Genomic DNA, 72,089 nt, shown 5'->3' on the forward strand with positions numbered 1-72,089 from the left:
GGCACCGATGGTACCGACACCCGCTGATGCGCCCGAATGACCTGCCAAGCAGGAGGCGCCGAGGCAGGTGGAGACCCACTCGATGCATAACTGTACCCAGCGTGCATCGGTCTCTGTCGGACTCAAAAATTGATCTCCTTTGGGCATCCCTGGCAAGTAGCATACGTCTCGTCTTTGAGACACTACTTGCACCTCTCAGGGAGATGATCCGGCCCAAGACACATCCGCCGATGCGCCCGAATGACCTGCAGAGCAGGAGGCGTCGAGGCAGGTGGAGACTCACTTCCAAGGTTACACCACTGATTTTGTGTCACCAGGTTGCCCATTCAGTGGCTGACCAGGGTTGCACCTGCTTAGGTTCCTGCTTTTCTCCTGTGACATACACCTTCACCACTTGTGAGGCTTAAAGACAGTGGTGTGCTGGAGCAGGTTCTCACAGCTCTCGAGAGCCATTTGTTAAGTTTTAAAGAATTTTGTGACTTTAACAAATGGATCCTAAAAATGTGGGCTTGTTTTACTTTGCTGGCGAGAGAGAGCCCACAGATAACAATTTACCAGCACACTTTTAATAAGAAAAAAGAAAAAGAGAAGCTTATATGTTTTGATTCTCATTTCAGGCACAGCCCCTTGTGACTCTGGCAATTACTTAACTTTTCTTTGCCCCAGGTACAAAAAGTACCTGTATATATAAGCCACAATGAGCCTGCCATGAAAAAGTACAAATGAAAAAAATAAAGAACACCCAAAAGGGTAAAATAAAAAAAGAGATTTTACTCCGAGGACCTGAAGAAAACACGAAGCAGGCCAGAATAAATGATCTACAGGACCAGTTCTGGCCTGCAGGCTGTAATTTGCCTACCCCTGATCTATTGTGATGCAATAGATAGGAACAATGGGTAGATTGGGTGGGTCAAGAGACTCTCTTCTGACAATTGTTAATATTTATATCTTGAAAGCTATATGACTGAGCAGCATTCCTATTCACATCTAGCAGGGGGAGAGCCAATTGAAGTGCAGACCTCTGTGACACAGACTGGAGGAACCCAGATCAAAACTATATTTCAAAGTGACATTTATGCGATGTACACAAGCAGATGGAAGTTTAACTTTTATCTAGTGTACCATCAATATCTTTAGAGCTATTAACATGTTCATTTAGCTACAATACATAAAACTATGCTATAATACTTTACAGAACTACATAGAAACCAGTACAAATGGAGGAACTTGAAAAAATTTTTTTTTTCAGATACCATGTGACCAGCAACTAATTACAATATTGTTCCTGTTTACTGAAAGAGGTCTCATTCAACTCTGCACCGTGAAGCGTTTCAGGAAATGTGATCATGTTTTACCTTATTTTGTTAACTCTCTTTGCTTTTCTGTATACCAAAGCCTCGGAGAAACATATGCTGTGTGACTCTTCAAGAACAAAAGTTTGGTATTCAATTTGTGGTAAGTAAAAATAGTTTTTAAAAGCCCTTAAAGACTGAAACATGTTTGAGAAGGTTTCCCATATGCTCATCGCACTGTTCTAGTGTTAGCATATTTCCTTCCCTGGAGTCTGATGTCTTGTGGAAAGGAGACAAAAAAGGTGAAACTTTTCTGCATAACCTATGAACTACTGAAGAATCTTGCCCATAAGCTTACTATAAGGACAATTGTGGTGATTCTGTATTTAAAAAAAGAATAAAAGCAGATGTGAAACTTAAAAGGACATGGAAGCTTTTTGCTATTTAAAGTGCTGAGATTTTACACCACAAAGGGCATTATTTCATACAGATCAATAGAAAATAACCATTTTAATAGAGAAGATCAGGGAGGTAAAGATAAGAGTAATACATCTAATATATTGCCTTTCTGTGGTACAGTCAAAGTGGTTTACTTATTATCCAAAAAAATGTATTCCAAAACTACTTTTCTGATTCTTTATTGATGTTTAAAGCCTGAATATGTGCAATAGTTTAAAACTCATATTTTAAACTTTGACTGTTAAGTAAATTGAAGACCTTTTTTCATTGGATAACTTTAGGACAGTTGTACAGATTATGGTATTGACTAGGCTAGATTACTGTATTATTATATATTTGGGCCTGTCTGAGACTTGTATTCATTCATTACAGATTGTCCTGAACTCGGTGGCCCATCTCTTCTCGGTTTGAACATATAACGCGTCATCTTCTAAAGTTGCATTTGCTTCCGGTTGCTTTCACAGTTAAATATAAATTGTTAGTTCATCAAGCACCGTATCAGTCTTCTTTACATTATTTGAAATCACAGGTACAGATGTATAATCCATCACATTCTTTGCAATCGGAGCATGTTGACCATCTAGGGAATTCGATATATGGTGCCTAGCATAATGCTCTATTTCCGTGACAACGTTTTAGCACGGAAAAGTGTTATAACAGAAGCAAAGCACTGAAACGGCCCAAAAATGGCAGATTGGCACGGAACTACACTTGGATTGGATTTGGATTGGATTTATTATTTTTAATCTGCCTTTCTCCAAGGCAGCTTACAAAAATACATAAACGCATGTAAACACATACATAAAATCTGGTAAATACACAATGACATGATACACAATTATACCAAACAATAACATCCAGGCCATTTAGGTGATCCCAGAGAAGTAATATCAGCAAATGCATAATAATCCAGGCTGACCATCCTGGCCCTTTAAGTAATCAAAAAGGAAGCATCATCAGATGTATAATATGCTAGGCATAACAAATGTCTGTTCAGCTGGCGTTTAAAAGTCAGTGCATGTTGTTTATTTTTGAGATATCTTGGCAATTCATTCCATGTTGTTGGTCCGGCTAAAGAGAAAGTTCCTCTTCTCGTTATGTCCAAGTGCACACGATTCAAAGCAGGCAATACAAAATCACAAGACATCAGTGATCACAATCGGTGTGTTGGAACGTACTTTTGCACTCCATGTGTCAGAGGATTTCCAATGCAAAACATTATGCAGCATCAAAAGTAGCTTTGATTTTTTTGGATATAAGTATTTATTTTGTGACAGGACACAGCGCAAGGCTGTAGTACAAAAGCAATACAATGAATGGCTGAACTTCTGGCCTCTAATAAGTTTCAAATGGCCATATTGAGACTGTTCACACAGTTGTACAATACCTGTGCTTATAGAGGAAGGTCACTAAGGAACAGAAAAGAAGAGAGGTGCACAGGCTTCCTTTTATTAAGAGGGGCTCAATTTCTATCCCTCACATGCACAGTAAGCCTCTGTCTCCGGCACTACAATCTCTAACTTGTCCTGTCATGTTGAACAGTTGTACAGTAGTACAGTGTTTTATGATAACTCCTGTTGAATCAGATGAATAAATTTTAGCAAGAACATATTGAGATAATTATTCCAATACAAAAAGAAACCTTTTACAAAAATCATTTGTGCACTAGATACATTATATTACAAAGAATGAGTTCACCTGACTATTGCTTTATCCTTGCTATGGCTGGTTGTGGGAAGGGTCTACTTCTAAAGGTGTTAATTTTCTCCTATGGGTCTCACAAATGACCCTGCATTCAGAAAATTGCTTCCATAGACCCTTAAAAAAATTCATATGATTTGAGACCTTTGCTTTAATTCTCATCACTGTTCAGAGCTTCTGAAGAAACACATAAGTGATACTGTTTGGAAATCTGAAAGATCACTTATTAATAGAGGTTAAAAAAGAAAGGGCAAGTGAGCTCCAATTCTGCTGTTCTAAAATGTATCTGCAGGACACTTTCACTACCTCACAATCTTGAATGGGGGAAAAGAGTTACGACCTGTCCAGAAATCCTACTGAAGTAGCTCCCTGGCAGCAGCATGACCCATCTATAAAACTGGTAATTGAATTGTTTTACAACAACCCTATACCACAGTGGACAAGAGCTGTACCAAGTACAACTCAGGCATCACTCCTCCATGGGAAGAAAACAAGTTGGTCTGCTGGAGGTTTCAGGACAACTATCTGGGAGGGTTGCTAATACCATTCTAATTTTGAGGTGTAGTTAGTTGATTTGGTTTTCGTTCCTCACCATGTCTCCACTGTGCACATCCTCCAGAAATCTCCCCGATTTCCGCTACACTCCCTCTCCCATAACCAACCCACTATCAGCACAGCTTTCCTACCTCAATGTCAGAAGTCACAAGAAAGCACTGTCCCTCAGGCGTGTAAGTGACAAGCATCCCTACCCGACATGTAAGAGAAAAAGTGTTAAGTATTACTATAGATTGAAATTTAAATTAGAAGCATTTTATTTATTCAATTCACTTCCATTTTCCTTCATAATTGAATTATAAATCTCACTTGTACTAACAGTTTGCACTGTATCAAAAACAGTTAAAGACATCCCACAACCCTTCTAAACCAGAACAAGCTTTCACCCACCTTAATAAGTAGCAGAAATGTCCCCAGTAGCTTTGATTTTATACGATAAGCAACTGGCAACTACTTCAAGCTTTTTAAGTATACAGCGATATGATCAAACTAAACAGCAAAGCACTGCTGAATTTTGAACCATTTGCAATGATTTAATATTGGTGGCAGGTAAGCCCAAATAAGCTTATTTGCCCTATTATAGAGCAGCACCTAAGTGTTTCCATGCAGATCTGAAAAGGGAGCATAACAATGGGAGGGACATGGGAGGGTCAGGGCGTTCCCTTAAAGTGCACACAGTGTTATAGAATTTAGGGGATCTGCACCCAGCTTGCACGCTGGGAATTGCATCTGGTTTCAGTTGGTGTACATCCTCGTACCCAAAGTTGGGCATAGGTTCTGGTACTACACGCTATTCTATAAAGGGCACCTATCCTGGAGCACCCTTTATGGAATACCATTCAGTGCCGATTTATTTTCGGTGTTGATTTTTCAGCAACATATCTGAAGCCAGCCTCATAAGGTCACTGTGATATTTAAGAAAGCTTTAAAATGCTATTTGTTAAAGGCAGCATATGAGAGTACTACCAACTAACTTGAAAACAATTAATGAAATAACTAACTTTCGCAAATCTCTGAAAACCTACCTCTTCAATAAGGCTTACCACGAGAATCCATAGCCTAACTATAACACCTCACCGATCCACCCCTAGTCAGAAAATTATCTCTACTACTGTCTGCTTAGATCTTGATCTCTTTGTAACACCAATTGTATCTGCTACCCCGGAATGGCTATGCCATAACTGGTCTTTGTAAGCCACATTGAGCCTGCAAATAGGTGGGAAAATGTGGGATACAAGTGCAATAAATAAATAAATACTTGTTTAGGACTTAATTTTGGGTTATTTTTGCACTAATTGGATCGTTTCCTTTTTGTGTACCTGTATTTAGTTAGTGTATCGTTTTCTGTATTTTAATTATGGGTGTTTTATGGTACCCAGCCTTGAGTAAAGATGGGCTATAAGTAATAAACCTATAAACATAACTGATGAGCAGCTATCCTCTAGGAAATATAGAAATATAGAAAAACGTAGGCAGATAAGGACCATATGATCTATTCACTGTGCCCATCCATGTCATCTACTCTCCCTATCTCTCCCTTAGAGATCCTATACACTTGTTCCAAACTCTCTTGAATTCAGATACAGTTTTTGTCTCCACCACTTTCACTCGGAGACCATTCCATGAATCCACCACCCTTTCTGTGAAGAAGTATTTCCTCAAGTAACTTCTGAAGAAATACTTCATGGAAAGGGTGGTGAACAACTGTTGATCTGCTAGCAAAGTGCAAAATAGAGAAGGTATGTAAAATGGTATTTAGCCAGAATGCCTAGAGGTCATTTACTAACAGCTATCAAGTATTATTTACTGTTAGTGTCATTTTATGCAATGGCCCTGTGCTAAATAACGTGTTAAGAACATAAGAGTAGCCATACTGGGTCAGACCAATGGTCCATCTAGCTCATTATCCTGTTTCCAACAGTGGCCAAGCCAGGTCACAAGTACCTGGCAGAAACCCAAAACGTGGCAACATTCCATGCTACAAATTCCAGGGCAAGCAGTTGCTTCCCCATGTCTGTCTCTCAATAGCAGACTATGGACGTTTCCTCCAGCAACTTGTCCAAACCTTTTTAAAACCCAGATATGCTAACTGCCATTACCATATCCTCTGGCAAAGAGTTCCAGAGCTTAACTATTCGTTGAGTGAAAAAATATTTCCTCTTATTTGGTTTAGAAGTATTTCCATGTAACTTCCTTGAGTGTTTCCTAGTCTTTGTACTTTTGGAACAAGTAAAGAATCGATTAACTTCTACTCGTTCTACACCACTCAGGATTTTGTACACCTCAGTCATATCTCCCCTCATACATCTCTTTTCCAAGCTGAAGAGTCCTAACCTTTTTAGCCTTTCCTCATATGAGAGGAGTTCCATCCCCTTCATCACCTCACTTGTTCTGATTTCCACATCATTTATAAATATGTTAAATAGCACCGGTCCCAGTACTGAGCCCTGCGGCACTCCACTGTTCACCCTCCTCCACAGAGAGAAATGACCATTTACTACTACTACTACTACTTAACATTTCTAGAGCGCTACTAGGGTTACGCAGCGCTGTACAATTTAACAAAGAGAGACAGTCCCTGCTCAAAGAGCTTACAATCTAATTTAACCCTACCCTCAGTTTTCTGTCCAATAACCAATTCCTAATCCACACCAGATCCTTGCCTCCTATCCCATGACTCTTTAATTTTCTCAGGAGTCTCTCATGAGGAACTTTATCAAAAGCTTTCTGAAAATCTAGATACAGTACGTGAATTGGCTTTTGTGCATTAACAGTAAATGACTCCCATTAGATTAATACCTTCTACCTATATTTTTGATATTTTAGTTATTAAAAATTTTCTATCCTATTTTCCAGATTCAAAGAAATGTTCAAAGAGGTTCATAAATGAAATCCCATCAAAATAATTAAAACACTTTAAAATAAATAAAAGTACAGGCTCCATCCCTCATTCTTCCCATATTCTCTCCAAGACAGTTCCCTAAACGTTTTCTATCATACACATCACCTTATTATTTTGGGAAGATCCAAACATTAATTCTTCAGGCAATCAGTTCCATAAAAAATCCTGGCTATTAAGATGTACAGCAGCCCTTAACATCCTCATATCTGTGATGGTTGGCACCACCAGGTGCACTGCTTGACTGGATATTAAAACTGTCCCTGGAGCATACTCTTCCAACTTACTAGGCAAATATCCTGAGCCATTTGCTCTTAATACCCTAAAAGCTAGTGATATCAGACTTAATTCTATTGCTATTAATGATAAGGCTTACAGCGGGTTCGACATTCCCTTCACCTCTTACACTGACTTGTGGCGCTCTCCAAGGCTCCATTCTGGCCTCTACTCTATTTAGTATCTTCTTATTCCCTCTTCTCACCCTGCTATAGTCATTTGATCTATGCTGTCGATATTCAGATATTAGCTAACCTTCAAAGTATCAATATTCAAGAGATTCAAGCCTTAAACGAAAAACTAAATAAGATAGCACAATGGCTTCCAACTCCACAAACTTAAACTTAAACCCCCCCCCCCCTCCAGATCCAATTAGGGAAAGGGAATGGGACTTGATACACTGCCTTTCTGTGGTTACAACTACATTAAAAGCGGTTTACATATATACAGGTACTTATTTTGTACCAGGGGCAATGGAGGGTTATGTGACTTGCCCAGAGCCACAAGGAGCTGCAGTGGGAATCAAATCCAATTCCTCAGGATCAAAGTCCTCTGCATTAACGACTAGGCTACTCCTGCACTTCATGGCACACTCTCTGATCTTATTTGTAGACTCTTTAAAGGTTTTGGGACTCATCCTAGACAACATAACATAACGTAAATCTAGTAGATTTGATTATGGAAAGCTATGTATGTTATGTATGTAAGCACGCTTTGCAAAAGGACTGACTGTGGTGCCTGGTGAGTTCGGGATTGCAAGACCTGCTCCTGGTTGCAGAACCAACATGCCAAATGGAAGAATGTGTTTTGTGCCCCAGGCACACTGTTGGCCACCCCAGACCTGCCACCACCCTCGCTGACTGCAACAGCAGATGCGGCGGCCAGGGCGAAAGTCGCACTCCCTCCACGCCATGACGTGCTGGGCCGTGCTAGGCACGCAGCAGCCAGCGGGCTCCAATGGGGCCAGGCTGCAACTTCAACTCCACCAGTCAGCTCTCCATGGCACGGCACCTCCTGCAACATGACGAACCCCCCACAGCTCCCCGAAGAGCAGCGCGCAGCGGGACAGCAGCATAGAACCACTCCGTCACAAGGCCCTCGAGCACACAGTGCCCAGAACGAGCCGGTGAGCAAACCCCCTGACCAGCAGGTGTCCAACGTTGCAATCACCGAAGACTGTAAGGAAACCAAGACGGCAATCAACAAGCCTGCAAGAAAATAGGACTGCAGGCACCCGAAAGTTTCTGCGAAGTACAGCAGACCACAAAAGGGGGAAAATGTTGAACACTGAGAAGTGACCCCCACAGCAAAACCCTCAACAAATCTGTACACATTCACAACATCAAAGACCACCCGCTCAAACAATCTGCTGCTCACCGCTGAAGAGGCACCCCTGTCGCCTCAGCGGCCCTTTATCTTGATTTGCACCAATGGCTGTAAGCCCATCCCCTTCCAGCCTCCCAGCCAATCCCCGCTGGAGTTTCCAGTGACGTCACTTCTACCCAGACGGGGAACCCGGAAGGGGATGGCAGCGCGGGCCGGGGAGCTACCGCATGGCAGCCGCCATGTTATGCATGGCTGCTTGCTATGTAGCTCGCTAGCCTTCTTTAGTGCACATTCAGGGCTGGCCCAAGGCAAGATGCCACCTGAAGCGGAACTAACATTTAACCCCCCGGCCCGAGATGCCGCCTCCTGGGCGGCATTTATCTTGTCATGTTCCAAACCTGACAGTGGCAGCGGTTCCCAAACGCTGCCCTGCTGCTGGCACCCACCTCTTCCCTTTACTGTGGCTGCCTGAGCCTCTGACAAAACAGGAAGATACATCAGAGAGGCAGCCGCAGTAAAGGGAAGAGGCAGGTGCCGATGGCAGGGCAGCGTATGGGAATCGCTGCCACTGCCGGGCTTGGAATGTGATGAGGTAAAACGCCGTGAAAGGGGAGAAGCCGCTCCTTGAGATGCCAGTCCTGAATGCCACCTGAGGCTCCCGCCTCAGGTGGCCTAATAGTCGGGCTGCCCCTGCGCACACTAATTCCATTAGCGCATGCTAATCTTTAGTAAAAGGGCCCCTTAAATTAATTTCATTCCATTTTTTTTATTTTGTTTTGAAATGAAGTGAAACAAAATGAAATAAGCCTGTTGCATAGTGCTCTTTTCGGTTCAATATGAATTTAATTGAAAGATGTAGATTCTGCCTTTTTCAGTCTGCAGATTACACAAGGTGGATTGCAATCGATAGTCATAACCACATGAATCAGTTACATAAAAAGCAAACAACTATGGAGTAAAGAAAATAAAAATAATTTAAAACAAACAAAGAGGACCTTTTACTAAGCTGTGGTAGAAAGGGGCCTTAGCATAACCTTACGTGGGGTTTTCCCACGTGTTAAAAGCCATTTTTACTGCAGCAGTAAAATGACCGATTTTCCATTTTTCCCTTTAATAGCCACTTGATAATGTGGCCATTAGCGCATGGCTATTTAAAAAGATTACCACAATAGCAATTATTGCAGTGGCGTAGGAAGGGGGGGCGGTCCGCCCCGGGTGCACGCCACTGGGGGGTGTCAGCTCTGCTGGTTCCCCGCTCCCTCTGCCCCAGAATAGGTTACTTCCTGTTCCAGGCCAGAGAGAGTGGGGAACCAGCGGAGCCAACGCAGCTCCCAGCGATGTACACTCGGGGTGGACCGATCCTCCTGCCCGTTCCCTTTCCTACGCGCGTGACTGGTAAGAATGCACTCCGGGGGGGGGGGGGGGGGGGGGGGGGATGCATGCTGAGGTGGGCGGGGGTGTGCAGCGGCGAACCGCCCCGGGTGGCAGCCACCCTCGCTACGGCACTGAATTATTGACACCTATTTTGTAGTCAGTAAGGGCTCCATTGCTAATCCTGTGCTAATCAGTTAGCAAGCAGTAATGTGGATGTGCTAACTGATTAGCGCAGAAATACCCACTCTTTGCCTCCCAGACACCCCCCCTCTGCGAAAGAATTAAAAAACATTTTTAGCACATGGGTACCATGTGCCAATTGGGAACTTACCACAGGATGCCTGAGCACATCCCACGGTAAGCCCTTTTAATCTGTGGTAAACACATGCTAGTGCTTAGCGCAGCTTACTAAAAGGACCTCAACATTTTCATCATGACGAATTTACTGACATGGAATTATTTTTACCGATGTCATAGTTTTTGTTTGTATTTTCTGCACTGACACTTGGCAGCTCTGATGATATATGTATGATCTTGTATAAGAACTGCACTCTCCAGTCCCTAACACTTTCCTTGTGATGTAAAGAAAAGAGCTGCCAGAAGAAAAAAAAATGGCTAAACTCTCTTTCATTTGATTAATGCTAAACCATCTGTTTTTCACTTAGATAACATCAATAAACATTCTGTATCAGCAAGTATAGATCCTTGTACCTTCAGTCAGGGATTCAAGTTTAATTTTTCTTTCTCATGGATTCCAAGTAAGTAATTATTCTTCTAGTTAAGGGGTTAATCAAAACAGATGAGTTCATTTTATGTAATAAAAATGTATCTATTATGTGGATTGCAGAGGTGGGCAACCACCAAGTTGGGTTTCAAGATTTCCACACATCCTTGCAATATATCCAGCTGCAAACTATGCCAAAACATCTCACTGGACCCCACAGTCATTCACAAAGGAAAAACATTCAACATAAAGGAATCCTTCACATGCTCATCTTCCAATGTGGTATATATCATCCAGTGTAAAAAATGTGACCAAGGATGCTATATTGGAGAAACAAGCCAGATGCTAAAAACAAGATTTAACTTACATAGACATCACATGAAAAATGCCATTGCCAGCCAGGATGCCACGCCTGTGGGGCAACACTTTACAAAAACAGAACACTGTACTAGTGATTTCACAGTAAGAATCCTGAAAGGTAACTTTAAAACAAATCAGGAACGTAAGACCTTTGAACTCAGAATGATTAAATATTTTGACACCCACCAGACAGGACTTAACAGAGATCTGGGCTTTCTAGCCCATTATAAGCCATAAAATTGTAAATTGTACTGCTTTGTTTGTCACTCTCCTGTCTTCATAAATATCCCCCTGTCTCACCCATCCACCTCCACCCCCCCCCCTGTTAGATTGTCACTGAAATGCTTTGATGTCTCACTTATATATACTGTCATCTACCAAGATTTGCTTATTTCCGATCTGACAAAGAAGGGCAATCTTCGAAAGCTAATCAAGAAATGTACTAAGTTATGTCCAATAAAAAAGGTATCATCTTATTTTCTTTTTCATGTTTTATTTTGTTTTATTTCTACTGATTACCTTTAAAAGTGGACTAACACGGCTACCACACCTCTCTACTCAAGATTGTCCACTCATGAATATGCATGTGATCTATTTGCATATAACAGAAGCAGTATATGCAAATCAATCTCATGCAAGTTGATTGTGAAAATCTTGAAAGCCCGACTGGGTTGTGGCCCTCAAGTGCTATGGTTGCCCACCCCTGATCTAGTAGTAGAGGAGGATGCTAGAGCAGCAGTGTGTAAATGATGACTTGCTGACTTCCTTTTCTCTGGGCTGCAGCCACTTTAAAGAAAGCAATGTTATTTAGCCCAGGGAGGTTGAACCAGTGGCGTAGCCAAGGGTGGGCCCTGGTGGGCCCAGGCCCACCCAGTAGCAGCATACCTATGATGTGGCTGGCAGGGAGACCAAGCCCCACCAGCCCAAAACTCCCAACAACTGTCCCTCCTGCATACCTTGTAAATAGTAGATCTTCACCTGCAGCAAGCAGCGACTGATACATACTGTTCACACTGATCCCACAGCCTTCCCTCTGATGTATTTCCACCTAGTGTGTATTAGTTGCTGCTTGTTGCCGGTGAAAATCTGCTATTTAAAAGGTATGCAGGGGAGGGGGGATGTTTGAGAGACCATATGGTATGCAGGCAAGAGAGGGAAGACTAAATCACTCGTGGGACAGGGCAGAGTTCTTCTACCCACCCATCTTGGGCCCAGGCACACCCAAAATTGGGTGTCTGGCTACGCCCCTGGGTTGAACATTACCATTTCCAGTATCTTATGGCAGTGTACATCTGGCCTGCAGTAGCCATAATGGCTGAGGAGGGCTCTTCCTCCAGCCCTCTATTCAGGACCTAAACCACCGCTGTGGCCTTCTGCTGAAAAGCATTAGACACCACTGCACTGTTGGCAAGGCACCGTACCACCTTTTGGTTTCAAAATGTACCAATTCTCCTATTCTTCATGGCTTTTGATGACTCACGGGGCCTGAGTGGAAATCAACAGGTTGCATGATCTCATCACCTGTTTCTCTCTCTTTCTCTCTTTTTTTCCATTCATTATTATTTTTTTTTTTACTTCTGTCTCTGCTAAATTCAATTCAGTTCAAAGTTGGTCTTATATACCGCCAAAATCCCCATTATGGGTTCATTGTGGTTTATAAACAGTTGGTTGACATTAGTTAGAGATTGGATTTAGGGAAACAAATAGAAAGTAGAGAGAGAAGTTATGGAGGGAATGGGAGGAGGAGGGTAGTTGGTGGGAAGAATCATAGCTTGATGTTTTGATGGAACATAGAATATGGTGAATCTGGTGTCTGTTTTAAAGGTGCATTCATTGGAATTGTTTGTTGAATCTACACTGCCAGAGACAATTCAATCAATTTGGTTACATAGCATCTGGTGACTCATAGACTGGAGGAAGGGCAATTGTATAGAGCTGTGTGGTAAAAGAAAAAAAAAAAACAGAACTTGGGTTTACCTTGAGAGGTGTCTGAGTTCTAAGTTGGGCATTTTCAGACTTGATCTGATTGTAAACTGAGGTTACCTGTGTACCTAGTCCCCCCCCTCCTCCTCCGACTTAAGGAAACATGTTGTTTTGTGATCTTCTTACATTCTAGATCCTATCGCAGTTTCTGTGAGACGAGTGCTTCTTCTATATCTCCCCACCCCTGGAGTTGAGATGAACAGGAACCTATGCACAAAAGGATGAATAGACATTAATCTAGTGTTTCTTCCTTCTCATAGGGCATGATTTAATAAACTTGCATGCCACAGTGGATGTTTGGTACAAATCTTTAAAAGTAAATGGAAATGTGTACATCCTGTGCACTGGAACAGATGATGTATATATATATTGTGGCACGTTAAAGGGAGGTATGTACTCAAACTTCAGTACCTAGGTGATATATCGTAACAACTCCTCTTCCTTTTAATGAGGAGATTTTTTTTATTGCTATTTGTACATCCTGGCAGCTTATAACTGTGCAATTCTGACTTTGGCATCCCCCATATGTACCATGCATTTGCCCTTTAAGAACATCTCTATATAAAAGGCACCACCAACGTTCTAAATGAAGCCTCCAGCCGGAAGTGTGAAGGGGGAGAGATATGCGGTTTTCCCATGAGTGTCTGCCCCTGCCCTTGCTCTCTCTTTAACACAAACAGTGAAGGAAAACACAGCAAAGCACGAAATCAAATCGCTCTCTCTGTAACAGTGAAGGACTCAGAGGGGGGAGGGGAGAGAGGGCAGAAGCCCTCACTATCTCTGTAACACAAACACAGCACAACAGGAAACTTAACACTGAAGGACTGGACTCCGAGGGGGGAGGGGACAGAGAGGACAGACAGCACACGGGAAGGGAGCGAGGGCAGGGAGTGGGACACACACACTCCCATATGCACACAGAAGAAAACCTTGCTAGCCCCCGTTTCATTTGCATCAGAAACGGGGCTTTTTTACTAGTCTATACATAATTTCTGTGGTTTTTTTCCTGTATCTCCTCCCCAGTTTAGCTTTCATAGTGATTGTCTTTGGCTAAGACAAACAGATCATAGCCCCCTGTGGAGCTCTAAGCTCTGTGGCTGATCAATAGATAGACCTAGTATGCAATGGTTAGGATGCCCTGCCTCCAAAGAACTGTGAATATTGCTTTTGTAGGAGCCTGATGTGAGAATTACATCCACATGTCTTGCATGACAACATTTGGAGCCCTATGTATTATACTGTAGTACGGTTTTGCAGTTATTGTGCTGTAATTGAAAAAAATTAATGCACAGTAACTGAAAAAACCTCAACAGTTGGGGGCATCTCAAGCAGCTTATGCAGGGGAAGTTTCTTTAACACGTTGACTGCATCGCAGATAGCAGGATGCAGTTAGATGGACCTATGTAGGAGATAACTGCACCATGTTATCTGCCACATTAACAGTTAGGTAGAGACCCCCCGTCTGGCATAAACTGGGTAGACAGGGCTTAGCCAGGTCCAAAGCACCCTCTTGGGGAGATTCTACTCTGGTTCATAAAAAATGTAACCCCACATACCACAATAGGCATCCATATAATGGTAACCCTCCTCTCCCAAACTCATACAGCTTTGTTAATACTTGTAAGGGTAACTTTGACCTCCTATCTCATCATAATTATTTACCCAGGATACTATGAATTTTACTTATCTCTCTCCTCTTAAGGATTATTGGATGCTGTTGCAGCATATATAGCCACCAAGGGAACTCCACAATCTTAAACAATTGAATCATCCCAAGCAGCAGTAAATATACCTAATTCTTGCATCCCTGGTAACAGTAGTCCAACATTCAATTCGAGATTATTATGTAAAATTCTACTATTACTACTAATCATTTCTATAGCACTACTAGATGTACACAGTGCTATATGCAGGTACTTTCTCTGTTCCTACGGAGATCACAATCTAATCCCCCCCACCCCCACCATTTACTAAGCCACACTAGAGTTGCTGTGCGCTAATGGTGTGTGCAATTTAAGGTGTTAATTTAATCCACAAAGAGAACAATGAGGCTGCACTATGCATTGCTTCATTGTTGCAAATATACAGACCTTTAAGAAGAGCTTTACAGTCAGCAAATAAGTTACTTTTGGATGTGCCAACTTTTCATCAGATTAAACTTTATAAATATTGTTCAAGTATTTTTCAGGTAGCAGGCCTAGTTTGTTGGATGCATTACCTTTCACAATCAGGTTGATGACATGAACAGTGAGTCTGCCTAGCACTGGCTTTGCTTCCCAATTACTGGTGTTACTATGCAATCACTGCTAAGCTTGTTTGGTTCCATGCCTTCTAAACAGGATTCCTTTGTGTTTATCGCATGCATTTTTGAATTCTGTTACCATTTTCATCTCTATTACCTCCCGTGTGAGAGCATTCCGGGCATCTATCACCCTCTCCGTGAAAAAGTACTTCCTAACTTTATTCCTGAGTTGGCCCCCCTGCAACCTCAATTCATGTCCTCTAGTTCTATCACTTTCCCGTCTCTGGAAAAGGTTTGTTTGTTGATTACATGTATTTTTCCCATTTGATGTATACACTGCACATTCTTACTTGCAGTAAAAAAAAAATGTATTTCTAATATGTACTGAATAAAGGGCCATTCCTGGGATGGGAAAGGAGTAGAAGGGAAACTAGAGAAGTGACTCTAAGGGCCCTGTTTACTAAGGTGCGTTAGTGTTTTTAGCATGCCTACACTTAGCATGCTTACCGTGTAGGTGCCTAATGGGATATTGTAGGCAAGTACATGGTTAACACATGTATAACGCTGCTTAGTAAACAGGGCCCTACGTAAATTAATTCCTTTTTTTCTGCCATTTTTGACAGGCCCTTATATTCGTGTTGAGTAAAACTGTATGTGAAAAATCCAGTTAGGTTATATTTTGTGTATAGTATTAAGCGGGTACTTGATTTTGGTAAAATATGGTACTTGGATCTCTATTAGTGACAAATTAGATTCATGAAATCTACTTTATCTGCTTTATTTGACAGAGACAATCACCTTAACTAAAGAAATCCGATTTACGAAGATTAAACTTGAGCCGGTATGTTTCATTAATTTTGTTCTGTAATTGATCTGTACTTCTAGTAAAAGAAAGAATATTTTATTGCAAACATTCAGAGTATGTTGTTAAAAGATATATAATAAATTATATCGCTATCTGATCAAAATACAGTTTTTTGCATTAAAAATACATGGGTATTATATCAGTAAAAAACAAAGGGCCCTGTTTACTAAGGTGCGCTAGCATTTTTAGTGCATGGTAACCATGTAGATGCCCATAGGGATATTATGTTCATCTATGCCTGTAGCCCGGCTTAGTAAACAGGTCCCTTAATGACATTCTGGAGCTTAGCAAGGCCCCATGTTCTCTGTATGTTTGTGGGGATATATGTGCCTAGGAATGAGTAGAGGTGTCTATCTGAACACGATTGTGGGGATGGAAAAGTGTAGGGATGTGCATTTGTTTGAAATGACATGGCAATTGTCAAAAAGATTATTGCCTGAAACAACAGGAAAACCCCCAAATGTTTTTTTTTATTGTCAAAGTGCACACTCTTCCGAAAGCATGAACACCCTTTGTGAAAGTAGAGTGTGTACGTTTTCCAAAAGAATGCACACTACTAATAATATTGCTCCCATAATTAAAAAGTACAAAAGAGAAAAAAAGATCTAAACAAAACAAAAATATCTAAAAATGACACAGGAAATGAATTTAAATGAAAATTTTTGGACTGCATGCTCCTAGAAAAGGGACAAAGAAAAGACCCATCTGAAAATGGGATACAGCTTCAAATAAGTATATACAGATATATTTTTTCTAAGGGGACAGAACAAGGGTGAAGGGGGGGGGGGGGGCATAAACTAAACTAAGTCCTGCAGTGCCTACTAGAGGCTATCTGTTAATGTTGTGGTACAAAGTTTAAGTTTTAAAACTAGGGGGGAAAGGGTATGGAGACTAGTTGATAAAGTTTGCTTTTTTTATTTTATTTTATTTTATTTTTTCTGCCTATCAGTAACCTACAATTCCTCCTTTAAACTCCAACCTTTAAGTTCCCAAAGCACAAGGAAAATAATGTTCAATTACCAGAGAAATGTCCTCTTCTCTCAGAACTTCTCAATCTGTTGTCTTGTATCAGTGCATGCTCTGTTCAATGTGACTGGAAGGCCAATAAAGGGATCGCAACTTCTTACTCAGTGTCCACTCTATCATTTTGTGGGAATATGCTATAGCAGGGTGAAGGCCAATTGTGACCGGGTATTGTGGCTCATAGGTGACATGGGTTCACAGCAGCCCTTGGAATAGGAGGTGTTGCAATTTCAAATAACTCCTCAATTGATATCCTTGCAAGTGACACATACATCAGACAGGGCATTGTAACAGTACTCCTTATCTCTCCCTCCCTCCCTTCCACTCTTCACAGTGGGCAGGAATCTTGTGTAGTAGTCTCAGAACCTTGATATCAGTTAGGGCAACCAAGGGCATTGAAGGAACACAGGACACCCATATTAACAAACAACTCTTTTACATAAAATATGTAGAATAACATAGCAACAATACATATAATAAAAATATAAAAACTAATCAATAAAATATAAAAAATAAAGTATGATTAAAACTATAAAAATAAAAGTACAAAATGGGTAAAAAAATAAGATTAATAAAAAAATAATATATAAAACTATATACACTGTTGCTGGTCCATGGCCTTGAGCATTGACCCCATCCTCTCTGACACAGGTTCAGTTCCAGTGGCAGATGCAGGGCAAAATGCTGCTGTAAGTGTACCTGCCAGAGTCTCAGCAGCAGGAGGACATTGTCCTCTCCCTCCTGAGGCTGGTTTCTCTGCTCCTGGATGGCACAGGTAACTGGAGTGGACAGGAGGGGGGCATGGTGTGCTGGGGGAGCTGCTGCTGTGGCCCTTCCTCCTCCTCCTGATCTTCTTTGCTGCTTTCCTCCTCCTTTTTCTGGCCACTCTCTTCCTACTCCTCCTTGCTGTTCTTCTCCTGCTTCTCCTCCTCCTCATCTTCCCTAGGGGCCAGTGGGACCAGACCTGAGGCAGCATGTCCAAGGGGGGGGGGGGGGTACAGCTGGTGGCTGAGCTATAAAGATGGGAAACACAGACATTGGTTACAGCCATGTTCTCCATCAGATGCACATTTGACCATTACATATTCCAAGGTGGGCATTGTAGTTTGGAAGTAATTTATTTATTAGGATTTATTTACCGCCTATTTGAAGGAATTCACTCAAGGTGGTGTACAGAAAGAATAGATCAAACATGAGCAATAGGCAATTACAGCAGTAAAAATATTCAATTCTCCGAGGACAAGCAGGCTGCTTGTTCTCACTGATGGGTGACGTCCACGGCAGCCCCTCCAATCGGAAACTTCACTAGCAAAGGCCTTTGCTAGTCCTCGCGCGCCCATGCGCACCGCGCATGCGCGGCCGTCTTCCCGCCCGAACCGGCTTGTGTTCGTCAGTCTTCTTTTGTCCGCCCTCGGTACGGTCATGTTTGCGCCGTTCGTGCCCCTTAAGTTGACCCTCGCGCGTCTTTTGACTTTTTCGCTTTAAAAAAAAAAAGGGATTTCGGAGAAGGGCCTTTCGGTCTTTTTCCCTTCCCCGTATTTCTAGTTTTTGGCCCCGATAAGTTTTCTTTCGTTTTCGGGGTAGGCCCCTTTGAGGCCTCGGGTCGAGTTTTTTTCTCCCCCTCTTTTTGGTGCCTTACCGCAATTATGAGTTTTGATTTCGCCGGCGTGATTTTTCCGCCCATGTCATGGAAGTCTCCCAGCGGCTTCAAGAAGTGCACCCAGTGCGCCCGGGTAATCTCGCTCACTGATAGGCACGTATCGTGTCTTCAGTGTCTGGGGGCTGGGCACCGCCCGCAGGCCTGTAGTCTTTGCGCCCTTTTACAGAAAAGGACTCAGGTAGTGAGATTGGCCCAGTGGAACGTTTTGTTCTCGGGCTCTTCGTCGACATCGGCACCGGGAGTATCGAGTGCGTCGACGTCAACAGCGTCAAGACCTCCGCCCTCAGCCGCGACTGTATCGATTGCATCGAGGCATCGACCCTCTGCATCGTCGGGGATGAGACATCGGAAGGCTGCGTCGGCATCGGTGGTACCGGGACCTCCACTAGTGCTGATGTTGTCGGACGGTGGTGCTTCATCTGGAGTGCAGGTGAGGGCTGTCCATTCCCCTGCTGGTGGCGGTGAGCCTTCGGGTGGGTCTCCCCCTACCCTGAGGGCTCCTGCGGTACAGCCCCCCCGAGACCGACCTTCTTCGGCCTCGGCCCCGAGGAAGCGACGGCTGGATTCTACGTCCTCCTCGTCGGTATCGGGAAGCTCCGGTGACATGCTTCGTTTGAAAAAGTCAAAGAAGCATCGACACCGGTCTCCTTCCCGCGTCGGTACCGAGAGCTCTGGGTCGCCGAGGGAGTCGGCACCCAGTAGGCATCGGCACCGGGAGGACCGCTCACCCTCTGTTCAGGAGGTGTCGATGCGCTCCACCTTGGACAGCCCGGAACAGCCTCCTCGCCTGGAACAGACTCTGACTTCGACTCCTGCATCGGCTTCCATGTCTTTCTCCACAGCCGCCCTGCACGAGAGTCTCCGGGCCGTTCTCCCAGAGATCCTGGGAGAGCTGTTGCACCCTTCCCCTCCGGTACCGGGGGTGCTTGCGCCACCGGTACCGTCGAGTGAGGCGCCGGCTGGCCCCTTGCTCAGGGTGAGGTCTCCGACATCGGTGCCGCTTGCGGTACCGACTGCGGTCGCCTCCCAGGAAGGCTCCCTGATGACGTCGGCGGAGGGAGCTTCGCTGGTGCGGGCGAGGGAGTCTACCTCTTGACGCTCCCACCGTGGCCATGGTTCCACGGAGTCGAGCCGGGCACGGCTTCAGACACAGGTTCGTGAACTTGTGTCTGATACCGATGGTGAGGCCTCGTGGGAGGAGGAGGAGGACATCAGATATTTCTCTGACGAGGAGTCTGATGGCCTTCCTTCTGATCCCACTCCCTCCCCTGAAAGGCAGCTTTCTCCTCCTGAGAGTCTGTCTTTTGCGGCCTTTGTCCGGGAGATGTCTACGGCCATCCCCTTCCCGGTGGTTGTGGAGGACGAGCCCAGGGCTGAAATGTTTGAGCTCCTGGACTATCCTTCTCCACCTAAGGAAGCGTCAACAGTACCCATGCATCATGTCCTAAAAAAGACATTGCTGGCGAACTGGACCAAGCCTTTAAGTAATCCCCACATTCCCAAGAAGATCGAGTCCCAGTACCGGATCCATGGGGACCCAGAGCTGATGCGCACTCAGTTGCCTCACGACTCTGGAGATGTGGATTTGGCCCTAAAGAAGGCTAAGAGTTCTAGAGAGCATGCTTCGGAGCCCCCGGGCAAGGACTCTAGAACCTTAGACTCCTTTGGGAGGAAGGCCTACCATTCCTCTATGCTCGTGGCCAAAATTCAGTCTTACCAGCTCTACACGAGCATACACATGCGGAACAATGTGCGGCAGTTGGCGGGCTTGGTGGACAAGCTCCCTCCTGAGCAAGCCAAGCCATTTCAGGAGGTGGTCAGGCAGCTGAAGGCATGCAGAAAATTCCTGGCCAGAGGGGTGTATGACACCTTTGATGTTGCGTCCAGGGCCGCTGCTCAAGGTGTGGTGATGCGCAGACTCTCATGGCTGCGTGCCTCCGACCTGGAGAATAGGATCCAGCAGCGGATTGCGGACTCGCCTTGCCTTGCGGACAATATTTTTGGAGAGAAGGTCGAACAGGTGGTAGAGCAGCTCCACCAGCGGGATACCGCTTTCGACAAGTTCTCCCGCCGGCAGCCTTCAGCTTCTACCTCCACAGGTAGACGTTTTTATGGGGGAAAGGAAGACTGTTCCCTACTCTTCTGGTAAGCGAAGGTACAATCCTCCTTCTCGACAGCCTGCGGCCCAGGCTAAGCCCCAGCGCACTCGCTCTCGTCAGCAGCGTGTGCCTCAGCAAGGCCCCTCGGCTCCCCAGCAAAAGCAAGGGACGAGCTTTTGACTGGCTCCAGCAGAGCATAGCCGACATCCACGTGTCAGTGCCGGGCGATCTGCCGGTCGGAGGGAGGTTGAAAGTTTTTCACCAAAGGTGGCCTCTCATAACCTCTGATCAGTGGGTTCTTCAAATAGTCCGGCAAGGATACACCCTCAATTTGGCCTCCAATCCTCCAAATTGTCCACCGGGAGCTCAGTCTTACAGCTTCCAGCACAAGCAGGTACTTGCAGAGGAACTCTCCGCCCTTCTCAGCGCCAATGCAGTCGAGCCCGTGCCATCCGGGCAAGAAGGGCTGGGATTCTATTCCAGGTACTTCCTTGTGGAAAAGAAAACAGGGGGGATGCGTCCCATCCTAGACCTAAGGGCCCTGAACAAATATCTGGTCAAGGAAAAGTTCAGGATGCTTTCCCTGGGCACCCTTCTCCCCATGATTCAGGAAAACAATTGGCTATGCTCTCTGGACTTGAAGGACGCCTACACGCACATCCCGATACTGCCAGCTCACAGACAGTATCTGCGATTTCAGCTGGGCACACGTCACTTCCAGTACTGTGTGCTACCCTTTGGGCTCGCCTCTGCGCCCAGAGTGTTCACGAAGTGCTTGGCTGTAGTAGCAGCGGCGCTTCGCAGGCTGGGGGTGCACGTGTTCCCATATCTCGACGATTGGCTGGTGAAGAACACATCCGAGGCCGGAGCTCTACAGTCCATGCAGATGACTATTCGCCTCCTGGAGCTACTGGGGTTTGTGATAAATTATCCAAAGTCCCATCTTCTCCCAGTACAGAGGCTCGAATTCATAGGAGCTCTGCTGGATTCTCGGACGGCTCGTGCCTATCTCCCAGAGACGAGAGCCAACAACTTGTTGTCCCTCGTTTCGCGGGTGCGAGCGTCCCAGCAGATCAGAGCTCGGCAGATGTTGAGATTGCTGGGCCACATGGCCTCCACAGTTCATGTGACTCCCATGGCCCACCTTCACATGAGATCTGCTCAATGGACCCTAGCTTCCCAGTGGTTTCAGGCTGCTGGGGATCTAGAAGACGTGATCCACCTGTCCACGAGTTTTCTCAAATCCCTGTATTGGTGGACGATTTGGTCCAATTTGACTCTGGGACGTCCTTTCCAAATTCCTCAGCCACAAAAAGTGCTGACTACGGATGCGTCTCTCCTGGGGTGGGGAGCTCATGTCGATGGGCTTCACACCCAGGGAAGCTGGTCCCTCCAGGAACGCGATCTGCAGATCAATCTTCTGGAGTTACGAGCGGTCTGGAACGCTCTGAAGGCTTTCAGAGATCGGCTGTCCCACCAAATTATCCAAATTCAGACAGACAACCAGGTTGCCATGTATTACATCAACAAGCAGGGGGGCAACGGATCTCGCCCCCTGTGTCAGGAAGCCGTCAGCATGTGGCTCTGGGCTCGCCGTTACGGCATGGTGCTCCAAGCCACATACCTGGCAGGCGTAAACAACAGTCTGGCCGACAGGTTGAGCAGGATTATGCAACCTCACGAGTGGTCGCTAAACTCCAGAGTAGTGCGCCAGATCTTCCAGGTGTGGGGCACCCCCTTGGTAGATCTCTTTGCATCTCGAGCCAACCACAAAGTCCCTCACTTCTGTTCCAGGCTTCAGGCCCACGGCAGACTGGCATTGGATGCCTTCCTCCTGGACTGGGGGGAAGGTCTGCTGTATGCTTATCCTCCCATACCTCTGGTCGGGAAGACTTTGTTGAAACTCAAGCAAGACCGAGGCACCATGATTCTGATTGCTCCTTTTTGGCCGCGTCAGATCTGGTTCCCTCTTCTTCTGGAGTTGTCCTCCGAAGAACCGTGGAGATTGGAGTGTTTTCCGACCCTCATCACACAGGACGAAGGGGCGCTTCTGCATCCCAACCTACGATCTCTGGCTCTCACGGCCTGGATGTTGAGAGCGTAGACTTTGCCTCTTTGGGTCTGTCAGAGGGTGTCTCCCGTAACTTGCTTGCTTCCAGGAAAGATTCCACTAAGAGGAGTTACTTCTTTCTATGGAGGAGGTTTGCCATCTGGTGTGACAGCAAGGCCCTAGATCCTCGCTCTTGTCCTACACAGACCCTGCTTGAATACCTTCTGCACTTGTCTGAGTCTGGTCTCAAGACCAACTCTGTAAGGGTTCACCTTAGTGCAATCAGTGCATACCATTACCATGCGGAAGGTAAGCCGATCTCAGGACAGCCTTTAGTTGTTCGCTTCATGAGAGGTTTGCTTTTGTCAAAGCCCCCCGTCAAGCCTCCTACAGTGTCATGGGATCTCAATGTCGTTCTCACTCAGCTGATGAAACCTCCTTTTGAGCCATTGAACTCCTGCCATCTGAAGTACTTGACCTGGAAGGTCATTTTCTTGGTGGCAGTTACTTCAGCTCGTAGAGTCAGTGAGCTTCAGGCCCTGGTAGCCCAGGCCACTTACACCAAATTTCATCATAACAGAGTAGTCCTTCGCACTCACCCTAAGTTCTTGCCAAAGATTGTGTCGGAGTTCCATCTGAACCAGTCAATTGTCTTGCCAACATTCTTTCCCCGTCCTCATTCCTGCTCTGCTGAACGTCAGCTGCACACATTGGACTGCAAGAGAGCATTGGCCTTCTATCTGGAGCGGACACAGCCCAACAGACAGTCCGCCCAATTGTTTGTTTCTTTTGATCCCAACAGGAGGGGAGTGGCTGTGGGGAAATGCACCATATCCAATTGGCTAGCAGATTGCATTTCCTTCACTTACGCCCAGGCTGGGCTGGCTCTTGAGGGTCATGTCACGGCTCATAATGTTAGAGCCATGGCAGCGTCAGTGGCCCACTTGAAGTCAGCCACTATTGAAGAGATCTGCAAAGCTGCGATGTGGTCATCTGTCCACACATTCACATTTCATTACTGCCTGCAGCAGGATACCCGACGCGACAGTCGGTTCGGGCAGTCAGTGCTTCAGAATCTGTTCGGGGTTTAGGATCCAACTCCACCCCCCTAGGCCCATGTTTTTTCTGTTCCAGGCTACACTCTCAGTTAGTTGGATAAGTTGTTAGGTCAATCTCAGTTATGTCCTCGCCGTTGCGAGGCCCAATTGACCATGTTTGTTGTTTTGAGTGAGCCTGGGGGCTAGGGATACCCCATCAGTGAGAACAAGCAGCCTGCTTGTCCTCGGAGAAAGCGAATGCTACATACCTGTAGAAGGTATTCTCCGAGGACAGCAGGCTGATTGTTCTCACAAACCCGCCCGCCTCCCCTTTGGAGTTGTGTCTTCCCTTGTCTTTGTCTTGCTACATATGGGACTGACGAACACGAGCCGGTTTGGGCGGGAAGACGGCCGCGCATGAGCGGTGCGCATGGGCGCGCGAGGACTAGCAAAGGCCTTTGCTAGTGAAGTTTCCGATTGGAGGGGCTGCCGTGGACGTCACCCATCAGTGCAAACAATCAGCCTGCTGTCCTCGGAGAATACCTTCTACAGGTATGTAGCATTCGCTATAACAATGCAAGGTATGGCATAGTATACTACTTTAACCACTGTAGGAGAGTACAAACTCTAAAAATAATAATCTCTAAACCTAATAAATAGAGTTTATATGTTGAATAAGTTTGAAGGTGTCCCTTTGAATGGGTGAAAACAATTTTAACACCCCATATACAATCTGAGTCTAACAAATGGAACCTCAAACCTCCTAGCAAGAGGCCATACCAAATATTGCCAATCTCTTGTATATATAGGAGTAGGTTAATATCATCGGTTCCGATTTAAGAGAGACAAGAGAGAAAAAGATCCCAACGCAAAAACTCATACAATATGAGAAAACCGTATAGGATAAAAAACTCTTTCTCCCTCCCAAATAATATAAATCAAAAGGACACCAACAAAACCCAAACTACCCAAAACTGGCCCCAGCCTAAACCCGACTACCTAAGGAGCCCCCTAGGGAGAAAACTTGCAGTGCAATAAATAATAACAAAATAGTAACAAAAGACCTCTCTAAAACTGTATATATAGTAAGGTCAAAACTACTTAGCTTATTGCTGGAATAACTGCTTCAAAAAGATGAAAGTCAAAATCAAAAAGTCCCCCCGGGTAGGGCTCCGGAGCCTTGAAAATTTGTATAGCGGCGAAAAAACGCCGACCCTTCTTGTGTGATGGCGAAAATATCGCCAACCCTTCTACAAGAGCGCCTTGTTTCGCCAACCTCGTGGCTGCCTCAGGAAGGGCGCTTCACATCTATCTGAAACATTGATACCAATCAACACTGAAAACTAAAGCTCAGTAATGTGGAACTCAAAGATGGCATAGGAACTGAATCTCCAGATCATTTTAAATTATATTGAAAAAACGTGTGTAGACGTCATGACGCTACATAACCTATTATAATATAAAGAAAGGCAGCAGAAACCACACCTCCCCCACCTTAGCTCATTAATAATAAGCATTCCATTCTATGTTTCTATTTAGTCCATGGGGAGCAACTGTTTTCAATAGATAAATCCAGTGTTGTTCCTTGCGCCACAAAATTGTTTTTAAATCCCCCCCTCTCTTACCCATAATAACTTGATCTATAATCATACATTGCAACTGATTGAACTGATGTTGGGCTTGGTCACAATGATTTTGAGTGGGTTGAGTGTTAGTCATTCTAGTCTGTTAGTAACCCTGGATGTGTGTGCTTTATACACTTCTATACCACAAAGGGAAGCTCTAGATGCAGTGAAGAAGGTCCTTGAAGAACGCTCTCGTCCTCACATTGTTCCCACAGATTTTCTTTTTCATCTCACTCAACTAGCCCTGTCCAACAATCATTTTATTTTTGATGATGAATTGTATCTTCAAACATCTGGGATAGCTATGGGAGCGTCCTTTGCCCCTTCTGTTGCGAACATATTTATGGGCCAGTTTGAGGAACAATATATCTATACAAACTCAGGGTTCGTTTGGGTGCAATTTTGGGGCCGATACATCGATGATGTGTTTCTAGTGTGGCAGGGTTCTGAACAACAACTAAGTGATTTTGTAATGGATCTCAATAGGTGTCATGCCACTATTAAATTTGAATACAATTCCCATGTGGAATGCATCAATTTCCTAGATGTGTTGGTCAAAAAAGACTGTGGGGCATTAAAAACAGAAGTTTTTGTGAAACCAACGGATAGAAATTCTCTGTTGAAATACGATAGTATGCACCCTCATCATTTGAAACGCAGTTTGCCTTATTCTCAGTTTTTGCGGTATCGCAGGATCTGTGACACTACTCAACTATATAAAGAATCGGCAGAGGAGTTACAAAAGAAATTTAAAGAAAGGGGATACCCGGATAAGCTTGTGAAACAATCTTACAAAAGAGCTCTGTTTCAACATAGAGATCTCTTAATTCAAGATAATCAATCTAATAGGACTAAAAGAATAGACGGGGTGATCTCTTGTGTTTTAAAATTTACAGATAAATCTCCTCAGATTTCCGCAATTCTAAGGAAACACTGGAATGTCATGCTTACTCAGGAAGCATTTCAGGACCATCATCTAATGCTTTCTTATGTTCGGAATCAAAATCTACAAGATCAATTGAGTACGGCAGATGTATGGTCAAGTAGTACACAAGTAGAGGGATATCATCAGAAGTGTGGACACTGCTCTATTTGTTCTATTACAGTGGAAAGTGGAGAATTTAAATCTACGGATGGTAAGATTTACAAACTGAGACATAGAACTACGTGTGAATCAAAAAATGTGGTCTATCTTTTCCGGTGCCCCTGTAATTTGCTTTATATAGGGTACACTACTCGCCAGTTTAAAACTAGGGTCATTGAACATAGGCATTGTATATCCAATGCCAAGATGGAAGCACCTATGACCCGTCATTGTGACCAAGCCCAACATCAGTTCAATCAGTTGCAATGTATGATTATAGATCAAGTTATTATGGGTAAGAGAGGGGGGGATTTAAAAACAATTTTGTGGCGCAAGGAACAACACTGGATTTATCTATTGAAAACAGTTGCTCCCCATGGACTAAATAGAAACATAGAATGGAATGCTTATTATTAATGAGCTAAGGTGGGGGAGGTGTGGTTTCTGCTGCCTTTCTTTATATTATAATAGGTTATGTAGCGTCATGACGCTTTGACGTAATGACGTCATGACGTCTACACACGTTTTTTCAATATAATTTAAAATGATCTGGAGATTCAGTTCCTATGCCATCTTTGAGTTCCACATTACTGAGCTTTAGTTTTCAGTGTTGATTGGTATCAATGTTTCAGATGGATGTGAAGCGCCCTTCCTGAGGCAGCCACGAGGTTGGCGAAACAAGGCGCTCTTGTAGAAGGGTTGGCGATATTTTCGCCATCACACAAGAAGGGTCGGCGTTTTTTCGCCGCTATACAAATTTTCAAGGCTCCGGAGCCCTACCCCGGGGGACTTTTTGATTTTGACTTTCATCTTTTTGAAGCAGTTATTCCAGCAATAAGCTAAGTAGTTTTGACCTTACTATATATACAGTTTTAGAGAGGTCTTTTGTTACTATTTTGTTATTATTTATTGCACTGCAAGTTTTCTCCCTAGGGGGCTCCTTAGGTAGTCGGGTTTAGGCTGGGGCCAGTTTTGGGTAGTTTGGGTTTTGTTGGTGTCCTTTTGATTTATATTATTTGGGAGGGAGAAAGAGTTTTTTATCCTATACGGTTTTCTCATATTGTATGAGTTTTTGCGTTGGGATCTTTTTCTCTCTTGTCTCTCTTAAATCGGAACCGATGATATTAACCTACTCCTATATATACAAGAGATTGGCAATATTTGGTATGGCCTCTTGCTAGGAGGTTTGAGGTTCTATTTGTTAGACTCAGATTGTATATGGGGTGTTAAAATTGTTTTCACCCATTCAAAGGGACACCTTCAAACTTATTCAACATATAAACTCTATTTATTAGGTTTAGAGATAGTATACTACTTACAATGTCAACACAATACGTAATAGAACATTTTAATTGATAGTGAATTGTACGTTTGGTAGGCTTGCCAGGTGCCCTTGGCCTGGATTGGCCGCTGTCGTGGATAGGATGCTGGGCTCGATGGACCCTTGGTCTTTTCCCAGTGTGGCATTACTTATGTACTTATGTAAGGGCTGCACATCCATTTGTTTGGGCACCATTTATAGAATTAATCTTTGATGTGTAATTACAGCTGAATACACAAGATGGAGAATAGGATCCTTCTAACTCCCCACAGAAAATCCAATTTTCTCTTCCAATACTAAGGGTCTCTTTTACTAAAGTACAGTAAGTTTTGTATTTACCTCACGAAATAAGCATAGATATAAAAAGTAACATTTATTTATTTATTAGGATTTATTTACCACCTTTTTGAAGGAATTCACTCAAGGCGGTGTACAGTAAGAACAGACATGTAGTAAGTGCAAAGCCTTTCCAGCATATGCAGGGAGTGTGTGACTGTTCCTCCAATGCAAGACAGGTGACCACTTAACCATGCTGTGTGCCTATCTGAATTACAATGTGAGTTATGCATTGTAATAATGCATGTTATTTACCATACTGATGCAATGTACTGTAAACATAATTATGTATTATCTTTTTAGGGAGTTTATACCATTTTTGCTCAACTAATAACTGTTGATCAGGAGGAAGAGATTGTATCTCTATGTGTTAATGCAACCCTGCTCTTGAAGAAATAGACTATCAAGAAGCATCAGAAGATCTTTCTGTATTAGTGATTGCTGGAGATCGTACGTGAACCCTTGGCCTCTGGATGAGAGTGCTGTGATCATCAATCAAAGAAGTACATATTTTGCTCTGCTGACTAGTAACATACTACCATGCACCCTGAACTCATTTGGACTATGAGATTTGTTCTTTCTTGGTTCTCTTCCTACCTTTCCCAAGGCACTTTCAGTGTGTCTTCTGAAGGCTTATTTTCTACTGCTGACCTGTTATGAGTTGGTGCACTGGTACCATGTCTATGTGGATGACTCCCAGATCTATCTTTCTGTATTAGCTTTCTCATGAAGAATGTAATGGTAGTCTCAGCATGTTTGCCTGGAAGTTCCATCACTGCCTAAAACTCAACATGGCCAAAATAAAAACTCACTTTCCCCCCTCCACAAGTGTTTCCTCCATCATCCCTTCCTTGATACTTGTGAATAATGCAGTATTGTCCTTGTCTCCTCAGCCTGTAACCTCGGGATTGTTTTCGACTGCTCTGTTTCCCTCTGCACACAATCAGCACAATGCAAAAAAAGTGCTGATCTTTGCTCTACAACTCAGGGCCGTGCCGATGCGGTAAGCGGAGTAAGCAAGGCAGGGGAGTGCCTGCCTTCAAGGGGCGCCGCTGCCCTGCCGTCCGCTTACTTGCAAAATCTTTCACCTGAAGTTGTGATCCCAGAAGTGAAAGCAACACAGCAGAATTCACTGAGGTAGGCAGGCTCTTCAAGTTATTTGAGAAAATGCAACCAGATTGCTATATATGCTTTGGTTTGGGGATAACTCCCCACTCAGGGTGAGCTTCAGAGCTTGAACAGCATTCAAATTAAAGAGAACCTGAAATTTCAAAAGTGCTAAAAATAAGTTTTAAAAGTATTTGCATTAAATCTAATTGCAGAATTCAGGTGCTGGGAGTCTGTACTTGGTTGTCATATGCTCAGATTTGTTTAAATCATATGCAAATTAGTCCGTTTTTGGGAAGTTCTCATTTGCATATTTAAGGATAAAAAAAATGATGGAAATGGTTACAGCCTTAATGTTAGGTCATGGCTCTGATCAAAAGTGTGAAGTTTTATCCAAAAACGAAGGGTTTATCTAGTGTTTTTGACTAAAACTTCCCATTACAGTGTCTGTATGTTAATCTGCATTCAAATACAGCTCACTGATTGGATGATCAGCTTCTGTTAGCAATCTGCCGGGAAGGGAACAGAGTGAGACAGTAACTGACCGTCGGTTTGGCCAAGAGAGACATGCAGCTGTGAGTTCCTGTGTGTGTTGACTGAAATTATAAAAGAGTGCCTGATTATGTGGTAAATGAGAAAGTATGAATGAAAAGAGGTTGGTGGAGATTGAAGTTTGAGGTATCTCTAGTGAGAAAAGGATCTGAATATTTCAGGATTACTTGAAATTTATGAAGAATAGAAAAGGGTGAATTTCAGTTTAAGAGTGTTTAAATCCTATAAGCTATATAAAGGCTAGGTAGATTTAAGTGACTGTAAGCAAGGAAACCTTAATATTTGATCTGAAATAAATATTTGATCTGAGATAGTTGATCAGAGATAAATGTTTGATCTGAATTATATCCTTTGGTGCAAAGGAGATTAGAAAAAGAATCTTTGCTCACATTTTGAATTAGCATTCCTATTTTGAGTTGGAAATCTTTGAAGTGTTATGAAAATACATTTTGCTTTAATGAAATTGCTAAACTTTAGAGTCAGAGACTTATCAATGAGGGATACATACTGTTTTTAATTACCTCTTCTTATAGACCTCTTTCTGACTCTGTCATACGGGGGACTAAAGGTACTTATTTCATATAACAGATTCTGTATAGTTTCTCTGACCTCCATTGTCACCCAATCACAAGGTCTATTCTGGGGTGGCATTAGGAGCCGTAATTGAAAACTAATTCCCATAACTACTGCTTACTGTTTTTCTGGGTCTAGGTATATTCTGGGCCATTTATGTTCCTACATAAATCTTATTAAACATCTGTCTAAGTTTCTGCAAAGACTGAGTGTCACTTGTATATGATCTACCTTGTAGGCTAAATGTAAGGTAAAGAGAAGATAGAATCAATAAAAATAAAGACAGAGATAGGTTTAGATAGATAAGTACATTTTATTTCTTACCCAAACACAGGTCTTCAAGTTGATACAAATACAGACATCAGATTCTGGTTTCAGCCGCACAGGGCTTCGCCGTCTGACAGAAGCTTCGGAGAAGACTCTCAAACTAAGCCAAAATCTCCCCTCTTTTATACACAAACCTCTCCATAGAAGTGAATGGTGAGAAACCTTGCTCCTAATCTTTCTCACTTTCTGAGATCATACTTTCCCATGCGGTCTGCTGTCGGATGTGCCCACCTCCTTCCGTTCTCAGCTACTGCTAATTATCAACATGTTTTGGGAAGCGTTGAGATAACAGTTTCACATCTTCCGGCTGCAATACTTTTCATACCTTTCTCATGAACTCTGTATTACCTCTGTATCATTGTATACCAAAACTAATAAGCTCCATTTTATTCATCTGATCTTTCATTACAGATGCTATATTTGATTTAAAAATTGTACCAATTTGTGTCAGAAGTCATTATTCAGACCTGCTTTTTGCAGATTCTCAAATATTAAATCATTTACTTGTTGTTTGGCCTAGTCAGTACTTTTTCAGTTGTTTTAGGCTGCATAGCTTTGGCCATCACTATTCCAGTGGTAGCCTTAAAGCTAGGCCATATAGGTTTGATTCTCAGCACATGGGACTGAGAAGGAAAAAGAAAAGTTTTCTAGGAAATCAAAAAATAATAATAAAAAAAAATGATTTCTGGTTTGCACAAGAAGCCAAAAAGGTGTATGTAAGGTATTAAGTTACCCCAATTGGTACCGTGCGGGCCACAGCCTTATAAATTGCACACGGACCGCAGACATATAGTGTAGGAGTCGGTAGAGCACCAGAGAGGAGGGCAGGGAGGATTATTGTGGCAGAAAAAGGGGGACAAGAACAAAATGTTGTGGAGGAAGGGATTCAGATTGGACTTAAGGAAAGAAAAATGGATATGGGGGTGGGGTGAGAGCACAGGACTGAACAGCTGTGAAAAAGAGCAATCAGTTGAACCACGCAGTAAATAATAAAGATTTTGACAGGTGGAAATGAGAAATAAGAAAAGCAGAGACGGCAGACAGAGTGCAAAGACACACACAAAGATACAAAAGGAAAAAGAACGGAATAAGAGATACTACGCAGTTATTCATGCTGCACTATGAAAAAGAGTCGAGAAAAGTGTGGACAGGAAGGGGGGGTGTGGGCTGAGTGGTTAGAGAGAAAGCATAGTTCAGAAGACTGAAGGAACTGATTAGATAAGAGGAAAACAGCAGTTGGACGACGGTAAGCAGCTACAAAGCTGAACACCGTAATTACTGTTTCCAATAGGGAAAAAAAATGAGGAGGGACAGTCCCGAGACGTAAAAAGAATCTCGTGGATAACTGTCGCACACACAGAGTGAAGGCAATAGCAGAAGTGAAAAGGTGGGGGCTGTCTGTCAGTTTTGAAGAGTGATTATAAGAACCGAGAAACCAGAAGGATTTTAAGGGAGAGCAATCTTAAAGCGTGCTGTTCTCCTAAAGTAAAGGAAATTCCCTCGATACGGGAACATCAAAGAAATTGTAAGGAAAGAATAAGACCCAGGGGACTAATAGGAAGAGGTAGGTAAAAGAAGTTTAGATGAAGGAGAATAGGAAAAGGGATTGGGGAGGAAAGTAAGGTCGACAGAAGAAGAAAGAACAGAATACATGATAAGAACAGGGGAACAGGGATTTGAAAAGGAGGGATTAAGACAGAACACAGGGTGGGATTGGAAGCAGAAAATGCGCAATCTCTAAGGATTGTTAAGCGAGAATTGCTAGCATAAAGACCAATCCAAAGATTTTGAACATTGAAATAAGCTTACAGCAAAACCCAAATCGCAGTCGCCTGGATTCGTTGTTATGCTTCATTCACACAACAAGCACACTCTTGCGCACATCACGCAAATCAAAGAGATGAACAGGATAGGGGAAAGAAAAGGGGGTGAGAAAGAACAGAACAGAATATTGAAAGACAGAAACGAAGGTTTGAACGCAAATAGAGATCAGCATAGACAAGGGCAGAGAAGCAGGTGTGTTAGTTCAGCGCAGGGCATGAAGACAGCAAGAAGATAGAAGAGTATGTAAGATAGGGGTCAGAAAAAGTGTGCAAGTTTAGCGCTAAAGAAGGGAACCTGCAAAGAACAAAGAAAGGAGACAGAAAAAATAGAAAGACAGGGGTAAGAACAAGAAAATTGGACAGAACAATAGTGCCCAATACCCCTAAAGTGGGCAGTGTCCGTGATAGGGAGAAGGAGAAAAAGGAAGAGGAACAAAATGAAGGAATAACAGCAGGGAAAGATAAGAGAAAGAAAACATAGAACCTTTGAACGCACAAAATTAAGTATCCCCTCTTGCGTTCAAAAGAAGATAAAGAAGGATAGCGAGTACCGTCAGCGTTCGGGGTCACCACTGTTTTTAATTACCTCTTCTTATAGACCTCTTTCTGACTCTGTCATACGGGGGACTAAAGGTACTTATTTCATATAACAGATTCTGTATAGTTTCTCTGACCTCCATTGTCACCCAATCACAAGGTCTATTCTGGGGTGGCATTAGGAGCCGTAATTGAAAACTAATTCCCATAACTACTGCTTACTGTTTTTCTGGGTCTAGGTATATTCTGGGCCATTTATGTTCCTACATAAATCTTATTAAACATCTGTCTAAGTTTCTGCAAAGACTGACTGTCACTTGTATATGATCTACCTTGTAGGCTAAATGTAAGGTAAAGAGAAGATAGTGCTATTTTTTTCCTGAGGTCTGGCTTACTTGCCTGCGCCCTTCTGTTCCTGCTGTGCTAGACGGAGGGGGGGGGGGGGCGCCAACTGATAGTCTGCAGGGGGCACCAGAGACCCTAGGCACAGCCCTGCTACAACTGTTCCCAAATCTGCCTCTTTCTCTCTGAACATACTACCGGAACCTTTATTTGCTTTCTTATCACTTTCTGCTTAGCTTAGGGCAACCTGCTCTGTATGGGTCTTCTACTGAATAATCTCTTTCTATTGCAGTCTCTTCAGACCTCCTCCCTTTGTTATGATCTTGTAACCTCTCTTCTTGAATCATTACTTTGGATCCTATCCAATTCTGCATAAAAATTCAAACTACTTGTTTTTCCCTACAGATGCATTCAATCTGTAGCACCCCATTATGTCTCCTTTTTTATCTGCCCATATACCCTTTGTTCAGCAGGCAAGTTGCTGCTATTTATGTCCGACTTTTCCACCAGTGCTTTCTGGCTTGCTGTGCCAAGTGGCTGGAAAGCGACAAAATGAACACATGTGCTATGCTTTCTCTCTTGCCAGATTCAAATCCAAACTGAAAACACACCTCTCTGAGGTCACTTTTAAAACCTAAACCTATTTGATTTGCTCATAGTGTCCTTATTTTACCCATGGGCAATTCCCTTAGATCAGTGGTTCTCAACTCAGTCCTGGATATACACAATGAATATGCATTAGAGAGATTTGCATACAGTGGCTCCATTATATGCAAATCTGTCTCATATATTCATTGTGGAATTCCTGAAAACCTGACTAGCTTGGTGTGTCCCGAGGACTGGGTTGAGAACCTCTGCCTTAGATGGACATTCATTATGCCTCACTTGCAGTGGGTCTACTGTTTTAACTTAAAGGCTCTTTGTGTATTGAGTTTGTTGTCTGTCTGTAAACTTCAAAAAGAAGGGAATATTAGTCCTATGTGCTTGTAAAGCCCTGAATATCTCTGCGGTCTATAAAATCCTGAGTGGTGTTGGACAGGTAAAAGTGAATTAATTTTTCACTCATTCAAAAAGTACAAAGACCAGGGGACACTCAATGGAATTACCTGGAAACTCTTTTAAAACAAATAGGATGAAATATTTTTTATCATTCAAAGAATAGTTAAGCTCTGGAACTCATTGCCGGATGATGTGGTAACAGCGGATAGCATATCTGGCATTGGCTTCCTATCAAGGACCGGATAACTTTTAAAGTTTGTATCCTGGTGCATAAAATTCTCTACGGTGAAGCTCCAGCATATATGGATGCCCTTATCAGCTTACCACCAAGGCACTCTTCCAGGTCGTCACGCACATACTTGAATCTTCACTACCCAGCCTGCTGTGGCATCAAGTATAAAACCACCTGTGCATCCACCTTTCCTTATGTTAGCGCTCACTCGTGGAATGGATTACCACAATCTGTAAAATCTATTCAAGATCATTTGGCCTTCAGAAAATCTCTGAAGACCCTATTATTTGGGAAAGCTTACGCTACAGACCCGCCTAGCATCTATAACTTCTGAACTGCTGCAGTCACTACAACATATTGAACTTTATTACTCTTTCTCCTTTTCCTCTCCTTTGCTGTTACTCGCTAGTCTCTTTACTTCATTGACTTTGATTGTTTGCTGAATTGATGTATGTTTTTGCAGATTGATGTAAGCCACATTGAGCCTGCCCATGGGTGGGAAAATGTGGGATATAAATGCTATAAATAAATAAATAAGGTTTGGACAAGTTCTTGGAGGAAAAATCCATAATCTGTTACTGAGATGGACATGGGGGAAGCCACTGCATGCCCTGGGATTGTTAGCATGGAATGTTGCTACTAATTGGGTTTCTGCCAGATACTTGTGACCTGGATTGGACACTGTTAGAAACAGGATACTGGGCTAGGTGGACCATTGGTCTGACCCATTATTTCTATTTTTATGTTCTTATGCTAACGCTTTACAAATATTATAAGAATTCCTATACAGCTAAGTGAAAGTGAATTCATTCCTGCATTTACTGAGGTCATGAACAAAGTGACAGAAAATACATACAAAATATCTCTCTCATTAACAGAATGTGTCTCTTTTATCTGCACCATAAGCTGAAGATTGGTCTGTTCTTGGCCTTTCAGCTGAGATTGAAAACCTATATAATACCAACTGACCCCATTAGAGGCACAATATTTTAAAGAATGCAAAAATCTTTTTTTTTTTCCTGTAGGAACTGTAATATTTCAGTGTATTATTAGTGCTATGTCTTTAGAAAGATCTCTTCTAGAACAGACAATGCCCTTTTTAAAATAGAATTCTCTATTTTTATCTTGCCTTTTACTAACAGGGCTAGAGCTCTGTGGAAGGAGAAAGTTCAGCAATGGAACAAACAAAGACAAGCTTAATTATATGAGTTAACTGGAACATAAACTTTACTGAAAGCTTTCCTCCTCAGTTCAATAATCCTTACCCACAACACAGAAAAGGGAACTGGTGCTAACTATCTTTGTATAGGCCAACTTATCTTATACAGTCAATCCATTCAAAAGGGAAGGGGTGGTGGGTATTATTACGCACCAGTAAAGAGAGCTGTGCTAGTAGTCTGGGGGGGTCCTTTTACTAAGGTGCGCTGAAAAATGGCCTGCAGTAGTGTAGGCATGGGTTCTGGGTGCGCGCAGTTTCATTTTTTAGCGCATCTGTAAAAAAGGTCTTTTTAAAATTTTTGATGAAAATGGATGTTTGGCAAAATCAAAATTGGCGCGTGTCCATTTTGGATCTGAGATCTTACCGCCAGCTATTGACCTAGTGGTAAAGTCTCAAGCGGTAACCTGGCGGTAATGACCTATGCACGTCAAATGCCACTTGGTGCACGTCCGATACGCGTGTCCAAAAAGAAAAATTATTTTTCAGACGCGCGTATCGGATGCACGCCAAAAATAAAATTACTGCAAGAGCCACACGGTAGCTGGGCAGTAACTCCATTTTGGCGTGCGTTGGGCACACGTAGACACTTACACAGCTTAGTTAAAGGGCTTCTGGGTCTGTAAACATAAGTAGTTATCTAGTAACCCAAGCAAAGTGACAAAACAACATTCAAGTACACACATATAGTGGAGAAAAAATCCTCAGTTGAACCACCCAGCCAACAGCAGTTTTAAGGCATGGGCCTGGTTCACCATCACAGGGAAAAAAAACTCCATTATCTAAGGTGCAAGAAATAACCTATCAGAGTGTCAGTCACTAAAGCTGGGATACAGTCACAGGAAAAACAATTATTCAACAGGAATCAGACAATATTCTGGTTTAGGCATAATATAATGGTGAAATGATACTCATTACTCAGTCTTCTTATTCTTCCATCCAAAGCAAACCAGCATATTCACAAAATCCCAAGTACCCAACAGGGATTCCCCGTTTCGCTGGAGCTGTGTCAGGGGTAACGTTAGGAACAAGAATCCTGTGTCTAAGCCACTAAATTTCAGTGACTCCTGAGCCTATCTTTTTGTCGGCATCTTTTGCTGTGCACACTCTAGTGAATGCGACATCCCACTATCCTCGGAAGCAGGTCGTTTGACTGAAATGCTTTGTTTTATATATGCTTTAGCGTTGGGCAGTGGAAGTGTTTGATCAGTGCTGAATCTGCAAATGCAGGATAAGTAGTTGCCGTTTATGTATATATTTTTTGACAGGTTTGAAGTTTGTTGTGTAAGACATGCTTATATTTAATATGTTTTTTCAATTTCTTTAATAAAGTTTGGAGGTTTTGATTTCGGTTGGCAAACGATCGATGTTATGCAGTAGGCTTAAGGGTTTGGAATAGCTGAGTGCTATAGGAGACTTACAGGCTCATTTTCAAAGCACTTAGCCTCCCAAAGTTCCATAGAAACCTATGGAACTTAGCCTCCCAAAGTGCTTTGAAAATATGCCTCCTAGTAGCCTAGCCACTGATAAGTCTGATGCCCCAGGTTTTCCTCCTTTTTCTTGTCTTTTCTCTTTTTTCAACATCACAAGTTCTTTTGTTCCCTTTTAATTTATGATTGTTTGTGAGGAACATTAGTTTGCATTCTAGATTGAGGATTGTTTCCTCTTCTTTTTTGTTGATAGAAACCCAGTTAGTAGCAACATTCTATGCTATTGATCCCAGGGCAAGCAGTGGCTTCCCCAATGTCTATCTCAATAAAAGACTATAGACATTTCCTGTAGGAACTTGTCCAAACCTTTTTTAAACCAAGGTACACTAACTTCTGTTACCCTATCCTCTGGCAAAAAGAGGTGGAATTCCTATATTAAATCCTTTTTTCACGGAGGATTAAAATGGATCAATTAAAGATTCAAGTGGTATGCCTTTGAATCACTCCTCAAGACATTCAGTGGGCAATTTTTCAATAAGCATGTATGTGTAAAGCTTATGGTTTTTTTTCCCTGTAGACTTTATAAACTGACTTGAGAAGTATCTACACAAATCTGCCCCTGCTATTTGTGTGGGTGCTTTTTCCATGAAAACCTATACACATACTTTTGGAGTGGAGAGTGTATATGCAACTACACTCTCCACTCCAATCTCACCCTTGAGAATGCCTCCACTTAAGGGCTAGACCTTTTTCTTCTGGTTGGGCCTGGCTGCTCTATCTGTTGTTGTTGCTGCTGCTGCTGCTGCTGTAGCTCTCATGGTCTGCCTTCTGCCATTGCTGTTGCAACGTTTGGTGCTGCTGCTACTCATTCTGATTTGGGGCCTATTCCTACCATGGTGTTAGTAGCCCTCCATTGCCGTGGTTACTGCTGCCATGGCAGAATCCCCTGGATCCTGCAGCTCTTATTTTGCCGGTACCCATGCTCTTCTTTCCACAGTGCTGACTGTAGCCATGGCTCTTGCTTTTTATTTTTGCAGCGGCTGCTGCAGTTCAGCTCTATAGTGGCAGCAAGCCTGTGCTGCTGTTTGTTGCTGTACCTGTGGGGAGTTCCCATCCTCCTATGGCTCTGCTTCTGTCACTAAAAATACAGCTCTGTCAGGACTAACAGGCACTGCTATGGGAACTTTTCTCCAGATGCTATATAGGTCACCCAAAGTTGGGTGCAGATCACAGATCCGGATGCAAACTATTTAGCTAATTATGTGTAAACAATCAATAATTGGTGTTAACAGGCAATTCATTGGCAGTAATTAGGAATTATGTTCAGATTATGTAATTGGTTATCTGCCGCTGAATATCCTGATTAGCGGCTAGTAAATCCGTTCAGTAAATCCAGACTGCCCCAATTTGACTGCCCCTTTCGGACTGACTGTTCACTTGTCTTTTAGATTGTAAGCTCATTGAGCAGGGACTGTCCCTCTATGTTAAATTGTACAGCGCTGCGTAACCCTAGTAGCGCTTTAGAAATGTTAAGTAGTAGTAGTAGCTGTTAACTGGCTGTATCACATGACATGGTTAGGCATGGATATTCAGCGCTTTACCGGCTTTTTTTAAGGGTCAAAATAGGCCACTTAAACAGCAGGCCTATCTTTGACTGCTAAAAGGTTAATGGGTTAATGCTGAAAATTGGCATAGTTGATTAACTTTCTAGCAGCCAACATAAACCCAGATATTCAAGGCCGGTCACTGGATACAGCATGGCATTGAATATCTGGTTTAACACTGGTGGCAGACAGCATACGCGCTGCCCACTGCCAGCTGAACACAATCCAGAACTGGGCACAAACAAACACACTGAAACTGAATGCCCAAAAGACAAAGATAGTGTGGTTCTGGCAGCCTGGAACCACAGTATCAGTCTCAATATTGATTGACATCAACAATGATCTTCCAGTTGAACCGGAAACTAAGCTACTTGGAGTACTCCTTGACTCCTCCCTAGATCTGTCCTCTCACATCAATCACCTCTGGAGAAAAACCTTATTCAAAATAAGGCAACTATATCTCATACGCCCTCTGTTTGACCATAAAGCCTTCACTCTACTGGTCCAATCACTGATTCTCTCCCACCTGGACTATTGCAATATCCTATCCCTTGGTATTAAAGCTAGAAATCTACAAAAACTTCAGATAATCCTGAACACGGCAGTGAGACTAATCTTCAAACTGAAAAGATATGACAGCATCATACCCTTCCTGACCAAACTACACTGGCAACCAATTACTACTACTACTACTACTTAACATTTCTAGAGTGCTACTAGGGTTACGCAGCGCTGTACAAATTAACAAAGAAGGGCGGTCCCTGCTCAAAGGAGCTTACAATCTAATGGACGAAATGTCAAGTTGGGGCAGTCTAGATTTCCTGAGTAGAGGTGTAGTGGTTAGGTGCCGAAGGCAACATTGAAGAGGTGGGCTTTGAGCAGTGATTTGAAGATGGGCAGGGATGGGGGCCTGGCGTATGGGCTCAGGGAGTTTGTTCCAAGCATGGGGTGAGGTGAGGCAGAAAGGGCGGAGCATGGAGTTGGCGGTGGTGGAGAAGGGTACTGAAAGGAGGGAGCTTCAAAGCCACATGTTTCATCTATCAATTTCTATACAGCATCACATCTGGCCTGCTAACTACCATATCTTCTTTGTGCCTAGCCAGATCTGCTAGACTAAAAGTTTGGTTGTTCCTCTCTTCACAGCCCTACAAAGGCTCAAGATATCTGAGACAATTCAAATCCCTCTTCCTGGTAGTGGGTACTTCCATATGGAACTTACTCCCTGTATTGCTTTTTTATTGCAGCCTGCTCACTTGATCACCACTGACTGCTCACAGAATAAAATACTACAGATTATTTTGGATTCGTATTGGGTAAATGAAACTCTTTATTAGTACTTTAAATGGAGAGTGTACTGCATTACAATGATTAAGAAATAAACACACTAATCGAGTACATTACTAAAGGAAGGCTATAGAAAAGTAAAATAAGAAAGAGATATATATATATACAACATCACTGGTCAGGAATTACATCATTCAGGCCCTTATCTCATCAGCTGGGGGGGCCCATTGCAGCGAAAGCCCGAAGTCTCCATATGACCAGGAACAAGTCTTTTCTGCACGATGCGTCCATCCACAGAATGAGCCCCAAGGCTCTGCTGCAAAAGCCCCCTTTTTATTAAGCTAAAACTTATCCAGGAATGTATATGAGGTTTCAGTGATATGCTCTCAGTTCAGGTAAACAAACCACTGGCCAGGTGGCTTATCTCCCAAACCTCAAGCATACCCCGCCTTCCTCCCGCACAAGCTGGCTTCAGAAGTATTCCAACTTGTTCTTGAGAGGTGCCTTATCTCATACATTGTTCTTGAGTGTGCCTTATCTCATACATTGTTCTTGAGTGTGCCTTATCTTCCAGCCTGTTCTTTGAGATATACCAGGAAAGTCACTTTTGGGCCAAAGACAGGGGATTTAAAAAATGTATTATCGATTAAAGCAAGACTGAAAAGCAATTTTTAATATTTTCCACCACACTCCCTATTGACATCTGAACAAACAACTCATACCTCAGCTTTAGAAAAAAACTACAAACTTTTGTTTTCCCAAAATCCATACTGTGACAACCCTCACTACTGGCCCGCAATGCCACAAATCTCATCCCCTCACAACTGTTCTGCATTCCTCCTATTCTGATGCCCATGTAGACGCAGTGTGTACTGTAACATCCTTATAATCTAATTACTGTAAACAGCACTGAACCCTGTTTAGGGGATTTTAGCAGTATATAAGCCCTAATTTGATTTGATTTTTGATTTGAATATCGGGCCCGTGGAAGCTAATGACAACTGGTAGCTATGGTGCTCATTTTTGAAGCACATGGAGGTTGCAAAAGGCCAAAATGGAGATCCATGTGCTTGAATCGTCCAAATTCCAATTTTGCAAAGGCAGAATAGGGATGTCCAACACTGCAGTACATCCAGATAGGAAGAGGGTGTGTTTTGGGCAGGAGTAGGAAAAGGCTGAAATCTGGTAGCCCAAGAGTGATTACTGAAGGGGAAGAAAGGTCCACGTCTATAAAGAAGGATCCCCCAGTGGTTGCTGTCTCTTTCCCTCTCCCCCAAAAGTAAAACTAGAAGGGGATACCAGGCTGTATGACAGAATCAGGTATTATAATCATTCTTAACAGATCAGAAAGTAGGTCTAGTGGTTAGTGCAGTAGACTGTAAATCAAGGGAACCAGATTCAAATTCCACTTGAACTCTTGTTTTTTTTTTAATTGTGAGCCCTCCAGAAACAGAAAAATACCTGCTGTACCCAAATATATGACACCTGCAAGCCTGAAGGCTATTGAACATAACATAATATAACGCCACTTATATCCCACACATACCAATTGACGTTCAGTGTGGCTTACAATACAAGAAGATAGGTATACCCAGGACCATTATAAAATATATTAAAATAGTTAAAATCAACTAAAATTCAAAAACTTCCTAAATAAATTTGTCTTCAACATTTTTTGAAATTTTCCATAATTTGATTATGATCTAATCATACATGGAAGATTATTCCTGTGATTGGTGTATATTCAGGTCCTGGAGGGCTCACAAAGTGGGATTTAAACCTGAGTCCCTTGGCTTACAGGCCACTGCATTAACCACTAGATTGACCCTCTGCTCTGCATGGAGGTCTGTGTGCTCATTTTCTAAGACTGCTGCTACACAGACATCCATGTCCCTTGTTTTCCCCTGTTCAAAATTTGGATGTCCCAGTTTGTAAAATGGATGTTCATGTTGGATGTTTCTAGCGCATGGATGCCCATCTCGTGCATTTTTGAACAGGCTCTAACCTGTTCAAAAATACATGTGAGATGGATGTCCATTTGGGACGTTCTGACTTGGATGTTCTTTTGAAAATGACTGTCCATATATAGCAGTGATATTCAGCTGTGATATGCATAGCCAAGCAGTTTAATTTAGGACAGTCTGTTTTCTGGCCTAAATTAAACCTCTTAGCTATACGGATATTGGCTGGATAATCATTGAATAACTAGATGAAAAGCCCTCGCTCCATCCTGGCACTATCTATAAGGTCACCAAATAACACCAATCTGGGAAGTTTACTCTCTAAAATTATCTGAGCCCTTAAGTATATATTTTTATAATTAATCTAGCTCAGTGTTCTTTTATCAAATCCAATTAATTCAAATTAATTTGAATTAAGTGATTTGTGCTCAGTTCTAACAAATTCACGCCATTACACCCCCGGGGGAATATTTGGTGGAATCAAAGGAAACATCATCGCACAAAGGAGTGCTCCATTTTCAAGTAAAGTATGTACATACTCTCACTGTTTTTTTTACCACTCAATTAAGAAGAAAGAGATTATATTTTATTATCAACTAATCTAGATAAAGCAAAGTAAATAACTCATTAGCTAATCCCTGCTTGTACTTCATATACTGTATATCCTCTATTATTTTAATAAATGAACAATACCTTTCCCACATGTACACTTAATGATTTTATATCGTATACACCATCAAATGGTTTGCTGCCCCTCAATAAATATACTCATGGATAAGATCTACATGTACTTAGATGTGTGTGTACATATAAAGAGGGAAGAAGGCTTCTGAATTACTACATAAAATGAATGTGACAGTTGATGAACGAATGACATTAATAAACACTCCTTGATATGCTCAGTTTCCTATGTCTTATATCTAATTCTATTTCAGATCTCACATCATCTACTCCCTTTAAACATATTCAAAATGGAACACTTCTTTGTGCGATGATGGTTCCTATGATTCCACCAAATGTTCCAAAAGCCGGTGTTGGCAGCAATTCCCATATGCTGCCCTTCCACTGGCACCTGTCTCTTCCCTTTACTGCGGCCGCCTGAGCCTCTGATGAACCAGGAAGTTACATCAAAGAGGTGGCCGCAGTAAAGGGAAGCGGTGGGTGCTGGCGGCAGGGCAGCGTATGGGAATCGCTGCTGCCACCGACTTTTGGAACTGCTGCTCCCCAACGAATGGGGAGGTGTCGCTTCCCAAAGTGTGCCCTTGAGGCCCCCGCCTCAGGTGGCCTAATGGTCAGGCCGCCCCTGCTCAACCCCAGTGAGCTCTCTCACATCTGCTTAGACTTATTGATGAATTTAGTTTTTATTCTGGGTTTCATCTGAATCTTCAAAAATCCATGGCCTTATTGATTCACCATTCTATGAGGGCAGATTGGGTGAGAGACTTCCCCTTACAATAGTCATCTGGCTCCTTACAATATCTTGGAGTGCATATCCTAACAAACTTGTCCCAATTGTACTCCCTTAACATTGAACCCCTTTGAGCATCTATGACTCATACTTTGCAGGGCTGGCATTCTCTTCCTGTCTCTTTAATAGGGAGGATAGTGTTCTATAACTTGATTCTCCTTACCAAATGGCTGTACATGTTCCAAACCTTATCCTTATTTTTACAATTCTTATTACGGTCTCTAACTGCCTATCTTTGGCAAGATCGCCGTGCTTGTCTTCCCACAAGGAAATTGATGTTCCCATGTCTTCAAGGGGGCCTTGGTCTTTTGAATGACAAACTTTTCTCTGTAGCTAGCTGTATGCGGCACTTGACTGGTTTTGAAGTACTCGGTATTTCACTTTCACTAACATAGAGATAGAGCTTAAACATCTGTACTAATTAGAGTATTGGTTGCATCCTCCAGTGGGGGGGGGGGGGGGGGGCTTGGCTTCCTCAGGGCTACTACACCCCTATCCTTGGAGTCAGGGATCAGTTTGCACACCTTCAGCTTCAACATGATGTTCATTCTTTGCCCGCCACCCACCTAGCATCCATAGTATGGGAACAGTTGAACACTATGTATGGTTTGGATGCACAGCTTTCCATCCCCTTAAAATATTATCATGATCATCTCCGGTAGCAGAATGCTGAGTATGATTATGCTAGTCTTGCTGTAAAGTGGGCTGGGGATTTACCTGTGCAACTGAGCTCCCAACAGCTCAAATCCTGTCTGCTGAATGTATATTGTACTACAGACAATGGCATTCTCTGGGAATGAATTTGCCTTGCGGCTATATATATATATATATATTTCCATCATGCTTTTTGAGCCACACTGTGGGAGGCTGATACTTGTCCTAAGTGTGCGCAGAGTAAGGCTCACCTTGGCCATTTGTTTTGGACTTATCAGGCCATATAGTTTTTTTTTACTACTGTAATTGTCTATTGCTTATGTCTGATTTATTCTTACTGTTCACTGTCTGAAGTGAATTCTTTCAAAAAAGCGGTAAATAAATCCTAATAAATAAATAAATAAAAATATAGTACTTCTGGACACAATTAACTGCACATGTCTCCTGGATTTGAACACTTTGCTGGTCCCTAGTTTGCCGCTTGTTGTTTGACATCTTTTGGGTACGGGGGAGCCTGCTGTCGGGTATGCGTGCCTTTTTGAGGCATGCAGTCTTAATGGCAAAGAAGATTATTCTACAGTTCTGGCTGTCAGCGGATGCTCCCACTGTTTCCCATTGGTGGGCTGCTATGATTCATATTTGTGCCTTGGAGCGCAAGGGGATACCAAATCTTGCATCTGCCAAAGGAGAGTTATTTCTTGGGATTTGGTCATCTTTCTGGAACACTAACTCCAGTGGCTCACAGCCATATCCTGAATGCATAGTGTCATGGTTCTGTTGTTCTACCGAGAGGGGGGGGGGAGAGTTAGGGTTTTTTTCTTGATTAAAAACAAATCGCTGCTGACACTATGATCGGTTTTTCGGGTTTTCAGCTTGTTTGCCTTTTTGGCCCTATGGTTTGGATATTATGTACTATTTATTGTTTTGCAATGGAGTTGTTTGTCAATAAATATGACTTGAAAATTACTTTCTGCCTTTTCTAAGTACAGCTACTTTAACAGGGAGTACAATAATAGTTAAAATCACAGCAGTTATCAGAAACCACTTGCTATTCATAGAAAATACATTTCACTTGTTCAAGTTGTTACTTGTGATTTTATTGGTATTTTGCAGGCTTTTCACATTCTATAAAACCTAGAGATAAAGAAGTTGTCAATATAAAGAAGTTAAGTTGTCAGTAAAAAGCTGGTATCAAGAACTTTTTATGAGGTCGCAGTCCCTGAGGGGGTAGGCAAGCCATTTACCAGAAAAAAAACTGAACCATTCCTGGTTTTACTTCTACTCCTCTTTATTATGAAATGTCTACATTCGGGTTCCTTTTTCCCCAATCTTTCCAAAGCACATTATTTCTGTTAGTGACAAAAAGGGGAAACCAGATTAATATGCCAGCAAGCTAGGGTTGTTTCCTTTTAAATGATTATGCATGAATACTTTCCGTGAATTCATGGTGTGACAAGAAATATGATAACATCATAAGAGTTCCTGTAATGTATAAATGCTTTGGAAGGAAACCAGTGTAGGTACATGGAGATATAAAAGAATACATTTCCAGTCTGCGGCTGAGTTGATAAACAGGATAAAGCTGTGTTTTAGCAGGCTCTGACAGTAATAACTGCATCTTGGTGATAATGCTGTCAGATTTCTGAGCAGTGTCCCCACCTTCCAAAGTCTTGGAGAAATGACTACACAAGACATAGGACAATGCTGAATCATGTAGTAGTGCCTCAAAGTGTGTGTGTAGGGGGGAGGGGCAGTAAGACGCTGGCGTTGTTTTTTTGTGAATGCTGTTAGTGCATGCACGGCTGCCTGTCCTGCTCTTCTTCTTGTCATAATGATGTTGGAAATGGGCAGCTGTCTGGGAAATTAGCCATCACTGGGTACTACAGGTCCAGCTGTGGTTATCATTGCTTGGTTTCCTCCAGCCTTTCAGCAAATTGCATTGATGCTGTCTTGCTGAAAATGCTGCTCATTTTCAAAATAATTTAGCAGCGTATTAGTGATACTCCAGTGTGCGTGCAGCCAGTTAAGTAATATCGCTGTCAAAGTGTCAATTTCTCCCTGCCTCCGTACCTGTTGGCATACTAGCTCTCATTTCTTTTCACTCATATTAGCTCAAAGCTTTGAAAACATCAAGTGGGATTGTTTTGTTTGACTTTCTGCAGGAATACCATTTCTACTTCCTACGCTGGTTTCTGGTGCACTTACTTGTTTGGTTTCTGCTCACAGCAGTCCCATTTCACATTGACTTAAAAAAAAAAAAAATCAGCACTAGACTCTCAGGAGGTAATTTTATAAATCTTTATCACGCATAAATTGCCGATTGCACCCTTAAAAGGTCTCATATAATTAGGTCACACCTAAAATTACACACAGTGTAGGTAGGTGCGTATTTGTAGAATAGGCCTGCTAAGGGGAGGAGTTTGGGAGAAGCATGAGTGGAGTCATGATTTCTGCACGTAATTTATAAGATATGTGCCCAGGCAGGTATAAATATACTGTACATATACAGATGAAATTTAATGTGGACAAATGCAAAGTGATGTACATTGAGAAGAATAATCCAAATTATAGTTACCTGATACTAGGGTCCACCTTGAGATTCAGCACCCAAGAGGAAGATCTAGGTGTCATTGTAGGCAATACGCTGAAATCTTCTGCCCAGTGTGTGGCAGCAGCCAAAAAAGCAAACAGGATGCTACGAATTATTAGGAAAGGGATGCTAAATAAGACCAAGAATATTATAATGCTTCTATATTGCTCCATGGTGTGACCTCATTGCATTCAGGTCTGGTCTCTGTATCTCAAAAAGGTTCAAAGAAGAGCGATGAAAAGGTTAAAGGTGATGGAACTGATCTCATATGAGGAAAGGCTAAAGAGTTTAGGGCTTCTCAGCTTGGAAAAGAGATGGCTGAGGGGAGATATGACTGAGGTCTACAAAACCTGAGTGGTGTAGAACGAGTAGTAGTGAATTGATTATTTATTTATTTATTTACTCTTTCAAAAAGTACAAAGACTATGTGTGTGCTTCATATAAAGAGCTCTTAGCTCTCGGAGAACTTGTCCATTCCCTTGAGGCTAGAGTAGCAGACTTGGAGGAGCTGAGGGAGACAGACAGGTACATAGAGGAGGCCTACAGGAACATTGTAGAGTAGTCCCATCTTCAGCCTGGCAGCCCCTGTGCTGCCTTGGAGGAGGGAGGCCTCCTAAATGGACAGCATCACCCTGGTGAAGTTGGAAATAATTCTGTAGCCAGGATCAGCCCACCAGGGGATGCAATATCCTTTCGTACCAAGGATGTGTCTCTAGGAGCTTTTGGTCAGGAGGGAATGGTTAGGATGGCTGTTGTAGTTGGTGATTCAATTATTAGGCATGTAGATAGCTGGGTGGCTGGTGAACGTGAGGATCGTCTGGTGACTTGCCTGCCTGGTGCGAAGGTGGCAGACTTCACACGTCACCTAGATAGGATTTTAGATAGTGCTGGAGAGGAGCCGGTTGTCTTGGTATATGCAGGTACCAATGACATAGGAAAATGTGGGAGGGAGGTTCTGGAAGCCAGATCCTCCAGGATAGCATTTCAGAAATGCTCCCCATTCCACGTGCAGGGCCCAAGAGACAGGCAGAGCTCCGAAGTCTCAATGCGTGAATGAGACGATGGTGCAGGGATGAGGGTTTTAGATTTGTTAGGAACTGGGCAACATTCTGGGAAAGGGGAGCATATTCTGAAAGGATGGGCTCTGCCTTAACCAGGCTGCTGGCATCGGCATTTAAAAAGGAGATAGAGCAGCTTTTAAATTAGAACCTGGGGAAAGGTCGACAGTAGCTCAAAAGCACATGGTTCAGAATAAGGTATCTTTCAAAGATATCACCAAAATAAGGAAGATAGGGAATCCCAATAGCGAGCATAGTAGACCAGGAAGGGCATAATCTAACGGAAACGCCTATCTCCATGGGCGTTTATCTCCGAGAACGGGTCCGTGAAGGGGCGGGCCGAACCGTATTTTTGAAAAAATGGACGTTTTTGAGCTGGGCGTTTGTTTTTTTTTTAGCGATAATGGAAACTAAAAATGCCCAGCTCAAAAACGTCCTAATCCAAGCCATTTGGTTGTGGGAGGGGCCAGGATTGGTAGTACACTGGCCCCCCTGATATGCCGGGACACCAACTGGGCACTATAGGTCAGTGCGGTGGACTTCAGAAAAAGCTCCCACATGCATAGCTCCCTTACCAAGGGTGCTGAACACCCAACTCCCCTCCCCCAAAACCCACAAATGTACAACACTACCATAGCTCTTAGGGGTGAAGGGGGCACCTACATGTGGGTACAGTGGGTTTTGGAGGCCTCCCATTTACCAGCACAGGTGTTATAAGTAGGGGGGGATGGGCCTGTGGCCACCTGGCTGAAGTGCACTGCGGTACCCACTAAAAGTGCTCCAGGGACCTGCATACACGCAGGCCTCTAGGACTGGTTGCTGCTATATAACATTGGCACACTAGTTGACACCTGAAGACTAATCTCTCCGAAAACGACCTTTATTGGAATAACCGCGTTTACTCACATTTAACTGCAGATCAGAGGTTGTGCCCCACTGGCAACGAGTCTCCCTGGTACTGAGATGAGCAGTAGGTCAGAGCTGGCAGAATGCTTTACAATGTCCTCTTTCAGCCACGTTCAAGGGAAGAACTAAGTTGTCTAACGTGGCTAACACAGGAAAGGGAACTAAAACTGGCTTACAAAAATGGCCACTACCGCATGGACTACAACAGGAAACACAACAGGGCACACTCTGACCCAGTAGGCAGGGGGAAAAGCACCATGGGAGAAGAGCCTACCAACTACCAACATCGTGAGACTGTAACACAAGCTAATGAAATCACGGAGCCCAATACCCTACACCCACCACAATGCAATGCTGATGTGACCCTGTAGTGCACCCAAGAGCCACATCTGACCCAGGGAAAGGCTGTGACAGGATCAAACACATTCTGCTGTCATGGAGGTGGGTACGGCATTTGAGGCTGGCATACAGGCTGGAAAAAAAGTTTTTAAAGTGGGGTTTTTTTTGGTGGGAGGGGGTTAGTGACCACTGGGGGAGTCCGGGGAGGTCATCCCCGATTCCCTCCAGTGGTCATCTGGGCAGTTGGAGCACTTTTTTGGGACTTGTTTGTGAAAAAAAAGGGTCCAAAAAAAGTGACCCAAAATCGCGGTAAAAACGCCTTTTTTTTTCGATTATCAGCTAAAGACGCCCATCTCTCCTCGGCTGATAACCACACCCCAGTTCCGCCTCCACCACACCTCCGACACACCCTCGTGAACTTTATTCGTTTCCGCGACAGAGTGCAGTTGGAAACGCCCAAAATCGGCTTTCGATTATACCGATTTGGGCGCCTTTGCGAGACAAACGTCTATCTCCCGATTTAGGTCGCACTATAGGCGTTTTTCTCTTTCGAAAATAAGCTGGCAGGTGTCTTTAAATAAAAAGCAGACAGATTTTCAAGATTGCACATTATCACTGTCAACTGCTGAGCAAGATGTAACTAGAAACAACAAACATACTTTGAAAAGTCTATACGCGAATACCAGAAGCCTAAGAAATAAAATGGGAGAGTTAGAATATATTATATTAAAAAATATATATAATAGGCATTTCTGAGACCTGGTGGAAGGAGGATATTCAGTGGGACACTGTCATACCAGGATACAAATTATATTGCAGTGCTAGGATTGATAGAATTGGTAGAGTGGTAGCATTGTATGTTAAGGAGGGCCTTAAATCGAATAGACTAAAATTTCTACAGAACACGAAACACATCTTGGAATCCCTATGGATTGAAATTTCATGTGTAAAGGGGAAAAGGATAGTGATAGGAATGTACTACTGTCCATCTCTGGCCAGGATGAAGAAGCAGATGTAGAAATGTTATCAGAAATTAGGGAGGCTAACAAACTGGTGAACACGATTATAATGGGTGATTTCAATTACCCTAGTATTGACTGAATAAATGTAACATCAGTGCATGCTAGAGAGGTGAAATTCCTTGATAGAATCAAGGACTGCTTTATGGAGCAGCTGGTTCAAGAACCAACAAGAGGAGGAACAATTCTAGACCGTCCTTAGAGGAGCGAATGATCTGGTGCAGGAGGTAATGGTGCTGGGGCCTCTTGATAACAGTGATCATAACATGATCAGCTCTGCAGTAAGTACATACAGGAAATCCAATATGTTAGCATTTAACTTTCAATAAGGAGAGTATGATAAAATGAGAAGAATGGTGAAAAAATAAAAACTTAGAGGAGCAGCTGTGAAGGTCAAAAAATATAAGGGTCCCAAAAAAACAACAAGGCAAGCGATCTGCAAAATCCAATATGGGAAAAAAAGCCAGCAGATCAATATAACATCAGAAAGATTTTATTGAAGATACCGTATATAAACAAATTGCCCGACACAGGCCATGTTTCGCCCACCAAGGGCTGCGTCAGGGGCTACAATAAACAAACAAATCAAATTTTAATAGATAAAACATAAAATATAAAACACCATACAACCATATTGTCACATATATCTATGAATAAACAAATGAATTATATATAAGGTATAAAACAATATACGTCCATAATAAAATATAAAACATAAACATAAACAAATAATTATTTAGTGTACATAGAGAGTGTACCAGAAAAGGCACTTGATGCACATAAAAAAATAAGCATATCACAAAACACACTATAAAATATCAAAAATATGTATATGTATATAACAAAATTATTATCCAGCTTATAATTGAAAAAGAAAAACGCCTATATTGCGACCCAAATCGGGAGATAGACGTTTATCTCACAAAAACGAATAAAGCGGTATAATCGAAAGCCGAATTTGGACGTTTTCAACTGCACTCCGTTGCGGATGCGGACAAAGTTGATGGGGGCGTGTCAAAGGCGTGGTGAAGGCGGAACTGGGGCGTGGTTATTGGCCGATCAGAGATAGGCGCCTTTCGCCGATAATGGGAAAAAAAATATGCGTTTTTAGCGAGAATTTAGGGCACTTTTCCTGGACCCTGTTTTTCCACGAATAGGGCCCCAAAAAGTGCCCTAAACGACCAGATGACCACTGGAGGGAGTCAGGGATGACCTCCCCTGACTCCCCCAGTGGTCACAAACCCCCTCCCACCACAAAAATATGCCGTTTCACAACTTTTTATGTTCACCCTCAAATGTCATACCCACCTCCTTGGCAGCAGTATGCAGGTCACTGGAGCAGTTATTAGGGGGTGCAGAGGACGTCAGGCAGGCCCATCCCCCTCCCACCTGTTACACTTGTGCTGGTAAATGGGAGCCCTCCACACTGCCCCCCAAACCCACTGTACCCACATGTAGGTGCCCCCCTTCACCCCCTTAGGGCTATAGTAATGGTGTAGACTTGTGGGTGGTGGGTTTTGAGGGGGATTTGGGGGGCTCAACACACAAGGGAAGGGTGCTATGCACCTGGGAGCTCTTTTACCTTTTTTTTTTTTGTAAAAGTGCCCCCTAGGGTGCCCGGTTGGTGTCCTGGCATGTGAGGGGGACCAGTGCACTACGACTCCTGGCCCCTCCCATGAACAAATGCCTTGGATTTATTCGTTTTTGAGCTGGGCGCTTTCATTTTCCATTATCGCTGAAAAACAAAAACGCCCAGCTCACAAATTGTCGAATAAAATATGGACGTCTATTTTTTCCCAAAATACGGTTTGGTCCGCCCCTTCACGGACCCGTTCTTGGAGATAAACGCCCATGGAGATAGACGTTTTCGTTCGATTATGCCCCTCTTTATATGATATGTAATATGACAGTTAAATTACCTACTTAAAAATATCAACATGTACATAAAAAATAAATATATACATATAAAAAAATATATATATGAAAAACAACAAAGCAAGGGCACTGATGTAAGCATTACAACTTGAACATATATAAATATATAAAAATATATATATTTAGAAAAATACAGGTTACATATATATATATCATTCAATATAACAAACTAGCAAATAAAATTATAGAATGGAATAGTGGGAGGACACATACCTAATTTGAAACCTTCTGAAAGGAACAACTATAAAAAATAAGAAATAATGAATATATAAATGAACACAATCAAACAAAAATGTTGTACCAATTACATTAAAAATATGTGGTACCAGAAAAATAATAAATAAAAACACAAAAACCAAATATTTGTTTTTTTCATTTTTTCAATTATTATTCTTTGGTCAATTGTTTCAGGGATCTGCTGTATGAGCTGGTTTTTTCGTCTATTATGCACTACAAGTGAGTAATCTCTTCATTGCATATGATTTTTTATTTTTATTTTTATTATTTTATTTATTATTATTATATTTTTATTCTTCATCACTTTTGGTTTTTGTGTTTTTATTTATTATTTTTCTGGTACTTCATTACTTAAGCAAGCTTAAACTGTTAATTCAGCAACATCAGCAAACTGTAACTAGGTTAAATCTGTCCTGTTCAGTCTTCAAATTATCTTGATTTTCTCATTTTAATTCTAAACTCTTAGAACATAAGAGCATAAGAGTAGCCATATTGAGTCAGACCAATGGTTCATCTAGCCCAGTATCCTGTTTTCCAAACAGTGGCCAAGCCATGTCATAAGTACCTGACAGAAACCCATATCATGGCAACATTCCATGCTACCAATTCCAGGGCAAGCAGTTGCTTCTCTGTGTCTGTCTCAATAGCAGACTATGGACTTTTCCTCCAGGAACTTGTCTAAACCTTTTCTAAACCCAGATACACTAACCACTGTTACTACATCCTTTGGCAAAGAGTTCCAGAGCTTAACTATTCATTGAGTGAAAAAAATATTTCCTCCTATTTGTTTTAAAAGTATTTCCATGTAACTTCCTTGAGTGTCTCCTAGTCTTTGTACTTTTGGAATGAGTAAAGATTCGATTTACTTCTACTTATTCTACACCACTCAGGATTTTGTAGACCTCAATCATTTTTCCACTTATCCGTCTCTTTTCCAAGCTGAAGACCCCTAACCTTTTTAGCCTTTCCTCATATGAGATGAGTTCCATACTCATTATCATTTTGGTCACTCTTTTCAAATTCCGCTATATTATTTTTGAGATACGATGACCAGAACTGAATGCAATATTGAAGGAGAGGTTGCACCATGGAGCAATACAGAGGCATTAATGTATTTTCAGACTTATTCACCATCCCTTTCCTAATAATTCCCAGCATCCTGTTTGATTTTTAGGTTGCTGCTGTACACTGAGCAGAAGATTTCAGTGTGTTATCTACATCGATACCTAGATATTTTTCTTGAGTCTGACCCCCAAGGTGGACCCTAGCATTAGGTAACTATGATTCAGATGATTCTTTCCAATGTGCATCACTTTGCATTTGTCCACATTAAATGTCATCTGCCATTTAGATGCCTAGTCTTCTAATTTCCTAAGGTCTTCCTGTATTATTTCACAATCTGCACATGTTTTAACAACCTTGAATAGATTTGTGTCATCTGCAAATTTAATCACCTCTCTTGTCATTCCAATTTTCATATCATTTATAAATATGTTAAATAGCACCTGTCCCAGTACAGATCCTTGTGGCACTCCACTGTTCACCCTCCTCTATTGAGAGAAATGACCATTTAACCCTACCCTCTGTTTTCTGACCAATAACCAATTCCTAATCCACACCAGAACATTTTCTCCTATCCCATGACTCTTTAATTTTCTCAGGAATCTTTCATGAGGAACTTTATCAAAAGCTTTCTGAAAATCTAGATGCACTACATCAACCAGCTCACCTTTATCCACATGTTTATTCATACCCTCAAAGAAAGTAAGAAAATTGGTGAGGCAAGACTTCCCTGGGCTGAACCCATGCTGACTCTGTCCCATTAAACCATGTTTGTCCATGTGTTCTGTAATTTTATTCTTTATAATAATTTCCACTATTTTACCCAGCACCAACATCATGTTTACCGGTCTGTAAGTTCCTGTATGATTCATGGAACCCTTTTTAAAAATCAGTGTCACATTGGTCACCAATCTTCAGGTACTATTGATGATTTTAAATGACAGGTTACATGTTACTAACAGCAGATCAGCAATTTCATGCTGGATCAGCAATTTCATGCTTGATATTCCCCTCTGAGTTGGGGGTCCTATCTTGTTCATAATACATCTTTAATATCATCAGTATCAGTAGATACTGCTATTTAATTCCTCAAATTATAAACCATTATTAGCATGCAAAGTTGATTAATAAAGCTAGATCTTGAAGGTTGACAACTCCTTGCTTGTCTCAAGTTCTTGGTTATTCAGGTGTATCTCTTGCAGTCTCTCTGGAGCTGAAATGAGAGACAAACAAAAAAACAACATAAAAAGAGAGAAAAGGTCTCTGGAATGGACAGCAATCCATGGAATTCATGTCCATTCATGGTGTATGCAGATCATTGGCTCAGTGATGGCTCTGGCGAAGCAGTCCAATGTCTCCTATGGGAGTCTTGTATTGAAATACCCAGGTGGTGCCAAGTTGTCACTGATGATCTGCAGTTCTGCATCTCTGATAGCACTTTGAAGATAGGTGTCTGATCTTTTGTCATCTGGTTGATGACATGGAGACACAATGTTGGTGGCATGAACAGTCAACTCTAGATGGATCTCTGCATCAGAGTCAGGGTCTATAAGCTCGAAAGAGTTCCCTAAAGTCTGGTGTTCTGTAGCCAGATTTTAGAAGAAAATCTGATCCTGATAACCACGTGGTTTTCATTAGATGGGACGGTGGCACAGCCTGCTGGATTTTGGTTAGTTGGCATGTAATACCACTGTTCTGGTTGTGTTGACTTCCGTATATGCTCAACTCTGTTGCTGACATACACATAAAATCTCCTGGTTTGGTTATAAATGTAGCCCAGGACGACTTTACTGTTGTTGATTGTGTTTAAGAACATAAGAATAGCCATACTGGGTCAGACCAATGCAGTGGCGTACTAAGGGGGGGGGGGGCGGTGGGGGCGGTCCGCGCACCTGTCTGCTCCGCTCATTCCGTGCTCCCTCTGCCCCGGAACAGGTTACTTCCTGTTCCGGGGCAGAGGGAGCATGGAACGAGCGAAGCCGACAGGCACACGGCACCCCCCCCAGCAGGTAAAAATGCACCCCGGGGGGGGGGGGGTGTGTGTCTTTTTGCCGGGGGTGGGGGAGGTAGCACTGCACCCGGGGGGGGGGGGCGCATCAGCGATCCGCCCCGGGTGTCAGCCACCCTAGGAACACCACTGGACCAATGGTCCATCTACCCAGTATCCTGCTTCCAACAGTGGCCAATCCAGGTCACCAAGTATCTGGCAGAAACCCAATTAATAACAACATTCCATGTTACCAATCCTGGGGCAAGCAGTGGCTTCCTTTATGTCTATCTCAATAACAAACTATGGACTATTTCTTCAGGAACTTGTCCAAACCTTTTTTAAACCCAGATACACTAACTGCTGTTACCACATCCTCCAGTAGCAAGTTCCAGAGCTTAACTGTTCTTTGAATGAAAAATATTTCCTCTTATTTGTTTTGAAAGTATTTCCATGTAATTTCATTGAGTGCCCCCTGGTCTTTGTACTTTTTGAAAGAGTGAAAAATTGATTCACTTCTACCCATTCTACACCACTCAGGATTTTATAGACCTCAATTATATCCCCCCTCAGCCATCTCTTTTCCAAGTTGAAGAGCCCTAACCTCTTTAGCCTTCCCTCATATGGGAGGAGTTCTATCCCCTTTATTATTTTGGTCACTCTTCTTTGAACCTTTTCTAATTCCACTATATATATTTTTTGTGATACAGTGACCAGAACTGAACGCAATACTCAAAGTTTATCTGAATGTCCATTTCACTTAGCATCAACTCTGCTATCTCTACTTCTTCCACACAAGTCTAAGCATGGAATAATATGACTGGTTGTGGTGCTAACTTGGCTTTACCAAAGATAAATCCCACATAAGGTAGCCCATCTTCAACTGTAGCTTTCAAATAGTCCACTGCAGCTTTGGCTTTTTAAGGAGCATCTGAGAAGACGCAGATCTCGTTGTGACAGGCAGTATCGAGGGCTGCAGGGATGTAATTATGTGGGATGTGTAGTTTTTCAAGAGTCTTTAGAGAATCTTTCCCATTTCTCAAGTTTCAAGTTTATTAACAGTTTGATATACCGCCCAATGGCAAGGGCTTTAGGGTAGTTTACAACATTTATTTAGCATATTTATAGCTTTCCTATTAACTAGGTGGGTTATACGCGGAGGGGAATTTTCGAAAGGAAAGTTCAAGTTCCAATTTGGACATCCTTGCAAAACGTCGAAATCTAGGGGTGGGGAAATCCTTATTTTCAAAACAAGATGGACGTCCATCTTTCGTTTCGACAATGCCATCAGGGACGTCCAAATCCTTAAATTTGGATGTCCCTAGATTTGGACGTCCCTAGACATGGACGTTTCTGACTTTCAGTGATTTTTGAAACCAAAGACATCCATGTCAAAAATGTCCTAATGCAAGCAATTTGGGCGTGGGAGGAGCCCGCATTTGTAGTGTCCTGGTCCCCCTGACATGCCAGGACACCAACCAGGCACCCTAGGGGGCACTGCAGTGGACTTCATAAAATGCTCCCAGGTATATAGCTCCCTTACCTTGTGCTGAACCCCCCAACCCCCCCAAAACCCACTACCCACAACTCTACACCACTACCACAGCCCTTACGGGTGAAGGGGGGCACCTAGATGTGGGTACAGTGGGTTTGTGGTGGGTTTTGGAGAGCTCGCTGTTTCCTCCACAAATGTAACAGGTAGGGGGAGTATGGGCCTGGGTCCGCCTGTCTGAAGTGCACTGTAGTACCCAATAAAACTGCTCCAGGGACCTGCATGTGCTGTCTTGGACCTGAGTATGACATCTGAGGCTGGCACGACAGATTTTTAATGATGTTTTTTGAGGGTGGGAGGGGGTGAGTTACCACTGGGGGAGGCCATCCCCGATTCTCTCCGGTGGTCATCTGGTCATTTCGGGCACCTTTTTGTGCTTTAGTCGTAAGAAAAACAGGTCCAGGTGAAAACATCCAACTGTTCGTCAGGGACGTCTTTGTTTTTTTCAATTATGGGTCAAGGACGTCCAAGTGTTAGGCACGCCCAAGTCCCGCCTTCCTTACACCTCCGACATGCCCCCTTGAACTTTGGCTGTCCTTGTGATGGAGTCAAGTTGGAGACATCCTAAATCGGGTTTCGATTATACCGATTTGGACGTCCCTGGAAGAAGGACGTCCATCTTCCAATTTATGTCGAAAGATGGACGTCCTTCTCTTTTGAAAATGAGTCCAACAGTAACATGACAAAATCATATACAAAAAACATAATTAGAATACTTTAGCAACTATAGTGGAGAGATTAAAATAAAAAAGAAGAAAAAAGATGGAAAAGAGAAAGGAGGGGAAGGGAGAACTCCATTTAATCAATAGGAAAGAGGATCCAAACTGGGAGAGGAAAAAGGTCATATATACTGTCTGTAGAGAGTCGCCAGCCCTTGCTGTCCTAGAAACTGCAGTGGTAAAAATCCTAGGCTTTATAGGGGTGATTAAAAGTGTCTTTAAATAGAAGTTTTAAGAGCCATACGAATATTAGCTTGATTAGTCAATCAGCGTAATGGAATAGGTAGGGAATTCCACGGGGTAGGGGTAATTACACTAATGGATCTGGACCAGATGTAATCAAAATGAAGTTGACGAAGTGAGGGAATGTACCCAGAAATGGCAACCGCCATTAGGGCAAATGTAAGCCACATTGAGCCTGCAAATTGGTGGGAAAATGTGGATACAAATGCTACAAATAAATAAATAAAATGTGCAGTAGGTTAGAAGATGAGGAGCACAGAGAGCTGGGAGGGGTATATGGAATCAAAAGTCAAGCAAGATATAAAGTGTATTAGATTGAATATTTTTGTGGGTCAGAACAAGAGTCTTGTATGTTATCCGATGTGTAATAGGGAGCCAGTGTTCTTCTGTAAGGAGTGGTGTGACATGGTCATATCTTTTAGAGTTTGTTAAAAATTTCAGAGATGTATTTTGGACTAATTGAAGATGACGCTTTTCAATGACAGTTACACCATGTAAAAGACTGTTAGTCTAGAGAGGATATGATAAGCGAATGGATAAAAACCCTTAAGGCTGGTTTGGTGAAAAGATGGCAAACAGAAGAAATGATTTTAAGTTTTTTAAAAGCTACCCTGAATTATGGCTGAGAAGTGGGCATGATAACTAAAAGCTGGGTCAAATGTAACTCCTAGAATTTTGAGAGTAGATTGAAAAGTGATAAGGGAACCAGCTAGAATGATGGAAGGTTCTGCTTGTGAGTCAGTAGAATGGGTCAGAAGTAAAGCCTTAGATGTTTATGGATTAAGTTTGAGTCTAGATGAAGAGAGTCAACTGGTCACTGAAGAAAGCTTGCCATTGAAAGAAGTTATAGAAGAAGGGGTAATGTCATCAAGATGGACTATGATTTGTATATCATCTGCATATGCATATGCAGTGAGAAGTGGAGGGGCATTTTTGATATGACATCTAAGTCTGAATTTGGACGTTTTTTGTAAAACGTCCAAAATCAGAACAGGAAAGAAGGTCATTTTCTAAAAAAAAAAAAAAAACATAAAATAAAAGAAGACTATCTTTTCCTTTTGAAAATTATGTTTGGAAAAACATTTTGTGATTTGGATGTTTTATTTTTTGGTCCATTTTCAAACTAAAAACATCGAAATGTAAAATGTACAAAATACACAAGAAAATCCACAATAGAGTGAAACCATTCACATGTTCTAAGTGTGGTAAAAGCTTTGGTTGTAAAGTAAATGTCAAAGTGCATCAGAGAGTCCACACAGGAGAGAAACAATTTGCATGTATAGCTTGTGGTAAAAGCTTAGGTCAGAAGGTAAACCTCACAATACACCAGAGAATACATACAGGAGTCTAACCATTTACATGTTCTGAGTGTGGTAAAAGCTTTGTTTGGAAAGAAAGCCTCACTCAGCATCAAAGTATCCACACAGGGATGAAACCATTTACATGCACTGAGGAGGTAAAAGCTTCAGTTGCAATGGGACAGATAATTAGGGAATGTACATTCTTGCTATGAAGTATGGAAAAATAGCACTCTGGTATTTAGATATATGTAATGAGACCTCCTTTTTATCTATAGATCTGAATTCAAAGCCCAAATCTACTGGTAAACAATAGACACAAGGCTCAGATGTTATAAAAATATAGAAAGTTTGATATCAGATAGAATAATGAAAAAGTGACATCCCAGGAAAGCAATAGGGCATCCTTGGGGGCACTGCAGCGGACTTTATAAAATGCTCCCAGGTACACATCTCACCATTGCTCCGCCCCCCAAAACCCACTACCCCCAACTGTACACCACTACCATAGCCCTTATAGGTGAAGAGAGCACCAATATGTGGGTACAGTGGGTTTCTGGTGGATTTTGGAGGGCTCACAGATTCCCTCCACAAGTGTAACAAGTAGGGGGAGGTAGAAGCCTGGGTCCACCTGTCTGCAGTGCACTACACCACTATTAGACTACTCCAGGGACCTGCATGCTATTCTAATGGACCTGAGTATAACATCAGAGGCTGGCATAGACGCTGGCAAGTAATATTTTTAATCATATTTTTTTGAGGTGGGAGGGGGATAGTGACCACTGGGGGAGTAAGGTCATCTGGTTATTTGGGGCACCTTTTGTATGGAGTGAAGGAGTAGCCTAGTGGTTAGTGCAGAAGACCTTGAGCCTGGGGAAGTGGGTTCAATTCCCACAGCAGCTATATTTTTTTATAAAAACAGGTCTAGCTCAAAACGTCTAAGTTTTAGTCCTGGAAGTTTTTGTTTTGCTCCATTATGGCTGAAAAACGTCTAAGTCTTAGGAACGCCCAAGTCCTGCTTTGAACACACCCCTGGCTCACCCCCTTGAGATTTAGACACACTTCTGACGGACTTCAGAGAAAAACATCTATAAAGAGGTTTCAAAAATACTGATTTAGACGTTTTTGTGAGAAAAACGTCCAAATGCAGACTTATGTCACTTTTTGGATGTTTTTCTCTTTTGAAAATGAGCCTGTTGGTCTCCTTAAAGGAAAACAGAATGCTCACCACAATGGTAGTCAGGCGAATTTAGTATTCAGTTTAGCCTTCATAATACACCAGTTTAATATATACCAATCTTTGATACAATGGGCAAGTTTGTTTCACTAACTCATTGCAGGAGTCCATAGAGCACAAAGCGTAATTTTTCCATATCATCATGCTGATCAATCCATAGACTGGTGGGTTGTGTCCATCTACCAGCAGGTGGAGATAGAGAGCAAACTTTGCCTCCCTATATGTGGTCATGTGCTGCCGGAAACTCCTCAGTATGTTCTCTATCTCAGCAGGTGGTGGTCACACACAGCAGCAGCTCTGGCTAGGCCTCCAAGCCTAATTTTTAGGTTTTGTTGAGTGCCTGGGGTTGAGGGCTCTTCTTGAGCAAGTGCAAACCTGGTGGCGCCAGGTCCCTCCTTTTCTCCCCCTTCCCGCTGGCTCCGTTTAAAAAAAAAAAACAAAAAAATTTTGAACGTCCTTAAAGGCGTTTATTTCGACGTTTATTTAAACGTTTATTGCAGCTACTCACTGGGACACCAGGTCGTTACAGCTCGGAGCGGACAGCAGGTAATTTTTACCTTTTATAGCGGGCAGGGGGTTCCCCGATTGGTCTCCACGTGGCCTATGGCGTCGGAGGGCGAGGGCGCAAAGAGTCGCTCCCCGGATCGCGTGTGCTCTTCCAGAGGGGATGCGGGGGTCTTAAAGTCTGGTTCGCCCTTGTTGGGTGACAGTTTCGTGACCGATGAGTGTCCCGGTCCTTCCTCCGGTGTGGCGGTTTTTCCCGCCATAAACACCCATCCCCCGTGGCTCGCCTCCGCCATATTGGCCGGCCACGCGGCTCGGACGGCTTCTTCTTGGGCCGCCCTTGAGGTGGGAGACATTGATGCCATGAACGCCCTTAATTTGGGCGACGGCACAAAAGCGGCTAAAGTTAAGCGCCGTTCTTCCCGCGCGGCTCCTTCGCGGAGTGTCGCGCCGGACGCCATCTTGGATGCGCAGCATGTCTCTCCCCCGCTCTTGCGAGCGCCGGTTGAGGGTGCGTCTAGGGCTGTAGCCCAGGCTGCGGAAGTGCACAGTATGCGGGGTTTCTCCCCCGAGTTTGTTTTGCTGCTGCATCAGGCCTTCCTTATGCAAAACGCTGCCCCTGCTCCCTCGTCTGGTAAGAGGTTGAGGCCCCCGGAGGTAAACGCCCTCGGGTTGATTCCCAGGCCTTGGAGGACTTTGTCTCCTCCGATGTAGATGAGGGCAGCGTAGCTGAGTTCTCCCAACGGTCCTTTGCGGATTCCTTGGAGGAGACGGATCCCCGCTCGGATGGAGCGGATGACCCCTCTGCAGCGCGGCTCTTTAGCTCAGAGGATTTGCCCAACCTGTTAATGCAGGCCATGAGCATTTTGAAGATTTCCTCTGCGGAGGACGTCTCTCCCTCAGCCCCTGTTGGCTCTGCCATTATGCTGGGGACGAAGCGCCCGCATAGAACCTTCCACGTGCATGATGCCATGCACACCTTAATTTCGGCTCAGTGGGATGTCCCGGAAGCGAGCCTTAAAGTGGTTAGGGCTATGTCCCGCCTCTATCTGTTGCCTGAAAGTGAACGTGAGGCCTATCTGTGGCCTACCGTGGTTTCTTTAATCACTGCGGTGACTAAGAAAACGGCGTTGCCGGTGGAAGGTGGCACGGCCCTATAGGACGCCCAAGACAGAAGATTGGAGGCGGCCTTAAGGTCGTCCTTTGAGGCGGCTGCTTTAAGTTTGCAGGCCTCAGTTTGCGGCTCCTATGTGGCCAGGGCGTGCCTGACTATGGTGCAGCGGGCTTCCCCCTCGGATCATTCCTTGAGGGCTGATTGGCCGGCCCTGGAATCGGGCTTAGCCTATTTGGCAGACTTGCTGTATGATGTCTTGAGGGCCTCAGCTAAAGGCATGGCTCAGACAATCTCTGCGCGGCGGTGGCTTTGGCTGAAGCATAGGTCTGCTGACCACGCCTCTAAATCCCGCCTGGCTAGATTGCCTTTTAAAGGCAAGCTGCTCTTTGGGGTCGAGCTGGACAAAATCGTGACCGATCTCGGCACGTCTAAGGGCAAGAGGTTACCAGAGGTCAGGGCTCGGGCTAGTGCTCGCCCCGGTACCTCCAGAGGACGGTTTCAGGAAGCCCGTCGGTACCGCCTGGGCAGGTCGGGCTCCTCTGCCCCCTCTTCCTTCAAGAGGAACTTCTCCCCCAAGCAGCATTCCTTTCGCAGAGACCGCCGTCCCGGAGGTGCTCCCTCCGGTCCTCCCCTAGGGTCTCGTACCCAATGATGGGGCCTTGGTCCACGCCCCAGTGCAGATTGGAGGACGGCTGTCCTCGTTTCTAGGCGAGTGGATCACAATAACTTCAGACGCTTGAGTGCTGGAAGTCATCAGAGACGGCTACAAGCTAGAGTTCTGCCGACCCTTAAGAGACGGGTTTGTACTCTCTCCCTGCAAGTCTCCGGTCAAAGCTGTGGCAGTGCAGCAGACCTTGGACAATCTGATCCGCCTGGGTGCGGTCGTTCCGGTGCCAGAAAATCAGCTTGGCAAGGGACGTTACTCCATTTACTTTGTGGTACCAAAGAAAGGAGGTTCTGTACAGCCTATCCTCGACCTCAAGGGGTCAATCAGGCACTTTCGCATGGAGACCCTCCGCTCTGTTATAGCGGCAGTGAAGGCAGGAGAGTTCCTGGCATCCTTGGACATCAAGGAAGCGTACTTGCATATTCCCATCTGGCCTCCTCATCAACGCTTTCTGCGTTTTGCAGTACTGGGCCGACACTTCCAGTTCAGAGCCCTCCTGTTCGGGTTGGCTACTGCTCCGCGGACCTTCTCCAAAGTAATGGTGGTCATCGCGGCCTTCCTGAGGAAGGAAGGAGTACAAGTCCATCCTTATCTGGACGACTGGTTGATCCGAGCCCCCTCTTATGCAGAGTGCGGCAAAGCTGTGAACCGGGTGGTTGCTCTTTTGAGCTCCCTGGGGTGGATCATCAACTGGGAGGAAAGCCAGCTGCGCCCAACTCAGTCCCTGGAGTATCTGGGAGTTCGATTCGACACCCAAGTGGGCAGAGTGTTCCTGCCAGACAATCGGATTGTCAAGCTCAGGCTCAGATGGACCAGTTCCTAGTAGCCTCTCCTCTTCGGGCTTGGGACTATGTGCAGCTGTTGGGCTCTATGACGGCCACGATGGAAGTAGTGCCCTGGGCCAGGGCTCATATGAGACCACTACAACACTCTCTGCTGCAGCACTGGACTCCGATGTCGGAGGATTATGCTGTGCGCCTTCCCTTGGACCCAGCAGTGCGCAAGGCGCTGAGCTGGTGGACGCAGACAGACAAGTTGTCTGCAGGAATGCCTCTGGTGACCCCGGAGTGGATTGTCGTCACGACGGACGCCTCTTTGTCGGGCTGGGGAGCCCACTGCTTGGGAAGGACAGCGCAGGGGCTCTGGTCTCCTGCAGAGGTAAAGTGGTCTATCAACCTCCTGGAACTCAGAGCCATTCGGTTGGCGCTTTTGGAGTTCATCCCGGTACTGGTGTGGAAGCCTGTACGGGTCCTGTCGGACAATGCCACGGCTGTGGCCTATGTCAACTGCCAGGGAGGTACCAAGAGCGCCCCTCTAGCCAAGGAGGCCATGAATCTATGCCAGTGGGCGGAAGGGAACCTGGAACAGCTGTCAGCGGCCCACATTGCCGGAGTCATGAATGTCAAGGCGGACTTTCTCAGTCGCCATACCTTGGAGCCCAGAGAGTGGCAGCTATCTGTTCAGGCGTTCTTGGACATCACGAAGCGCTGGGGCCAGCCGAGCCTAGATCTGATGGCGTCATCGGCCAATTGCCAAGTGCCGCGCTTTATCAGCAGAGGACGGGACCCTCGATCCCTGGGAGTAGATGCTCTTCTCCAACAGTGGCCGACACAAGAGTTTCTCTATGTGTTCCCGCCCTGGCCCATGTTGGGCAGGGTGCTAGACCGGGTGGCAAAGCATCCGGGACGGATAATCCTGGTGGGTCCGGATTGGCCCAGACGTCCCTGGTATGCGGACTTGATCAGGCTCTCAGTGGACGAACCTCTGCGACTGCCAGTGGAGCAGGGCCTGTTACATCAGGGTCCCGTGGTGATGGAGGATCCCTCCCCCTTTGGTCTTACGGCCTGGCTATTGAGCGGCAGAGTCTGAGGAAGAAGGGCTTCTCAGACAAGGTCATCGCCACTCTGCTGAGAGCGAGGAAGCGCTCTACTTCTACTGCTTACGCCAGGGTTTGGCGTACCTTTGCAGCGTGGTGTGAAGCAGGTTCACTTTCTCCATTTACTGCTCCAATTTCTTCAGTGCTGGCGTTCCTGCAAGAAGGTCTGGAGAAAGGCCTGTCGCTCAGTTCCCTGAAAGTCCAGGTAGCGGCCCTGGCTTGCTTCAGGGGCCGCCTGAAGGGTGCTTCCCTGGCTTTGCAGCCAGATGTGGTGCGTTTCCTCAAGGGAGTTAATCACCTGCGCCCTCCTCTGCACTCAGTGGTGCCTGCGTGGAATCTCAACCTGGTGCTAAGAGCCTTGCAAAGCCGCCTTTTGAACCCTTGTCGAGGGCATCTCTGAAAGACCTGACGTTGAAAGCAGTCTTTTTGGTGGCTATCACTTCAGCCAGAAGAGTTTCCGAGCTCCAGGCACTCTCTTGTCGAGAGCTTTTTCTGCAGTTCACTGAGGCAGGAGTGACTATTCGCACAGTGCCTTCCTTCCTACCCAAGATTGTTTCTCGCTTCCATGTGAGTCAGCAGCTCTGTCTCCCTTCCTTTCGTAGGGAGGACTACCCAGAAGAGTATTCTGCTCTCAAATATCTGGATGTGAGACGGGTCATCATCAGATACTTGAAAGTGACCAATGATTTCCGGAAGTCGGATCATCTGTTTGTCCTGTTTGCAGGTCCTCGTAAGGGTCTGCAGGCTGCTAAGCCTACAGTGGCAAGATGGGTCAAGGAAGCCATTGCAGCAGCTTATGTGGCCGCGGGGAAGGTGCCGCCTATTCAGTTGAAGGCCCACTCCACTAGAGCTCAGGCGGCCTCGATGGCAGAGGCCGGGTCCGTCTCCTTGGAAGAGATTTGCAAGGCGGCAACTTGGGCGTCGGCCCATACCTTCTCCAGACATTACCGCTTGACTGTGGCTGCTCGGGCGGAGGCCCGGTTTGGAGCTTCAGTGTTGAGTTCAGGGATTTCAATGTCCCGCCCTGGGTGAGTACTGCTTCGGTACATCCCACCAGTCTATGGATTGATCAGCATGATGATATGGAAGGTAAAATTATGTATCATACCTGATAATTTTCTTTCCATTAATCATAGCTGATCAATCCATAGCCCCTCCCAGATATCTGTACTGTTTATATTCTGGTTGAATTTTAGGTTCAAGTTTAGTCTTCAGTTACTTCAGGAGGACTTCGTGTTCAAGTTTTTTCACTTGGATTCTTCAAGAGTTGAGACGAGTTTGTGTTACAGTGAGCTGCTGCATTCCTCTCCCCTCCGTTTTATGGGGCTGGATTGAGACATAAATTCTGCCGGCACTCCCTCCCGCTTCGTGCGGTTGTAGGGCAGCTTTGTACCCCTCCCGCTTCGGCGGTGTTAGGGTCAGTCAGCTCCTCCCGCGGTTGCGGTTGCAGGATAAGCCGGATCCCCCCGCATCGGCGGGTGTGGTGTCCCTCCCCCGCTCCGCGGGGATGAGCTGGACGGATTCCCCTCCCCCACTTGTGTGGGGATGAGCTGGGTTAATTCCCCTCCCCCGTTTCGGCGGTGGTGAGCTGGGCAGAGTGTCCCTTTGTGGGTGTAATTCTCTAAGTGCTGAGTCCTGCGGATGGAGCTTTGATATCGACATACTGAGGAGTTTCCGGCAGCACATGACCACATATAGGGAGGCAAAGTTTGCTCTCTATCTCCACCTGCTGGTAGATGGACACAACCCACCAGTCTATGGATTGATCAGCTATGATTAATGGAAAGAAAATTATCAGGTATGATACATAATTTTACCATAGATATGAGCACTGATGAGGAATCCAAAGATACAGATGGAATCTGGACAAGGACAGGAGATTCAAGACCAGCAGGAATCACTACACATGGAACAGGAACAGGAAAATGCAGGTTTGGAGATAAAACACAGGTAATGACCTAGTGATAGCCCAGCCCAGAAGCAGGGCAGATAACATTACTCTTAACCATTTCAGCACTATCCACAGAGTCCCTGGGTAGAGAGTGGGAGGGAACCTACAACTGTACGGATAGTGCTGAAATGGTTGCTTGGCTCTATAGGGACAATTCAAGAAAGGACACCAAAGGTTTGGTGCCAAGATGCAGCGTGCAATTGCTAATTCTATAATGGCATCTGGGCACTCAGATTCTGTTATAGAATGTTTACATGCCAACATTTAGGTGCACCCACTTACACCATTTATGTGCTTAAATATGGGAGCTGCCCAAGCTCACCCATTTATATGACCCCTTGCATTTACACACTAGCTCCTATGTTTACTAAGGTGCAGTATAGGCACATTAGCGTGGTTAATGCACATTAAACGCTAGTGCCCATAGAAATGTATAGGCGCATTAGCGTGTAACATGTCTTAACTTTAAAGGCATGTTAAAAATGCTAACGCACCTTAGTAAACATACTCCTAAGTGTTACACACCTATGTCATAGATTACCGCTGAGTGTGCAGCTAGCACTTACAAACATAAGTGTAACAATCATGCACGTAAGTACTAGTATTCTATAACTTCCATGCAAAATCAGGTGCTTAACTACCTATCCAGGCTAGAATAGACTTTAAAGCTTGTGTTATGGCCTTGAAGATATTGCATGGTTTGATGCCTCAGAACATGCTCTGTCTTATAAGTTTTCCAACTTATGATAGCATTAAGAAATTGAAGGGTCCTTTTTACTAAGCTGCAGGAAAAAGGGCCCTACAGTAGCAGCGGGGGCCATTTTTCCCACGCACCAGGGCCCTTTTTACCACAGCTAACAAAATGCCCCCCCCCAAAACATACAGTAAGATAACTCTTACTGCATGGCCATGTGGTGGGGAGCACTTATAATTAAGGTGGCAGTAAGGGCTCACATGACAGCCCAATGGTAAACGGGCAGTGCACAGTGATGCCTGATTACCTTTGGCTTAGTGCCACGCGAGACAAAAAAAAAAATTCTAGGGAGCACCAGAAATGGGACACGGTCAACCCAGGACTACCGCCGGTGGCCGCATTGAACCGGCGGTAGTTCAGATTTAGCATGTGGTAAGCCCGCGTTGCGTTTACCGCTGTTTTGTAAAAGGGCCCCTGAGAGATTTTTTTGATATTACACTTACCTTCTGCTAAAGCAATTAGGTTTATGAAGCTCTCTTCCTTTGGACCTACGCTTGACACAGTCTCTTGACAACTTAAAGATTAAGCTCAAAACTGATTTGTTTTTTCAAGTATTTGGGATCTAGGTGCCTGGTTGTTGTCTGGTGGGTGGAGGATGGTCCAATGTGTGGCAGTTTTGGTCTCTGACTTTCTCTCATCTTTCCTTTTTTATTATTGTTCTTTTTTTCTTTTTGATATTATAGAATTGTAAACTGTTCTGATAGTTCTTCTCTTGAGCAGTATATTAAGTGCAATAAACTTGAAACTTTCTTTTTTGCAGGAGTTAAAATATGGAACGTATTGCCTTTAATTATTAGGCAACTTAACAACTATTTTTTTTATTTCAGAAAGCCTCCAAAATGTGGCTGTTTAAGAAATATTACCTTAAACCTTGGATATCGTTGACTGGTCTGTAAACACTGTAACACTATAGATTCAAATTATGTATTTTCCCAGGTATGCCTAGATTTCTTTTTGTGATCTGCATAGAATTTACTGCAGAATATAAGAACTGTATTAGATTAGATTAGATTAGATTAGGTGAATTATTACAGAATGAAGGGTTATCTGTATAATACCACTAGTAAACATAAGGGACAAAATTCAATATATAGTGCTGTAAAATTGGCGCTGATAACATTTTAGGCTAAGCGCTGTTCTATAAACAGCACTCAGCGTTGGGCACCATTTATAGAATAGCATTTGGTGCCAGGATCTGCACCCAATGTTAGGCATGAGAATTTATACCAAGTAAAACCTGGTGCAAATTCTCATGCCTAAATTACGTACGTATCTCCCTTATTCTATAAAACTGTGCATAAATTCCAGGAATTCCCCCGATCAACCCATGGCTGTGCCTCTTTTTCAGATCTGTGTGTAAATTTTACGCAAGGTTTCCTGGTGCCAAAAATGTGCGTGCAAATTTTAATTATGCCGATTAGCCTGGAAAATTGAATATTAGCACCCAATTATCAATGCTTATTGGCTTGTTATTCAATTAAATTGCATGCAGAAACTTGGCATGTGCCCAAGTTTCCACGCACAATTTTGAGTGTCATCCCCTGGATTCTATATAGCACAACTCCAGTCGTATTCTGTATTTGCACATGCAACTTAGTTAAGAAGCCAATCAGTGCTGATAATCGCCAATTAACAAGTAATTATTGACACTAATTGGCATTAATTAGAATTTACACATATGTGAAGGAGTGGATGGTATAAGGAAGAATATTCCTTCACTGTTGATACAGTTCAGCCACCTTACAGTAGGTAGAGCTAGTCTGCCGAGGCGGAGGCTGAGTCTGAGCTGAGTCAGAGCGGTGGGTCTCATGCCAGGAGGGTGTTAAATTCCTTGAGCTACAACAGTTCAGAGAGCAGAGGTTTCCACCAGGGAGGCCTTGGGAGGACAGAAGCTGCCCTGGAGTGATGGGCTCCACAGCTTGTAAGTAAGCTACCAGAAACTGATACAAGGTAGGCTCAGCTGGACTTTTAAGCTACATAAGGATACTGTTGAGGTCTGGTGGGAGGTGGAATTGTGTGGTAAAACTTGGCAAGGAAAGGTATATATGTGTATGTACTGTGAGGTTAAAGCCAGTAGTTTACAAGCCTGCACAGTTGACTGTGGCGTAAAAGAGCTTGTACTTCGTGTTTACTATACCTGTGGGATAACAGGCTACAGTAATGGTTTAATAAAAGTTTTGTTTCACTTCCCCTTGGTCTGACTGTATGTTTATGAGGGTCTCTTGCCCAGCTCGGTTCATGCATTAGAAACATAGAAACATGACGGCAGATAAAGGCCATATGACCCATCCAGTCTGCTCACCCTCTGTAACCCCTAATTCTTCCTGTTCCTAAGCGATCCCACATGCTTATCCCATGCCTTTTTAAATTCTGGAACAGTCCTCGACTCCACCACCTCCACCGGGAGGCCATTCTATGCCTTCACCACCCTTTTGGAGAAATAATACTTCCTTAGGTTACCCCTAAGCCTATTCCCTCTTAACTTAGTCATATTATCACAGCACACAACTGTCTAAGCATATTCTATAACGTGATGCATGCAGTTGAAAAGGGGGCATGACAATGGGCATGGAATGGGCAGCTCATGGACATTTCTAAAATCTAAAGAATACACCCAGTCATGCCTAATTTAGGTGCTGGGATTTACACCAAGTTTTACTTGGTGTAACTACCTGCAAGTAAATTAAGTCGCATGGATGGGAGCGCGGCATATTCTATAAACTGCACAGAAATTTAGGCTTTTATAAAGTACACTTAAATTAAGACATACTTTATAGGATATGCTTAGGCATATTTCTTTTCAGTGCTGATTTTTTAGGCGTGATATATAGAATCTAGTCCCATATGTAGAATTAGGCATATAACACCTTTTGAATACTGCTGATCCTTCAGTGATTATTGCTCCTCTTAGCAATATTTTAAATTTGTTAACTGGTGTTTAGTGTGAAATTATTATTTTGGGAAATGACTTTAATGAAAATTTGGGTCCTATTTTATATATCTCATAGAAACCTGGCAATCGAAATTTGAAGATTTGCTTCTTTGTTAATATTGAGGAGAATTTTCAAAGTCATTTACATGGGCAGAAAGTGTTTTCCTTGTGTTCACTGACTGTTTAAAAAATACCCTCCCTCAATGTAGCTAAAAGTCTGTGTGCTGTTCCCTAATGCACATACATGTAACTACAATGAGGACAGGCATTTCTGGGATCTGTTTAGATCAAGGGAGGAGAAATACTTGGTATTTTGAAATATTCACTTGTACTTTTCAAGCCGAACTCTTAACTGCAGAAAGAGCTATTTCAAATGACTGCCTATACTTTGCACCTCTGGTAAATTTCTAATCAAAAGTATGCATGCACTTTCCTTTGGGGCAAAGCACACTGGTAGAAAAGGTGTACAAGCTTTGTCCAGGCAGGGACAATTTTGTACATGCCTCCAATAGGATAAAAAGATTTTAAGCTACTGGATGGTTGGAGATTTTATCACACCATAGTTAGGGATTATATATATTTTTTCCGATAGCAACATTTTTTTCAGGATTGGTTTTTTATTGTCCAGTAGTCCTCTTCAAAATACAGGGCAGGTAAAAATTGCACCAGGTAAAAATTGCACAGACTGCTCAGAATACCAACTTACCTAGGTAAATTGGCCCGTCTGAAAATTGCTGTCCTATACTCATCTAAAAGTAGTGCAGGCTTCCATGGCATGCATAGTTAACTGGGTTAAAAAGACGTGTGTATTGAAAGGGAAATGATGTGCATTTATGGGAACTGGTAAGTGCATGTGCTATTATACCACTCACCCTCAGCTACTCTCACCCATAGTGGGTGCAAAGTATTTGGGTGCATTTAATGTGCATTAATTTATACCAACTAATTTCAAAAAGTTTCACTTTGAAAATTACTTACAAGCACGTGCAGTAAAATTGTTCACAGACTTAATAGCTACACAAGCTGTTCCAAATTGCCATCTAAATTTTCTGGCAATACAACTTCATAACAGTAGGTGGCACTTGAAGGTTGGACTTTTAGAAAATTTGAATGCTTGGGACTAATTAATACTTTGTTTCTATGGAAGAAGAGAATTCAGGGGATTCTAAGAAAGGCTCTAGAGAGACAGGGGCCACAGATGAAGCCCCTGGGACTCCAGCAGTCTTACAGTACATCACTACAGTAGCCTGAGAAATTACATTTATTTGGTTTTCTACGTCAGCAATTCAATTGTGAGATTTGGTAGACATTGGGCTATGAGAGTTTACAGATTGTCTTTTGTGATTTTTGAGCTTTTTTTGTGCTATTTTGATGAGCTCTGCAATAGTAAAGTTTATTTTTCTGGTTTGGAGCAATACAGAGCATGTGGAATTTTTCTCTAAGAGACTGAGGGGCCCTTTTACTAAGCCGCATAGATGCCTTAGCGCACCCAACGTGCATCAATTTGGAGTTACCACCTGGCTACTGTGTTGCCTGGGCGGTAATTTCATTTTTACGTGCGTCTGTTATGCATGCTGGAAAATAATTTTTATTTTCTGGCGTGTGGCAGAAACCGGGATGTAATCGTCATTCTACATGCATACAGTGGGGGAAATAAGTATTTGATCCCTTGCTGATTTTGTAAGTTTGCCCACTGACAAAGACATGAG

General features: G+C 43.4%; 1 protein-coding gene across 3 annotated transcripts; it reads left to right on the forward strand.

Annotated features, from left to right (window-relative positions):
• The first annotated feature begins 1,307 nt into the window (after positions 1-1,307).
• LY96 (lymphocyte antigen 96) lies at positions 1,308-29,489 on the forward strand. 3 transcript variants are annotated; one of them, XR_003943504.1, is made up of 6 exons: positions 1,308-1,455; positions 10,548-10,640; positions 13,210-13,338; positions 15,980-16,032; positions 17,731-17,854; positions 28,595-28,674. XR_003943504.1 is itself a non-coding variant. In XM_030215640.1 (5 exons), the coding sequence occupies exons 1-5, from the start codon at positions 1,347-1,349 to the stop codon at positions 28,688-28,690; spliced, it is 480 nt and encodes a 159-aa protein (XP_030071500.1). In that variant the 5' UTR covers positions 1,308-1,346; the 3' UTR covers positions 28,691-29,489. The 3 variants fall into 3 exon arrangements, 2 of the variants coding, with proteins under 2 accessions (XP_030071500.1, XP_030071510.1); XM_030215640.1 differs by lacking the exon at positions 17,731-17,854 and having other exon boundaries at positions 28,595-29,489; XM_030215650.1 differs by lacking the exons at positions 13,210-13,338; positions 17,731-17,854 and having other exon boundaries at positions 28,595-29,489.
• Positions 29,490-72,089: the final 42,600 nt, after the last annotated feature.

This window comes from Microcaecilia unicolor, chromosome 1, assembly GCF_901765095.1.
Source record: "Microcaecilia unicolor chromosome 1, aMicUni1.1, whole genome shotgun sequence".
NCBI classification, from domain to species: Eukaryota; Metazoa; Chordata; class Amphibia; order Gymnophiona; family Siphonopidae; genus Microcaecilia; species Microcaecilia unicolor.

Coding starts and splice junctions, on each gene's coding strand:
- LY96 (XM_030215640.1), top strand. CDS start 1,347: ATGTTTTACCTTATTTTGTTAACTCTCTTTGCTTTTCTGTATACCAAA. Junction 1,456..10,547: donor AGTTTGGTATTCAATTTGTG/GTAAGTAAAAAT, acceptor TTTTTCACTTAG/ATAACATCAATAAACATTCT. Junction 10,641..13,209: donor TTCTTTCTCATGGATTCCAA/GTAAGTAATTAT, acceptor TCCTTCTCATAG/GGCATGATTTAATAAACTTG.